The sequence below is a fragment of the Spea bombifrons genome, chromosome 7 (genome assembly GCF_027358695.1).
Source record: "Spea bombifrons isolate aSpeBom1 chromosome 7, aSpeBom1.2.pri, whole genome shotgun sequence".
Lineage (NCBI taxonomy): Eukaryota > Metazoa > Chordata > Amphibia > Anura > Pelobatidae > Spea > Spea bombifrons.
In genome coordinates, this window is record NC_071093.1 from 25156262 (window position 1) to 25228350 (window position 72089).

Consider the following 72089-nt stretch of genomic DNA (forward strand, 5'->3'; position numbering starts at 1 on the left):
AAAAATACCATGCAGATGCAGATATCGCTAATTAGATAGAGTGCCTGTAAACCACAGTTAATGCCTATTTTAAGCATGCAATACATACGAACTGCTGATTCGTATCAGAGTGTATTTAAATATTGTCAAAAAAAAAAATAAAAAATCTTATGATGTCCGGCTACCACAGCTTTCTCCTCAGACATTATCTTATTTTACTTTTCTTTTTCTTTTCCCATAATTCTTCTTTCTTAGTTCTTCTTTCCAATTAAGAGGGGTTATTAAGAAGGATGATCATTTAACCAACGTTTAGCTTCTTCCACTGAGGACAAAATAACTGATTGATTTCCAGATTTTATTATTAATTTTACTGGGAAACCCCAAATATAATTTATATTCCTCTCACGAAGGGATTTTGTAATGTCTTTAAAACCTCTTCTCTTCTGTCTGGTATCTATTGATAAGTCCTGGAAGAAGAGTAGATGTTGAAATTTCGCCGCTTTAGGGGTGTAGGTGCTTGACGCTTTCATCACTTTTTGATGCATGTAAAAGGTAGAGAATCGAATAATTATATCTCTTGGTTGAGTGTCTGGAATTGATTTTGGTTTAATAGTCCTATGGACTCGTTCAATCACATCGTCTCTTTCTGCATCAGAGATATCCATGTCTACAAATAATTCTTCTTAAAAAATCCTCTTATAGCATCTTGTTTGATCTCTTCAGATATACCTCTAATTCTTAGGTTTTTCCTTCTTGATCTATCCTCCAAATCTGTAAATTTTTGTTCTAGAGCACATATTGTATTTTCTTTATGTATTAAGTCCTCTTTTACAGATCTTAAGTCAAATTCTAAATGTTCATATTTTTGTTCATTTAATTTAAGTCTTTCATCCGTTTTTTTGAATTCCGTTAACCAATCGTTATGTATTTTCAATAGTTCTTCTTTGAATTGGTTGAGCTGCTTTTCCATACACTGTTGAAGATATTCTTTAGTGATCTGATGTGTTAATTGAGAACTAGGGCTAAGAGATTGTCTTCCGGATTCATCTATAGTAACATCTGAGAGGCATAGGGATTCCTCTGTTTTTCTTAGGCCCTGAGGGGAGAATAGAGTAGTAATCTTTTTGTCCTTCCTTTGTTCGGTTTCACGTTTATCTCTTTTTTTATATTTCGTGTCATCCTTTCTTGAAGCCATTATTACCTAGTTCTTATTCTTAAGATCTTAGTAAAAGTGTTGATGGTGTAGCTTCACCTCTATTACTAAATAGCCCTTTAAGGACTTGTAAATACAGTATTATAGGGATAATTTAGATCATTGAAGGCAGGTAGGAGGTAGGTTCAGGGCCGGCCCTATAATGGGGCAGACTGGGGCAATTGCCCCAGGCGGCACTTTAGAAGGGGCGGCACTTTGCCGCCCCAAGCGCTTTTTTTTTTTTTTTTGAAGCGGAGGAGAGAGAGAGGGGCACCGAGTGGTTTTCGCTTACCCGCTCGGCGCCCCTCTCTCTCTCTCCTCTGCGGCGAGTCTCCCTGTTCGGTCCCGGTGCCGGCTTGTAATGCAGAGCGCCGGAAGTGACGTCAATTTCCGGCGCTCAGCATTACAAGCCGGCACCGTGGCAGAGCAGGGAGACTCGCCGCAGGACTGTTTAAAAGTAACTACCGGGGGGGGCGGCGTTTTAAACTTCGCCCCAGGCGGCGTTAAGTCTTCGGCCGGCCCTGGGTAGGTTGTTCGTAGGTATTTAAATATGTATATTAAGATTCTATAAGTTTGTAGATAATATTCTGCGGAGGTTTGGAGTTTTCAGTATCTTATATAGTGATCTAGGACAAATTGTATATATTATGCTTGTTTCCTTGAGGTTGAATTAGAAGTTGAATTAGAAGTGTATCCTGCAGCAACAGGGCTCAGTTAGTGATTTCTTATACTTGAAGACATAGATTTTATAATCAAATTCAAGCTTTGTTTAGATGTATAAGGAAAGAGATCAACCCTATGAATCTTTTGGTACTTGCACTTTACATATATCAACTTATTAAACAGCTTCTAAAGTAATATACCCGTCTTTCAGGATCCAAACTTTCATATAAAAGACATATAAAAGCAGTCAGTCCCGGGAAAAAAAACGCCGATGCAGCGTCTTGCTTAATCACTCAGGCCCCAAGGCGCCGCTCTGCCTTTATCTCCTGGGCCACACGTGGCAAACGCTGCCTTCAACCTCCGTCTTCTGCCCTCTATCCTCCGTCCACCAACCTCCGTTTTCCAACCTCCATCTTCCAGCCTCCGACTTCCAACCTCCGTCTTACAACCTCCGTCTTACAACCTCCGTCTTCTAGCCTCCGTCCCCCTCCTTCCTCCGTCCTTCTCCAATCTCTGACCTCCGACCTTCAACCTCTAACTTACAAATTTCCTACCTCCGTTCCTCGCTCTACCGCCTCCACTCTCCGTTTCTTCAGCCTCCACTATGCATCCGGCTTCCCCTGCTCTCCAGGCACAGCAGCCTCGCCAGCACCTCAGCCTGCAGCTCCAAACGGTAACCGGACCCGCTTCACAGACGCGTCGTTCCGTCCGTTCCTCCGACGCAGCTAGTAAGCACGAGCTACGTCATCACGCCCCCAAATGAAAAGCATCTTATGTTTCGGGTAAATGCCATTCTGGTTTTTCTATGGTACTATGATTTCCATATTTAATGTTGTATGTATGAATGAGAATTAATTATTTATTCATATGAGCTCTTATTTTTTATACTATACATATTACATGGTTAATGAAGGATTTGATTAGAATTTCTACACTAAACGTAAGGGGCCTGAACTCCCTCCAGAAAAGATATTTGTTATTTGATTATATGAATAAACAACATATTGATGTATGCTCTATTCAAGAAACTCATCTGTTGACTGGGGATATTAATAGACTAAATAATAAAAAGTACACAGTTATAGAACATTCCTCTTTACCACATAAAAAGAAACGCGGAGTGGCAATTCTAATCTCTAATAATATTAAATATGAGATAATTTATAAACGGAGAGATGAAAATGCTAGGTATGTCTTTATTGTCTGTAAATTGGATGATAGATTATATTCAATTCTTAACATTTATGCTCCTAATTCTAAACAAATTAATTTCCTTAATGGCATCCTTCAGAAGGTCCAAAAATATATCCAAGGATCATTTCTATGCACGGGAGATTTTAACTGTGTGATAGATGCTGAGCTAGTTAAGAGATATTGTGGCAAATCCAGTATTAATAATAATCAGCTTTCCCTGGCGAAATCGTTTAGGGAAACTTTGGGAAAATATAGCTTATATGATATATGGAGAACAATTAGGCCAGCCGATAAAGATTATACATTTTTTTCTCATCGTCATAAGTCTTTTTCAAGAATTGATTTAATGCTGGCTTAAACGGAGTCAGTAAAAGACTGTAAAAACATAATAATTAATAGTGTACCTTGGTCTGACCATGACTCAGTTATTGTTGAAATGTGAAGGAAATATAGTTATGTTCCCCGACCCTGGAGACTGCAAGATTTTTTATTGTCAGGAAAAGATTCCTATGATTATTTTTGTATGAAAACTGAACAATATTTTCAAGAGAATTTGAAAGGCGATATTAGCCTAGGTAATGTCTGGGGTGCCTACAAATGCGTTATGCGAGGCCTTCTAATTAAAAAAGCTGCCTATAATAGATCTAAAAGTAAGAAAAATCTTTCGGACTTATATATTTAGAGTAAACTAAAAAAGAATTGTATTGGAAATCCGAGCGATTTACTCACTACGAATATGATACAAATTAGAAAAGAAATAGATAAGATTCTCATTTCCAAAGCACACTATAATCTAATTAGAATGAAACAAAAGTATATATTTTTTGAAAGATGACATCCCAAAGTATTTTACTTGGGGCATTTTAACTCTTTTTATTTAACCATTTTAGTGCCAGTCTGTCCTAAACATTAGTAAAATTTCATTTTTTTCATTTTTACCAAACCCATTTTATCCGAACATAGTATTTCAGTATTTTTTTTCCTGGGTACATAAAATGACTGAAACAACTTGTGATTTGTATTTAGAAACACCCCCCGAGTACATGAATACCCCATATACATGGGTAGGGCATGTCTCTTTGGCACTGCAGGTTCAAAATTGGAACATGCTCATTTCAGTTTTCAAACATGGAATTTTGACAGATCGGTTTGTTGGGTCCAGGTCTCATCTGGGACACAGTAGACATCCCGTATTTCATTTTAACCCCTTTCCTTAAACTAACCAGCTCAGGGAATCTAGATAGGGGCGTATTGCCCTGTCCCATGCAGCTGATTCCACACCAGCGCCTTCCAAATTTAGAAAAAAAAGAAAAACATTTTCACATCCACTTTGCGGTTTCACCATGATTATTCACATGAAGATGTGTGAAAAAACAAAATAGGTCTTCATTTGTGTTCAGCGATACCGCACATGCATAGATAAGTCATGTTTCTCAGACATTGTCGGGTCAAAACTGGAACATGCGCATTTCAATTTTTAAACTTTTTAAAATATTTTTTTTATCAGATTACTTAGAAGGGACAAGTTTAGGCTGCTGACGTTGATCAGGGAGACCGATCAATAATCAGCGACTTAAAATGTCACCGACAAGTGATCAGGTAATAATTATGTATTTTTTTTTATTAATAATTTGTGTTTTTTTTCATAGTTACCCTAGATGTCCCCTCTCTCTTTGTTGGGGCTGCCATACTGTTGGCCAGGAGTGATCTGATCATCATCAGCCCAGCCCAGCATTTGACCTGGAAGCACCCTGGAGTCGTCTTACTTTAAAAAAAAAAATAAATTTAATTACATTTTTTTTTACTCTTTCAATGCTGGTGCTCCTTTGAAGCACAGCATTGACTGATATTTAGTCCCCACAAGCTTGCGATGGGGTCATACACAATCGGGGCATTGAAGGGGTTAATTGAGCAAGAGAGGGAGTGGGGGCTGGTCTCCATACTCATGTGGAGACCGAAGAACCCTGTCTCCCTGTCCCTGAAGCTGCCTCTGGCAGCATGGACACAATATCCTGTAGACCAGAGATTGCAGGGAGGAGTCCCTGCAGTGACTCCCACAGGAGTGATCAAAGAGCTTGTGGGGGCTCGTTTTTGTTGCTGGTCCCCTTTCTATGGGGCTCTGCTGCTTTTTGTACCCTTTGGGGCCAATTCTGTTGTAACTCTCATGGAGCGAACTGGCAGCTTCAGGCAAGTGTGGGGACCTGCCACAACATTCCCCTGCTGCCTGATCGCTCCATGAGAGCGTCAGTGCAGTGTTAACCCCTTCGAAATGGTTGAGATCTCTCCATATAGATCAAGATTGTGGAAGTTGAAGAATTTTGCTGATTCTGGATGTCAGCACAATGATCTTTACCTCATTACTTATTCTGCTGATAGCAGATAAGATAACACTACAATCACCTGTCTACCTCATTTCTTAGTTTACTTATGTCTTGTTTGTGTCTCGGAAGAATGTGTACATATGGTATGTTTTCGTATGTTTTCTTTTCAAGTGCCTTGTTGCAAAAGAATCAGAGTCCGCCACGACAAAGGACCAGTTGTCCCTTTCTTGACCTTCTGTAAGTAAAGATTGCACATGTCTGGGGGGGGGCTATTTTTCTTCACCTCTTTAAACCGTGTGTGTCAGCAAATCAAAGTAAATATACCAACAGATGGCTAGACAATATGCTAATAACTGTTTGCGCTTCTTTGCCTATATATTGTTAGAAAATTAAGGAGGGGGAGAGAAGTCTGCGAACTGGACTCTCCCCTGTGCGCACTTGAATAAAGAAGCTCTTGCTTACTCAACTCATTGAACTGGTGTCGTCAGATTTCTTGCCGACACTCACACTTGGGGGCTCGTCCGGGATCCCAACAGTCTCGGAAGCGGTAACCGAAGGAGCGGACTAAGCCTTGATCCACCTAATCCTTGGCCATCAAAAAGAGGTAAGGCACCTTTTTAAATGCCTATAGTTTAATTATTGGGTGGATGAGGGTAAGGTCGTCCTCGGTATTCCATCCGGGTGACGGGATCCAGAGTTGAGTAAGTAAGACCTATAAGATCTTGAATTGTTTAATTGTAACTATTGTTTACTACATGGTCAGGGACCATTGTAACGTACCTAGTTGTGAGAGACTAGTGTAACTATTGTTTACTACATGGTCAGGGACCATTGTAACGTACCTAGTTGTGAGAGACTAGTGTAACTATTGTTTACTACATGGTCAGGGACCATTGTAAAGTACCTAGTTGTGAGAGACTAGTGTAACTATTGTTTACTACATGGTCAGGGACCATTGTAAAGTACCTAGTTGTGAGAGACTAGTGTAGCTATTTGAGTACATAATCACGGGCTATTGTAAAGTACCTAGTGGTGAGAACTAGTGTAAATATTTTGAAGTACATAGTCACGGATTATTGTAGCGGTGGAGATGAGGAGTTTGCTGTCAAAAAATGTGCCTAAGGGGACGCCCTTAGAATATATGATAAGGAAACATGGAAAGGAGGCAGGAAAATATATGTCTCATTGGAAGCGAATATCTGAAGAGGATAATGAAAGCCGTTATGTTTGGCCAGCTGGCGGTAGTTTGAATGTAGAAATATTAGATAATTTGAAAGAATGTCTGAATATGTGTGATGTGAAAAGGAATGAGAGAATGATTTTCTATGAAATGGTATCAAGAAGGGTGGGACAAGGTTAAAATACAGAAACAGCAGAAGTTACTAGACCCCACCTGTTCTGCCAATTCCCAATATCCTTGCCGTCCGGCAGGTAACTTTAAGAATCAAAAGGGTGCTCAAACACCTCAACCTGTTGAGACTTCTAAGAAAGCACAGGAGGTGTCTGTAACCCCAGGACCACCTAAGGTCCATAATTTGCTATATCCATCCTTAGATCCATCTGATCTAAGGACTCAAGAATTATTTGACCCACCCCCATATAATGGACCTCAACCAGCAGACCCTAATTTGCCTGGTTCTAATCAACAGAAGCAGAGTTGCCACTTTCTTTGGAGCTTGTCCCATTTGTACCACCAGCTCCTATTTCACCCCTACACCAAGAAAGGCAACCTGATCCTCCTAGAATATCAAGGTCCAATATTCAGCCCACAGGACCATCATGTAGAACTAGATCCAGAAAGCCCCATTTAGATCCTCATTCAGATTCTGATGCTGAGGAAAAAACATTTGTGCATGCTATGCCCATGAGAGAGACTGGGGGGGCTAGAGATGAGAGAGGTGTACCTCTATCTGTCCATCATCCATGGACACCAGGGGAATTATTGCTGTTGAAAGATCGATTCCCCAGACCTGAAATTGTTGGTCAGTTTTGTAAAGAATTACGTAGTGTGTCTACTGCTTATGATCCAGTGAAAAAGGATTTTATGCAATTGTTTGATTTGGTCATGACTGACGCAGAGAGAAAACAGTTCATTGACGCTTATAATAGAATTCCTGGTGTAACACCTTGGGCAAATGAACCGTTTATTGAGAGATTGAGTACTGAGAGACAACAGACAATAGATCGTATAATACAAGCTTGTGGGACTGCATGGCCACAGCGACCTGACTGGGGAAAGATTAACTCTACAATGCCAGGAAAGAATGAATCAGTAAGTGAATTCGCTGACAGAGTAGCGAAAGTTGTAATAGGACACAGTGGTGTGACAGATCCAGAGGAGAATGCAAGACAGTTGATTGTATCTTGATTTGTAAAAGGGTTGTTACCAGACTTCCATAAGGGTGTCACTAATAATGTTTTAGGATGGGAAGAGAAGCCGCTTTCTGAAATGATAGCAGCTGCTAAACATTTTGAAAAACAAAAGGAAGTGAATAAGGAACGTCAAGAGAAAGTTAGAGAGAAAGAACAGAGAATGTTGATAGAAAGTCAGAGACAGTTCTATTCACAGAACTCTCTGTCTGATGTAGTGGGAGATAAACGGACAATCTTCCTCTAGAAAGGAAATTAGAAAGAATGTTATTTGTTTTAATTGTAGCAAGCCAGGGCATTTGGCTAGAAATTGTAGATCTGCTAAACAAACTGGTAACAATTTGCCGATGCTGGCTCTATTGAACCTAATACTGATGATGCTGAATTGATTTACCCTTTCAGTTAAAAGAGGCTTTGTGGAGTGCCCCTGCTCTTGGGCTCCCTAACTATGATATGCCATTTACTTTGTTTTGTCATGAAATACAGGGTAATGCCTCTGGAGTACTAAACCAGAGCCATGGAGAGAGACAGAGACCCCTTGCCTACTACAGCACTCCACTTGATTCTGTGGCAGCCGGATTAACCCCTTGTTTGAGGGCTGTGGCGGCGGCTGCTGCCTTAGTGGAATCAGCACAGGCCATAGTTCAGGGTCAGGAACTGAAAGTGATGGTTCCTCATGCAGTGAGTGCATTGTTAACCCGTCGATTGACACAGTTTACTAATAGTAGGCTGAATAAATATGAGATTGTTTTGCAGGGTACACCCAATGCCACCGTCCACCGGTGCACAGTGTTAAACCCTGCCACTCTTTTGCCAGATCCAGAGGAGGGACCTCCTCATAATTGTGTGATTTTGACAGAACAAAGATGGTTTGTAGATGGTTCCTCATTTATGGATATTGACGGCAGGCGTTGTACTGGGTATGCTGTTGTTACATCAGAAGGAGAAGTGGAAGCTAATGCTCTCCCACCTCACTGTTCAGCCCAGGTGGAAAGACTCCCTGTCCTCGAGGACACTTCCAAAATTTGCAAATTAATTTTATTGAAATGCCTAGATCTCTACATTATCAATATGTACTAGTGGTGGTGTGTATATATTCCAGCTGGATAGAAGCCTATCCTTGCCAACATGCGGACGCTCTAACAGTTGCTAAAAAGTTGTTACAAGAGTTCATTCCTAGGTATGGAATTCCTCAGCATATATACTCTGATCAAGGTACTCATTTTACTGCTGAAATAGTGCAGGAGATAGCACATAGGCTAGGAATTGTGTACCATTTACATTGTCCCTACCATCCACAAAGTGCAGGAAAAGTAGAACGCGCTAACGGCACCTTAAAGAATAAGATTAGCAAGATATGTGCCTAGACAGGTTTAAAATGGCCAGATGCATTACCTATAGCCTTAATGTCAATAAGAAATGCCCAACACTCAGCTATTAAATGTTCTCCTCATGAACTCATAATGGGTCGACCCATGATAGCTGCTAATACTCTAGAGTTACTAAGACATGATCATGCTCTAACTGATGACACAATAGAAATGCATTGTAAAAAACTAATAAAATCTCTTGAGCAATTTAAATCCCAGGTTGCTGCTGTGCGCACGAACACCGAGGACGAAAAAACCAATTCATCATATCCAACCAGGTGATTACGTCCTGGTAAAGCATTTCCAACGGGAAAAGAATCTTCAGCTCAGATGGAAAGGTCCATACCAAGTATCACTAAAACAGCTGTAAAGGTAGCTGAAATTACACCATGGATTCATTGTATTCATCTTAAATTGGTGCCAAAACCCAATCCACGCTCCTAAATTAACCATTCCATCGGGCACAATAATCCCAGCTGGTTAACCAACATAAAATGAGATTGGCAAGAGCCCCTCGTGAAGATACGAAGAATAAGGTCTTCAGGAGGTGCAAAAAATGTTTGAATATATTATCGTTACCTGTTTTATACTAAGTGTATTTGTTATTTTTTTCTTTTTTCCTTTCAGTCCTTTCCAGGAGTTCAGATCAGAACCTACTAAAAATATAGCAGAGAATAAGATACATTCACGAATTAAACGTGATCTGTATGCTTCTCCTTGGGAAAAAGATAATACCTTTGTAGAAATGTTGAGAAAGGTGTATAATGCTTCTAATGTCTCAGAGCCTTGTTGTGTTTGTGGGTATATTTAGGGCTCTGCTGAGTATGAGGGATAGGAATACCTTTTACAGGGGAAGATTTACATTGTAGACAATAGTGTATCCATAGAACATGATATGGAAAAGTTGAGGGAACTTCAGGAAAGACTTAGATCTAGGGAGACTACTTGGGATCCTTTTGGTCTGGGCGGACTATTCGGTTCACTTGGAGCAAAGTTGATGTCTGGTATGTTTTTGTTGCTTGTGGCTTTTGTATGTATCTATGTAATTGTTGTTTGTTGCAAAACACTAATTCAAAAGTGTCTCGGACCAACAAGAGCAATGCCACAGATACAGGAGGAGAAATATGATGATGACTTCCCACTTGATGAGTTTCCCCTGGAGACTTTGTACAGTGACATGTTTGAAGATCAATATGTGAAGGAGCAAGGCTCATGGAATTGGCCAACTTATAACTGCACTGGACTCTGAAGAAATTGATTCTTACACTGAGTCCGTAAGAATAAAAAGGGGGGACTGTGGAAGTTGAAGAATTTTGCTGATTCTGGATGTCAGCACAATGATCTTTACCTCATTACTTATTCTGCTGATAGCAGATAAGATAACACTACAATCACCTGTCTACCTCATTTCTTAGTTTACTTATGTCTTGTTTGTGTCTCGGAAGAATGTGTACATATGGTATGTTTTCGTATGTTTTCTTTGCTCTAAGTGCCTTGTTGCAAAAGAATCAGAGTCCGCCACGACAAAGGACCAGTTGTCCCTTTCTTGACCTTCTGTAAGTAAAGATTGCACATGTCTGGGGGGGGCTATTTTTCTTCACCTCTTTAAACCGTGCGTGTCAGCAAATCAAAGTAAATATACCAACAGATGGCTAGACAATATGCTAATAACTGTTTGCGCTTCTTTGCCCATATATTGTTAGAAAATTAAGGAGGGGGAGAGAAGTCTGCGAACTGGACTCTCCCCTGTGCGCACTTGAATAAAGAAGCTCTTGCTTACTCAACTCATTGAACTGGTGTCGTCAGATTTCTTGCCGACATTCACAAGATGAATCTCTTCAGATCTAGAGTGTGAACACGGCCGGTCCTACCATGGAGCAGAGTGGGCAATTGCCCCAGGCGGCACTTTTGAAGAGGCGGCATTTCGCCGCCACAAGTGACTTTTTAATTTTTTTTAAAGCAGAGGAGAGAGAGGCGCTGTGTGGTTTTCGCTTACAAAGTTGTCAGTACCCGCTCGGCGGCCCTCTTCTCTGCGAGTCCTCTAGTTTGGTCTCGGTGCAGGCTTGTAATGCTGAGCGCCGGAATATGATGCCATTTCCGGCATTCAGCGGTAAAGCACCATGCACCGTGACAGCAGCAGAGCCCCATAGAAAACGGGTATTACCAATTCCGGACGTTGTCCGGGCCCTGATGGGTTCCCACTAGCCTATTACTCCCGTTTCAGGAAAATGCTGGATCCCCAATTTGTTGCGGCCTTTAACTCCATCTTGGAGGGGGACCGGATTCACGACCACACGATGTCGGCCACTATCTCCCTCATCCCTAAAGATGGTAAAGACCCGAACAATGCGGTAGTTACCGTCCCATATCGCTATTGAATACCGACCATAAGCTCTTCGCCAAGATTTTGGCAAACCATCTGAAACCTCTCCTGCCCTCCCTGGTACATCCTGAACAGTCGGGTTTGTCCCGGGGCGTAAGGCTCGTGATGGGACCATCCGCGCTCTTAATTTGCTCCACAATGCCGGGTCCACCTCCACTCCTTCGGTCTTCCTCTCCACTGACGCTGAAAAAGACTGTGACAGGGTGGACTGGTCTTTTATGTTGGCCACCCTCAGTCACATGGGCTTTGGTGGCGGCTTTTTAGCTTGGATACAGTCATTGTACACGACCCCTTCTGCGAGAATCCGCATCAATGGCCTCCTATCTGATTCTTTTCCTATCCGTAACGGGACCCGACAGGGTTGCCCATTTTCCCCCTTACTATTCGTCCTGACCTAGAACCTCTTCTGCAGGCTGTACGTTTGAATCCGGACATCAAGAGGTTACAGGTGGGACATACTCACCACAAGATCCTGGGGTATGCCGACGACCTTCTCTTCGCGACAGCTCAACCACTTACCTCCCTGCCCTCTGTAATGAAAGAAACTGACGAGTACAGTGCCCTCTCTCACTTTAAAATCAATATGGCTAAATCAGAATTTCTGGGTATTAAGTTATCCAGGGAGATTGGTGCCTCTCTGAGGGCTGCCTTCCCTTTTACCCAGTGTGATGTTAAGCTGAAGTACTTGGGTGTGTGTGGTCTGTTGTACGCCCATAACTTTCTCCCCCTGCTGTCCACTCTACAAACTGATCTTAGCAGATGGTCCCACCTGTCGGTTTCTTGGTTGGGTAGAATCAATTCTATCAAAATGAACATCATGCCCTGACTCCTCTATCTCTTTCAGACCCTTCCCATACACATCCCCCCTTCCTTTTTTCCCGCGGTCCGTTTTGCTTTCCTTCAGTTCATTTGGGGCCGTCGCTCCCCGCGCATCAAATACGGCGTTCTGATTCTCCCTAAAATAAGGGGGGGGGCCTGGCCCTACCCTGCCCCCGCACATACTACAGAGCCTGCCACCTTCTGCGTGTACTGGAATGGACGACTGGTTGTCGGGGGAAGCAGTGGGTCACCTTGGAGGGTGCTCTCCTGGGCATATCGATCAGCTCCCTGCCGTGGTTAGAAGTTGATTGTGCCCGTCGTACGGCTTCGACGCACCCCTTCATTCGGGCAATGCTCAACGTCTGGCACTCGGTGCTCCTCAGCGCCCCTATTTCTACTATCCTGACTCCGGTCCGTAACAACCCGAGATTCCCCCCAGGCGTGGGAAGGGATCTCTTCCCCGAGTCTGCAGCGGGAGGATCATTGGAGATCCATGCATACCTCTTGCCAAATGGACTGAAACCCTTGGGGGCCCTAGTGGGCGCGGACCCACCTACGACTCTTGAGCGGTTCCGCTACGCCCAACTGAGTAACTTTTTCCGATCGCTGGTGCGCAAACACCAAGTACTCAGGGATCTCACTAAATTCGAAACCCTGTGCACCTCCGCCGCACCCCCGGCCCACGTCATTTCTCTCCTCTACGGCCTGCTTCTCTCGGACCTCTACCCTTCTCCCCGGCCCTATATGGGTAAGTGGGAATCGTCTCTACAAGTCACCCTCAATGAGAAGCAATGGGGGAAGATTTGCGCTCTCACTCACTGCTTCTCTCTCAGCAACAGGGATCAAGAGCTGTTGTATAAACTACTGGCCCTGTAGTATAGGCCCCCAAAAATGATGGCCCGATACAACCCCTCTGTGAGGGATGAGTGCTGGAGGTGTGGAGAGTCCCCATGCTCTCTGCTCCATCTTTGGTGGTCCTGCCTGGTTGTGGTTCCCTTCTGGAAAACCATCCACTCCTACATTCTGACCCTCACCGAAAAGGTAATACCCTTCTCTCCTGTATTCCTCCTTCTTCTTCATATGTCCTGCTCGAATTTCCTGGTATAAGTCCTCTGTGATTCGCCACTTACTGGCTGCTGCGAAGGCCCTGATCCCATCGCATTGGGGTGATTCTGCCCCCCCCTACAATTCGGGAGTGGATCCAGAGGGTGGAGTGGAAATGAGTTCTTGAGGACTTGATCTACTCCACCACAAACAGATCCGAAAAACATAATCGCATTTGGTTTTATTGGATGCAACTTCTATCTAGTCCCCAAATCCGCCCCATGCTTGCTGACGTCCCCTCCTAAGTATGAGTTTTGTGGGGTTCTCTCCCGGGTGTTACCTCTGCCGTAGTCCCCTGTTTCGTGTCCCACGCCCCCTCTTTTCTCTCCCCTCCCTCCCCTTCTCCCCTCCTCCCCCCTTTATTTTTTATTTTTCCCTACCCCATTACTCCACACTCCTTGAAACCCACTCTGTGCTGAGTCACTATCGTGGACAGACGATGTCTCACGCCTCATATCATGAGCCTTTATCCATTCCGTACCTACTGTGCCGCAGTGTATACTGTCCACGTTCATTATTCATCTGCATTTGAGACTGCCTACTGATGGGGTTCCTCCTATCCTGTTACATTGTCCCCTGTTGTGATTTACAAAACTGTTCAAAATTTAACCCCTTAAGGACAATAGGGGTTCTTACTCGTAGTATATTGTGGGACAATGGCTCTTTTAACATTTTTCAGTGTTGCTGTTTAGCTGTGATTTTCTTCTTTCTCATTTCGTGCTCCCGCACATATTATATATTCAGGACAAACAGGGCTTTCTTTAGATACCATTATTTTTATCATATCATCTAATTTACTATAAAACAAATGATAAAATATGGGTATTTTTTGTTAAAAAATTATTTTTTCTTACTTTTTAAACAAAAAACTTTTACTCATCTGCAAAAACTAATGAAAAAAACCTGCTAAATAGATTCTACTATTTGTCCTGAGTTTAGAAATACCAAATGATTTTATATTTTTTTGCTTTTTTCTGCACGTTATGGGGCAATAAGTACAGGTAGTGTTTTGCTATTTCAAAACCATTTTTCCAAATCTGGTCATTCTTCCCCCATGTGCCATTTCGGGTATCTTTGAAAGCGGCCAATGCAATTTACCCCATCAAATCTTATTTTTTTTTTAAATGCTGAAATGCTGGTATTTAAACCCTTTCCATGCACTGATTTTACCACCAGCATTTGTGAAACTTTATGGTAGTAAAAATTTTTTGTATTTTTTTCCACACACGTTGTACCTCAGGTATAAATTTATCGATCCTGGTACATGTCCGTGTCGAACAACACCCCAATGTGTTCACTAACATCTCCTGAGCGCAGTGATACCCCCCATGCATGGGTTTGTTGGGTTATTTGGGAGGTAAAAGGCCACCTTTGTGAGGTGTGTATTGATCCTACTGCCCCCATGTCCCATATTTGGGACATCTTTGAACCCGGGCCAATTCAATTTACTGTTGGTTGAATTAATGGTCGAATTCTCCTCAGAAAGAGTTTTAATTTATTTAGATCATGCGCATAATCGAGACAAGGCACACAATACACATACATCGAAGCGTTTTCTAATTACACGTTTGGATTACATGGTTTATATAACCTCTTATCTACTTCTAATAGCATGCATCATTTTCAAGCTTTTCAAGCAGGTTACACCTTCTAAGCTGCATAATTAAGAATGGTCTATACTTGACCTTTTGGACACACACACACACATATATATATATATATTTATATATATATAATAACATAGAGTAGACGTGTTGGCGCAAACTCGTGCATATATCATAGACTAGACATTTTCTGCTTTCTTATGTCTTTGTCAGCAATAATATTTATGATAACATAAGCATTTTTCTAACATTTACCCCATCAAATCATACATTTCATACACCCTATGGGCATGTGTAATGCCAATATTTTAACTCTTTCCATGCAGGAAGTTTTGTGAAGATAAAGAATTGTAGGACTTGCTTATTGAAAACTTATTTTTTTTTTGGTGACAGTGGAGATTTTTACATGTTAACATATTTTTTTTTTAACATTTTTGAACAATAATTTTGTACAAATTTTTTTTTTTTTTTACTCATCACTGATAAGTGAGCTGGGCTCCATTGACCTTGCATGGTTGGATGCAGTAGAGGAGCTCGAGAGTTCTCAAGAGGGTCTGGATAGACCCTCTGTGAACTCATTCAGTTTTCTATTGTTGATGCCATCCTGTGAATGAGAGCAACGTCATTTACAGGATGGCACTTCGGAGCAATCACAAGGCTATCGGGGGTAGGGGGGTAGTAGATATCAAGGCATGTCAGCAACACAGTTTATGCTTAGGAAGCGATTCCGATCGCCTCCTAAGCTGTTTTAGCCCACCGCCGCGATCTTTGATGATCGGTGCGGTGGCCATTTTTCTTCCGGGGGGGGGCTTTCTTCCCCGGATCCACGATCAGCCTCACTTGTGTGGCTTCCGTGGATGCTGCAAAGCCGCCGATCGCGGCGATGCAGCTATTTAACGGCAGCACGTACATGTAAGGGCACTGTCGTTATCGCGTTGCACGGCAACCCCGTACATGTACGAGGATTGTTGTTAAGGGGTTAATAAACATCGATTTACCAGAAAACGGGTATTAACCCCTAAAATGCCGCAATCATGGCATTGAAGGGGTTAACACTGCACGGACGCTCTCATGGAGCGATCAGGCAGCAGGGGAATGTTGTGGCAGGTCCCCACACTTGCCTGAAGCTGCCTGTTCGCTCCATGAGAGTTTCAACAGAATTGGCCCCAAAGGGTACAAAAAATTAAAAACAGCCTGATCTTTAACCCCTTCGAGACTGGGATGTACCTGGTACTTCCTGGCCACATGTCACCATCAGACCGGGACATACCAGGTACATCATCTCAAAAAAATGCCCCCACGTTGCCCCAGAAATACCTTATACGCTCTATATGCCACTGTGCCCCATGATATGCCTTTTAGCCCTCTATATGCCACTGTGCCCCATGATATGCCCTTTTACCCCCTATGTGCCACTCTGCCTCCAGAAATGCCTTATACCTCTATATGCCACTCTAGCATTTAGGGGGTTAAAAGGCATATTATGGGGTAGAGTGGCATATAGGGAGGTATAAGGCATTTCAGGAGCAGAGTGGCGTTAAGGGGGTTAAAGGGCATTTCATAGAGCACTCTGCCTACAGAAATGCCTTATGCCCCCTATTTAACACTCCTCCGCCCCCCCAAACTTACCGGTGCTTCTGACTCTCCGGTGTGTTGTCCGGTCAGCGTGTTGACGTCTACGCGATTCGCGTAGGCAACTTCTGCTGCAGCCGGAAGGAGATGCGGTTAGTAGCAGGGGTTGTCTGCGTCCTTCGCGTAGACCTTCCCCGACTGTCAGAGAGGATTCCTGCACCCCGAATTACGTAGACGTCTACACGCTGCCCCAGCTACATGACCGGGGAGTCAGAAGCACCTGTAAGTTTGGGGGGGTGCTAAATGGGGGGCATAAGACAGGAGGATCCAGGTCCCCTGCAGCGCTGCGGGGGATCTGAATCTTAGTCTCATAGTCAGACCTATTAGAGGTCTGATTATAAGACGACCCCGATTGTCTGATAATCAAGCAAATACAGTATTTAAAAGCTAATGAAAAAACCTGCTAACTAGATTCTACTATTTGCTGTTTTCTGCAATTTATTGGGAAATAAGTACAAGTAGCGTTTTGTTATTTCAAAACCAATTTTTTTTCCAAATCTGGTCGTTCTGCCCCATGTTCTATTTTGGGTATCTTTAAAGCCGACCAATGCAATTTACCCAATCAAACCATATATTTTTTAAAACTAGACACCACAAGCTTTTTCAAATAGTGGTATTTTAACCATTTCCATGCACTAATTTTTCCCACCAGCATTTGTCAATTTGTGGTAGTGATTTTTTTTATATATATTTATCACACAAATTGTCCTTAAGGTGTGAACTTACAGCTCCTAGTATATGCCACTGTAAAACATCACCCCAATATGTGTTCAGCAACATCTTTTGATTACAGTGATACCACCCATGCATGGTATTTGGGGGCTAAAAGGCCACATTTGGGAATTGTGCTTTTTTCCCTTGTTTGGTCAGTCTGTGCCTATGTCCTATCTTTGAACCCAGCTACTCCAATTAACCCCATCAAACCATTCTTTTTTTTAATTTAGACACCCCTTGGTTATTTAAAATGCTTTCATTTTAACTCTTTCCATGTCAAGATTTTTGGGAAGATACAGTGCTAATTTTAACACTTGCTCATGATAATAATCTTAATTTTATTTTTTACATTTTGCTGGAACTGGATGGTTCCTCTGATGGTGACATCACTGCAAAATCATTTTTAAATGTTACCAAATTTTTTATTCCATTTTTTTAAAATTATTTTTTAAATATTTTACTAATCACATTGTGAATAGAAAGCTGGGCTCCAATGACTTGCATGGTTGAATACAGTACCTGTATTCAAACTCCAAGGGGAGGCAGCGTTCTCCAGACAGTCTGGAGAGACCCGTTGGCGAACTTCCAGAACTTCTTTATTTTTTTAAAGGACGCACAGCCATCTTGTAAGTGGCAAAGTCTCTCGCAGTGGCAGTTGTGACTGCTCTCCGGAGCATTAACGGCACTTCCTGGGGTGGGAGCTATCAAGACATTTCAGCGACACCATTTAAATTTAGGAGGCTATCGTTGATTGCCTCCTAAACTCTTTTAAAACGGGCGTTTGGCACCATACACTGTATGGCGGATGTCACAACCCTGAGTTGCCAAGATCTGTTTGTTTTCATTATAGTTATGTGGTTCCTGTTTTCCTTTTTGTATCCCCAGTGTATCACATGCCCTTTTGCCTGACCGGATCCTGCCCATAATCCTCTGGAACTGTTTCTCGGCTAAGACCCGCGCAATTTCCCGCGGACTTTAACCCCTCATAACCCAGACACCATTGACCCCACCAGAGCTCTCTTTTGTGGAGTTAACCCACAGGTGGTGGGCTACAAACCAGGTGTGGTTTGGAGAGGGAGCCCCCAATGGATCCCCAGTCTCTGTGACTTCCAGGAGAGCGGGGGTCAGCCAGCACGGTTGTGGAACACACGCCCGGCTATATGGTCCATCCCGGGAAAAATGTAAACTACTACCGCTTAGTATCCTCACAGCAGATTGTGTCGCTTTTTGGACAGAATATTCTAGGGACCCCGAGCTATCCATCGGTACCCTGGTATTGCCGCTGCTCCCTCGGGATTGGGGGTATACGGTTATTGCCGAGCTTGGGGGCCTGAGTATGGCGCCATACTGTCTGGGCAGGGCATTGATATGTTAATGTGATTTTGTCTCTTTCATTGTTAGAGTGGTGTATGTGAGGCTGTGTGTTTCCCAATAAAGTGTAGTCTTGTCTAATGCTTCAGGGGCTCGCTATATCACTCATTGTCCTTTTCAGGACAATTACAGCATCATATTTTGCTACGTCTCGCGGGCTACAGTGCTACTACATCGGGGATACAGAGACGGTTCCTGATCACTTCCTCGCAGTATCGTCTGGCGCTGGAAGTGGTTAACCCTTGCAGTTCCCGGGAGGAACCAACGAACAACTGACGGGTGTACCCAGTCGGGGTACAGGGCGTCCCGTCGCAACAGGCGTTGGCACCCTGGGGAGGGGCCGGACATGGCTCCTGATGCCGATCTCATTGTTGCTGAATGCCTTGACATCGAGGCGTTACAGCAACACCGTTTAAGCAAAGAAAGTGATTGCAGATCACTTTCTAAGCTTGTTTAACAAGAAAAACGGCCGCTGCCACACGGATCAAAGATCGCGGCGCCCGGCTAAAACAGTACTGGTACTTATTGCCCCATAACGTGCAGAAAAAAGCAAAAAAACATAAAAACACTGAGTAAACTCAGGACAAAAGCAGAATCTGTTTAGCATGTTTTTTCATTAGTTTTTGCAGATGAGTAAAAGATTTTTTTTTAAAAGTAAGAAAGTCGTTTTTTAACAAAACAATGACCATATTTTATCTTTTTTTATAGTAAATTAGATGATATGATAAAAATAATGGTATCTAAAGAAAGCCCTGTTTGTCCTGAACAAAATCATTATATAATATGTGTGGGCGCACAAAATGAGAAGAAAATTACAGCTAAAGAGCAACACTGAAAAAGGTTAAAAAAGCCATTCTCCCAAAATGTACTACGAGTAAGAAACAGTCTTGTCATTAAGGGGTTAATGACCGTTTTTGTCTGACGTGCCTGGCCCGTCATTGGACGTTAAGGGGTTAATATAAAATTGGGTTAATTGGTTCCTCACATAACATCACATAAGATGTACAGACCCTGAAGGATTAAAATACAACCAGTCATGCAAAAGCACCATGACTTCTCTATGGCTCCACATTATTTTGATCGTTCTCTTAATAATGTTAACAAATATTGATTGATCGTTCATTTATGAAATCATACTTACAAGGTGAAGTTGGGCTAATTTAATGCCCAGATAAGTACATCAGTATGTAAGATGTGCAGACCTTGAATGGGTAACATATGCAACACCTATACAACAATCCACTATGCAAAGTCACCACAAACTCCCCGGTAAAACTCTCTTTAAAGGAGACAAACAGAGATCACATTTACAGTATCTCACAAAAGTGGGTGCACCCCTCACATTTTTGTAATTATTTTATTATATCTTTTCATGTGACAACACTGAAGAAATGACACTCTGCAATAATGTAAAGTAGTGAGTGTACAGCCTGTATAACAGTGTAAATTTGCTGTCCCCTCAACACACAGCCATTAATGTTTAAACCTTGGCAACAAAAGTAAGTACCATAAGTGGAAATGTCCAAATTGGGCCCAAAGTGTCAATATTTTGTGTGGCCACCATTATTTTTCTCTTGGGCATGGAGTTCACCACAGCTTTTGAGGTTGCCACTGGAGTCCTCTTCCACTCCTCCATGACGACATCACGGAGCTTTTGGATATAGAGACCTTGCACTCCCCCACCTTCCGTTTGAGGATGCCCCACAGATGCTCAATATGGTTTAGGTCTGGAGACATGCTTGGCCAGTCCATCACCTTTACCCTCAGCTTCTTTAGCAAGGCAGTGGTCGTCTTGGAGGTGTGTTTGGGGTCGTTATCATGTTGGAATACTGCCCTGTGGCACAGTCTCCAAAGTGAGGGGATCATGCTCTGCTTCAGTATGTTGGCATTCATGGTTCCCTCAATGAACTGTAGCTCCCCAGTGCCGGCAGCACTCATGCAGGCCCAAACCATGACACTCCCATCACCATGCTTGACTGTAGGCAAGACACACTTGTCTTTGTACTCCTCACCTGGTTGCCGCCACACACACTTGACACCATCTGAACCAAATAAGTTTATCTTGGTCTCATCCGACCACAGGACATGGTTCCAGTAATCCATGTCGTTAGTCTGCTTGTCTTCAGCAAACTGTTTGCGGGCTTTCTTGTGCATCATCTTTAGAAGAGGCTTCCTTCTGGGACGACAGACATTTGATGCCGTGTGCGGCGTATGATCTGAGCACTGACAGGCTGACCCCCCACCCCTTCAACCTCTGCAGCAATGCTGGCACCACTCATATGTCTATTTCCCAAAGACAACCTCTGGATATGACGCTGAGCATGTGCACTCAACTTCTTTGGTCGACAATGGCGAGGCCTGTTCTGAGTGGAACCTGTCCTGTGAAACCGCTGTATGGCCTTGCCCACCGCTGCAGCTCAGTTTCAGGGTCTTGGCAATCTTCTTATAGCCTAGACCATCTTTATGTAGAGCAACAATTCTTTTTTTTCAGATACTCAGAGAGTTCTTTGCCATGAGGTGCCATGTTGAACTTCCAGTGACTAGTATGAGAGAGTGTGAGAGCGATAACACCAAATTTTACACACCTGCATCCCATTCACACCTGAGACCTTGTAACACTAACTAGTCACATGACACCGGGGAGGGAAAATGGCTAATTGGGCCCACTTTGGACATATCCATTTAGGGGTTTACTCACTTTTGTTGCCAAGGTTTAGACATTAATAGCTGTGTGTTGAGTTATTTTGAGGGGACAGCATATTTACACTGTTATACAGGCTGTACACTCACTACGTTGCATTGAAGAGTGTGATTTCTCACACTAGTACATTTTGGGACACAGGCTCGTTTAAAGATTTTCAGTGTTGCTGTTTAGCTGTAATTTTCTTCTTTCTCATTTTGTGAACCCACACACTTTATGAAACGTCCAATTGAGTTATATTTAACAAACTTTATTTTGCCTAATGAGGCAATGTGACTGACCAGGTTTCAAGTTGTTGGCAAAAGTGGTTTTAGAGAAAAGGATTTTTGAAGGTTTTAAAAAAGTGTTTATATAACCCAAAATAGTGGCACAAAGTGCCATCATCTTGGTGCAGCGGTCTCTGAGTTATAGCGACTTAAATGGACATGCAAAATTTGCATTGAAATCAAATCATGTATAAGTCGTATATATTATTGGTTCCTTGCCATAAAAATAGACACCAGAAATAAACGTTTAACCCCTTCGCATCTAGTGACGGTTCTGTGCCATACCTGGTACGTCATGCAAACCCTACAGGGGTCATCAAAGAGGCTCCTCCCGGCAATCACTGGAAATATGGGACCTCTATTGTGTCTCAAATGGGGGGCTGTTAAATACAAATCACAAGTTGTTTTAGTAATTTCATGTACCCAGGGAAAACAAATTCCTGAAATACTGTGTTTGGATAGAATGGGTTTAAAAATGACAAAAAACGACTGCCATGTTCAGACTGGCACTAAAATGGTTAAATCAAAAGTGTTAAAATGCCCCTAGTAAAATACTTTAGGACGTCAACTTTCAAAAAATATATACTTTTGTTTAGCAGTTTTTCCTTTTATGGACGCTTTTGGGGCGCAACTCCCAGCATACCACGCCTTTAACCCCTGCAATCCCAGGGGTTTTTGGTACCTCAAGTCCCAGAGTAATTTTGCTATTTTTGTGCTATGTCGGTTCAGTGATTATTCTCTTTTCCTGTGAATAGTGTACCCATGTAAACTATATATTGTTTTTTCAAGGAGAGATAGAGCTTTCTTTTGATACCATAGTTGGATGATTAGCTGAAAATTTAGAATGAGAAATTTAGTAAAAACTAGCGACAATTAGAAGAAAAACCTAATATCTTTTAAATTTTCCCTCTGAATCCTCACAAAATTAGGTAAAGTGATGGAAAATCCCCTCCAAGTTTATCAATTCAGGTGTCCTGATTTCAGAAATACCTAATTTATATAGATTTTCCAGACTTTCCCAGCACCAGGGAGCATACTATAAAGTGTACATTTTTTGTATAATTTTTATGCCTATGGCTTAACGGGTTTGGGGGTTGTGAACGGAGGCAGGAGGGTTATACTGGCTAGATGTTATGCTAGGGCAATAGGAGGTAAGGTTTTTTATTTTTTTATTATCTTTTTTATATATATTTTTTGTATTTTTTTTATTTTATTGTTTATTGTATTTTTTATATATTTTTTTACACAAAAATGGTTAGAGGTCACAATGACATCACTTAGCTCACATTATTTTTTTATTATTATTTATATTATTATTTTAATGAATTTTTAATCATTATTTTTTAAATTACCGTTTTTTTTTCTGCTTCTCTGTTTCAGGACGGGAGGGGGGGTTAGAGACATGGTTTCTCACTCCCCTCCCCGCGATCCCCCTGCACCGATCACACTGTGATCTCTATGCAGGTTCTCACAGACGTGCATAGAGATCGCAGCGTCTGTGCCTCATCGGAGGACAGGATATCCCCTGCAGGGGATCGCGCAATTGGGCAGTTTCAAATGTAACAGCTTTCATGCGGGAATCAGATCGGCGATGCCGGCTTCTGCTGTCAGTGGGAAGTCCAGGCTGTCAAACGACAGCCTGATCTCCCGTGCAGCGGCAGGGATGTGTCCCTGACGCTGCAAGAAGGGCTGGACGTACTGGTACGTCCATAGGGGTTTCTTAAGAGGCGTTTTTTGGACATCCCGGTACGTCCATAGGGGATTGAATGGGTTAAATGAAAATACCAGGCATATGAGGTGTTTCCATACCTGTGAACTCTCCAGGTTTGACCTGGAGATTACCGGGTAAGCGCCGCTCCTCCGGGTTGCGGAAGCGAGAACATGCCCCGCTCCGCGCCCTTTTAGTGTTTTCCCACTGACATCAGCGGGAACGCCCCCTCACGTCAGCGTTAACTCCCATTAACGTCACCTGGACTGCCCACCGATGTCGGCGGGACCACCCCCGCTGACGTCAGTGTGCAGTCCTGGCCGCGTCCCGCAAGGGAAGGCCCCGGTATCCGGAGCCCATAAGTTCCCAGGTATGGGTGTTTCCCTAAACAGGACAAATACCTAAATACAATTTTGAAGGGTTTTTTTCTTCCCATTTGCACTGGTTATATATATATAGTTGTTATAGCTGAAACTGTGAAAAAATTCCTTTTTCCCCCCCTAATGTTTAGATATTTTTCATACCAAATGATGGTTTACATATATAATTATCTCAAAAGAAAACTGTACTTTTGCTGAAAAAAAAACAGTATGTAACGTGTGGGGGTGCACTTAATGTGTTAGTGTGCAATCAGAGCTGAATACAGTCATAGCAAAAGCACAAAAATTGCTCTGGTCATTTAGTGCAAACATGGTAAAAAAAGCTCCGGTCCTGAAAGGGTTAAGTTCAAAGCACTAACCAAAAAAAATATCTAATTTACCTTTAAAAATTGTCCCCGCCTATAAATGTATGCGTTTGACCTCACGCTAGTGACGAGATTTGAGGGGTCATTCGAATTCTTGCAATAGCATTGGAACGCATGCGCCATTCCCTTTGAAGGGGATTTTGCGACGGCGATTGGATAGGGGGAGGGGACAAAAAGTTGGTTGAGGCTTATGGGGCAGTTCGGAAGGTAACGTGTGCGTGTTTATCGTTTGGAAAAAATGCTAAATGCATATCGAAGTACGGAATCAGTACTTTAATATGCATTTATGTTTTGGACGTTAGACTATTCCCTTATCCCCCCCCGCTACGATAGTGTATAGGTCAGACGGATTACGCGCTGGAATCTCCCCGCGTCGTGCCGTTGAAGGCAGGTGTGGGACGTCAAGCTTCTGTCTGGCACAAAGCCATTTTCTAGTTTAAATTTGTCTGTCCTTGTTAGAAGAGCATAGGTCTTTCGAAGCTGTGGAGAGAAATGCATTATCTTATGGACTAGCTCTGCTCAATTTAATTGGGAGTCTCCTCTACGTTTTGTATCCTATTCCCTCCATTATCTTGCATCCATTTGTCAGGTCTGGGTATGTATAAAATCATGGCAAAAGGCTTGAGTTATTTGCATGTTGCCGAGCTAACATATATATATATATATGTCATAATAAAAATGACCATTTGCTAGTCTGACGGTTTTTGTTAACTCATTGTATTTGTCATAATCGCTTTAATTCGCACCAAAGCATTTTGAATTTCTGTACTATATTAGCATTTCCTACAATTTTACAAAAGGTTTATTTTTTTAAATAAACTTAAATTCCTTCAGTTTAAATGTAATTAATATTACACAAAGCGGCAGTGTAATATACGTTCAATAAAATGTTTTTAGATACAGGATAATCTTACAAGTAAATTACCATAAAGTGTCTTTGTTAAGCCATGTTATCTGACTCGCAGTCCCTAATATACATCATATAGTTTACTTTTATTTTCGCACATGTGCAAAGTATCTTAAAATACAAAAAAATATAGGCGATTTTTATTTTCCTATAATGAACAGGGCTAAATAAGGTCGTTTGAGTAGGGCCTCAAACTGATACTGTTGATATATAATGAAATATATATATATATATATGTATATTTTTTTGCATACCATACCCTAGTTTTTGCAGGACAGTGCTGATTTTCTGATCTCAACTGACTGCCCCAGGGAGGTGGAAAACAAATCAGTGGAAACCTGTGCAGATTTTTACTACTTGTGAAATGGCAATGTCCCATGATGTCATACCTCCCAACTGTCTTATACAAGTGATCTATTGGAGTTCGGTCTTGACCCCAAATGTTGAAGGGGAGACATAGGTCATGTCAAACTAATTTAATTTTCTACGATTAAGTAAGTAGAAGTGTAGATCAGCCTGTTGCAGTGGACGTAATCTACTTGGATTTTGCCAAGGCATTGACACGGTTCCACATGATAGGTTAGTATTCAAACTGAAGGAAATTGGTCTAGATGAATTTTTGTTCTTGGGTTGAACATTGGCTTAGAGAGAGAGTACAGAGAGAGTTGTTAGAAATGGTACATTTTCAAGCTGGGCAAAAGTGGTAAGTAGTGTCCTTCAGGGTTCTGTTCTGGGACCAATTTTGTTCAACATATTTATAAATGACCTTGCAATAGGCGTTGAAATCATGTTTCTGTGTTTGCAGATGACACTAAACTCTGTAAAGCCAGTATCACAACCTCATGCTGATGAGTCCAATTAGTTTTGTCTAAAGGGTGTCCTGTACAGCAGGCAATTACTTTCAAGGGATCCATATGTAAAGTGGATATAGAGGAAAAAGGTAATAATTGTTAACCCTATTTGCATCTGTCTACCCAGAATCTCTTGTGGTTGTGGCAGCACCATGAGATTTCTGAGGGAACAACAAGCCTTCTGGCTTGTCTGGTGTCTGTAGATTAGTGCTTCTACATACCCCTACATTTTAGTGGAAGTGTTTTCAATCACCTTTACCCACCATAACTTATGTCATGGTAAGCTCTGTAAAGTAATACAATGTGAGCAGGATATTACTTTGCTGCAGAGGGATTTAGATGGACTGGGCACACAAATGGCACATGAAATTTAATGTAGATAAATGCAAAGTTATGCACTGGGGTAAGGAATGCACAAGTAACTTACACCCTAAATGGTAGTGAATTAGGGATAACAACAAATGAGAAGAATTTGGGAATTGACAACAAACTAGGAAGCAATGTGCAATGTCAGTCAGCAGTTGCAGCGTTAACCCCTTCAATGCCGCGATCGCGGCATTTACGGGTTAATTCCCGTTTTGTACGGGGCTCTGCTGCTGGTGGTCTGCCTGGAAGCCCAGGCAGACCAGCAAAAACGAGCCCCCGCAAGCCCTTTGATTCCTGTAGGCATGGAAGCCTACAGCAGTCATCAAACACTCCCCTCCCTGCAATGGCTGGTCTATAGACCAGCAATTGGGTCCCAGCTGCCACCGGCAGCTTCAGGGACAGGGAGAGCGACACCCCCTTGCTGCCTGATCGCTCCCTGAGAGCGACAGTGCAGTGTTAACCCCTTCAATGCCACAATTGTGTGACACATTCGTGACATTGCAGGGGTTAACATTTGTCCCCACAAGCTTGTGGGGACTAAGTATCAGTCAATGCTGTGCTCCAATGGAACATCAGCATCGAAAGAGTTAAAAAATAAAAAAATTTAAAAAAAAAAAAAAAGCAGCACTGACCTGAAAGCCCAGGGTGCTTCCAGGTCAAATGCTGTGAGTTTAGTAAGTGTGCTGATGATGATCAGATCACTCCTGACCAACTGTTAGTTTAACATTTAACTGTTAGTTCTAACTTTTTTACCTGGCGCCTAGATTCACAACAAATTTGTCAAATCTGTTTAGTTTAGAAAAATGGCGCCTCAGAGGCGATATGATAGCATTATATACATATTTCGGGGGCCAATACAAACCATTGTGTGGAAATCTGTTCATAAACAGGACTATGCATAGGACGCGTGGTCACGCGTTTAGACTGGAAGAAAGGAATTTTAATCTAAGGCAAAGGAAATTATTTTTTTTCTTTTCAGTAAGGACAATAAGGATGTGGAATTCTCTGTGGAATTGGATGAATACTTGCAAAAACATAATATTCAGGGATATAATTTTTAAATTATGAGGAAGCAGCTTCTCGATCCTAGGAGAGATCTGACTGCCATTCTTGGGTCAGGAAGGATTTTTTCCCCTAGTTTGTCCAAAATTGGAAAGGGCCACAACTGGGTTTTTTGCCTTCTTTTGGATCAACAGCAAGAACTTAACAGATATGGGAAAGGCTGAACTTGATGGACGCATGTCTTTTTTTCAGCCTCCAGAACTTTTTTTCTTATTACTAATAACTACTAATGTCTAAAAATGTTTTCAAAAATATATATATTTTTTTAAAACAATTCTAGTTTTAGCATATTTTAAGCAGGTGCATATTAGCCATGCGTATGTGGTTTAGTGCTATTATGTTAGCTTGGTTTGGTCTGTAAAGACCCTGCAGGGGATATCCTGTCCTCCGATGACCTTCAGGATGGCGTCACCAGTGACGCAACCCGGAAAGGAAAGCCCGATCGCGCGAATGGCGTTTAAAAATGTAAGTTTTCCGGCTTTCGTGCCGGAAGCTGTTACATCAGCTCGGACACCAGGAAACCGGCGATACTGGCTTCTGCTGTTAGGGAAGAGTCCAGTCCAAGAGTTTGACAGCCTGATCTTCCGTGCAGGGGCAGGAATGTGTTCTTGCCGTTGCAAGAAGAGCAGGACGTACCGCTACGTCCATAGGGGATTCTTGGGATGCATTTTTGGGACGTACCGGTACGTCCATTGGGGACTGAAGGGCTTTGGTGGATTGGAAAGATCTCCCTTGTAACCAGCCCATTGTGCAGCTATATGCCCCCCCCAGACCTGCCACCCTAGACCTGGATACGTTAATGGACAGTGTGCCACTCACTCCAGAATGCCTTCTGTTGAAACTAGCAGCTATGTTTATAGCTTTTAGCTCTTTGCTGCCTTAATGTTTTAATATGGGGGGGGTAAGACTCCATAATTTTTCACCCATACACTTTGTAACTGAATGGTTAGCACACCGTATAGGTCCAAAGTACCCCCTACAAAGGGACACCTTGTTGTTATTCAGTGACAGGTGCACTTTGAAACTACAACACAGTCCAATGGAGTTTGCTTTACTAATACCTGTAACTATTTTATTTTTTGGAATGGAGATAATAGTTCTGCTCCTCTATTTGACTAATCATGACATTGTGTGCCGTCATGATAGTTTTAATCAAAGTACCGGCCAGTTCCCGGTGTTCAAGAGCCATCATTTAACCTCCCAATGTCAGAAGTCTTGCACGATCAGCTTGCATGGATACTTCACGCTAACACTAAACCAAAGGCTCCGTTTACAGGGAGTGCGTACTGCTAATCGATCAGCAGCCTCAGAAAAGTACTAAGAAAAAGACTAAAAAAAGATTGCTGCCTTATGGCAATGATCAATGCATGGAACAGGCAGACTATGATGGCTGCCTGCTACCATGCTATCAAAAGTTTTAAAAAGTGTGCTAACAGGTTGCCAGCTGGTACACTTGAAAAAGTGATCTCTGCTGTCATGCAAGGGATCAGACATTGTGCTACAGCCAGCCCCCCCCATGCATAAATCAATCCAAAATGTAAACTATATATACCCTACATTTTTTTTGGCATTTCTTTATTTTCTGTGTGCCTACCTTCCCCTATGCTCTGTGCTGTTGCCCACATGTTGTGACGGGACACCCTGTACCCGACTGGGTACTCCCGCCAAACGTTGCTTCCTCCTGCCGGGAAGCCAGCTATTAACCCCTTTAGCACCGGAGAGAACCAACGTTGTAGAGAGAAGGGGAATGCCGCTTGCGCTGGAGCTGCGTTGGCACCGTGGCTAGCCGAGGCTTAGCAACACAGTGTGACTATTGTCCTAAAAATGACAACAAAGTATCATAGCAGCCCACCCCAAGCATCAGCCAGTGCTCATGTTAAGGTGAAAACAGGACTCGGTTCATTTGGAAACACACCAGTATTTAAAGAGTACACAGGGTTAATGCACATGCAATAGACACAGAAAGCCACACACAGTTCCCCATCAGGTTCTCCTTTGCACGCAGCTCAGTATTTGCACTAAGCACAGTAGGTGGGCGCTATTGTAGTCCGTGGGGAGGATGGTAAACACGGGCGGTTCCCTGACTTCTAGCTGAAACCTGCTGGATATCGGATCCACATCCAAATACTGGCCATGGAGCTCTCCCAATGGTCCTGACCCGATGGAGAGTAAAACCACACAAATACCTCCTCCCAAAATGCAAGTGCCCCAAATCTGTTTCCGAGCTCTGCAGTCTTTAGAGTCTCTTGCGCTTTGGGGAAATGTGGCACTCTGTAGCAGAGGGAAGAAGGCCTAGTGGACCTGCCTGTACAGAGCACCTTTGAAGGCCAGGGCCCATAGTCTGTAGGAAGGGGGCTGGCACTCAGGCCCCTCCCGGAGCCCATGGCACGTAGGCTTCAGTGACACGCGTCATGTAGGGTGACCGCATTTTATTTCTGCCATTCAGGGACTCACTATGAAGCGCATGAGATTACACACACAGGTATATATAATATATGTATATATGTGTTAGACATGCATGTTTAACTACATAATTTGTACTTATCTCTTTGAAGTAAAGACTGATTGAAATATGATTTAAAATCGTAACAGCTGAACTGGCAGTTTTCATTCTTTAATATTGGCCCCACTGCCAATATACCGTATTTGCTCGATTATAAGACGAGGTTTTTTCCAGAGCAAATGCTCTGAAAAATACCCCTCGTCTTATAATCGGGGTCGTCTTATAATCAGACCTCAAATAGGTCTGACTATGAGACTAAGATCCAGATCCACTGCAGCGATGCAGGGGACCTGGATCCTCCTGTGTATGCCCCCCCCAAACTTACCGGTGCTTCTGAGTCCCCGGTGCTTAGTCCGGGCAGCATATAGAGCTCTACGCGATTCGCGTAGTCCGGGCAGCATATAGAGCTCTACTACTGGATCCTCCTGTGTATGCCCCCCCTCAACTTACCGGTGCTGCTGAGTCCCCGGTGCTTAGTCCGGGCAGCGTGTAGAGCTCTACGCGATTCGCGTAGAGCTCTACACGCTGCCCAGACTAAGCACCGGGCACTCAGATGCAGGGGACCTGGATCCTCCTGTGCTATGCCCCCCTCAACTTACCAGTGCATCTGAGTCCCCGGTGCTTTGTCCGGGCAGCGTGTAGAGCTCTACGCAATTCGCGTAGAGCGGAAGTTGTCTACGCGATTCGCGTAGAGCTCTACACGCTGCCCGGACTAAGCACCGGGGGACTCAGAAGCTCCGGTAAGTTTGGAGGTGGGGGGGGAGTGTTAAATGGGGGCATAAGGCATTTCTGGAGGCAGAGTGCTCTGTGAAATGCCTTTTAACCCCCTTAATGCCACTGTGCCTCCAGAAATGCCTTTTAACCCTCTATACGCCACTCTGCCTCCTGAAATGCCCTATACCTCCCTATATGCCACTCTGCCCCATAATATGCCTTTTAACTAGGGCTGCAACAACTAATCGATAAAATCGATAATCGATAATGAAATTCGTTGCCAACGAATTTCATTATCGATTAATTGAATCGATTATTATCGATTATAAAATGAGGGTTTTTTCAAAGCAAACGCTCTGAAAAATACCCCTCATTATATAATCCGTTTGAGTGACTCACAGCAGCAGCTCCTACTTACCAGTCCCTCCCTGTAATCACTGTGACAACTGGCCCCGCCCCTTCCTTCTCCCAGAAGGCCAGAACCACATGGCTGTGACACTCATCTAACTGTAAGTATAAAATTAATATTTGGGCTACTGAAAGTTAGGGGAGGTGGGGGTTAATTTAGGGGCAGTTATGGTTAATGGGGTGTTTAGGTTGAATTTAGGGGCAGTTATGGTTAATGGGGTGTTTAGGGTTAATTTAGGGGATGCTGTGGTTAATGGGGTGTTTAGGGTTAATTTAATGATGAGGACTGAGGGTTAATTTGATTAATTTAATAAAGTTAACTTAAGGTGCAGTTAGAGATAAAGGGGAATCTAAATCCTGGGGGCCGTGAAGATTAACCCAGTACTTATTTATAAAAGTATGGTGTCAGTGTGATGCGAACGGGTCTGTGACTCTATGAGGGGACTATGAGATATTGGGCATATCTGGGGAGGACAGAGTGACATCTGGGGGTATAACGCATATACATTATATAAGGCATATGTGGGGAGGGCAGTGTGGCATGTCTGGGGAGGATGGAGTGGTGTATCAGGGGGTATAAGGCGTATCAGGCACAGTGGCATATGTGGGGGTGGATTGGCATATGTGGGAGGCAGCGTGGAGTGGTATATGTGGGAGGCAGCGTGGTATATGTGGGAGGCAGCGTGGAGTGGTATATGTGGGAAGCAGCGTGGTATATGTGGGAGGCAGCGTGGAGTGGTATATGTGGGAGGTGGCGTGGTATATGTGGGAGGCAGCGTGGAGTGGTATATGTGGGAGGCAGCGTGGAGTAGCATATGTGGGAGGCAGCGTGGAGTGGTATATGTGGGAGGCAGCGTGGAGTGGCATATGTGGGAGGCAGCGTGGAGTGGCATATGTGAGAGGGAGCGTGGAGTGGCATATGTGGGAGGCAGCGTGGCATGTCTGGGAGGCAGCGTGGCAAGCCTGGGCTCAAATGTGCATCAATTGGGGGGCCTGGTTGGGAAATAAAGACAAGAAATGCATTTTATCAAAGTTTTTTTTTATTCTGCTGTTTGTATTTAACATCATTTGTTTATTAAATAATTTTAAATAAATGAAAAATTTACATTCATTTTTTTTATCCGATTAATCGAAAAAATAATCGGCCAACTAATCGATTATGAAAATAATCGTTAGTTGCAGCCCTACTTTTAACCCCCTAAATGCCAGAGTGGCATATAGGGGTATAAGGTATTTCTGGAGGCAGAGTGGCACTTAGGGGGTCAAAAGGCATATCATGGGGCACAGTGGCATATAGAGGGTTAAAAGGCATATCATGGGGCACAGTGGCATATAGGGGGTATAAGGCATTTCTGGGGCAGAGTGGCAAGCCTGGGGCAGATGTGCATAACTGGGGGGCAGATGGAAAAAAAAAGGAAATAAAAACAAAATATTTTTCTCAATCATAGCTTTTATTAACAAACAATTGTTCACATAGTTTACATGAATTAACATTTACTGGTAAAACTTTTTTCCTATAGGGTCGTCTTATATTCAGGCTTTTTCTTTTTTTCATAAATTAATATTCAGATTTTGGGGGGTCGTCTTATAATCAGGGTCGTCTTATAATCGAGCAAATACGGTATATTAATATTAGACCCTGTTGCAAATATATTTTATATTGAGAACATTGGACCCCAGGGCAGCGTTTCCTTGGGCCACGCTCCCTAGCATGCAATCCCTTCCTCTGCTCCCACACTAAAAACAATATTTCACCAGAGTCCGTCTGTCTCTCATTCACTAAGCCATACATACATAGCCTTATGTATAGATCAACTGAATAAGACATACAAACCTTATATTTGCAGGTATACATAAATAATGTATGGAAGCATAAATGTAAACTCAGTACTGAAGGTGTAGATCAAATAAACAACCTAAGGAAACAGTGTTTGTATGGCTTATTCATTGATCAATACCTGCAATGCTGTTTCCTTAGGTTGTTTATTTGATTTTTTCCAGGTATACATAAATATTGTATGGAAACATAACATAGCGATATAGATCAACAGAATAACACAATATACACTTCACAGGATTGGGGCGCAGGTACATGTGGAGAAAAACAACAATAATAGTGCAGTAGAAAGTGTACAATTAATAGTGTAAATGTGCAATGCACTCACAAAAGTTGCAGTATGGGAAGCTCATCAAAAGAAACCAAAGGGCTTGTGGTCTTCTTTCAGTCTGTAAATGTACAAAACAGAAACCCAAATGGTGCAGAATCTTTTTATCCAAAATTTTTATAAAGTAGAATAAAAATTATTTAATGATATTAACTTCATATTAACGTATTTGCTCGATTATAAGACGACCCCCCAAAATCTGAATATTAACTTAGGAAAAAAAGAAAAAGCCTGAATATAAGACGACCCTAAAGGAAAAAAGTTCATGTAAACTATTTTTTTTTATAAAAGCTATGATTGAGAAAAATATTTTTTTTGTTTTTATTTACTTGTATTTTCTAACCTGTCCCCCAGTTACGCACATCTGCCCCCAGGCTTGCCACACCAATATGGCACTGTGGCCCATGATATGCCTTTTAACCCTCTATATGCCACTGTGCCCCATGGTATGCCTTTTGACCCCCTATGTGCCGCTCTGCCTCCAGAAATGCCTTATACCCCTATATCCCATTCTGGCATTTAGGGGGCTAAAATGCATATTATGGGGCAGAGTGGCATATAGGGAGGTATAAGGCATTCCAGGAGGCAGAGTGGCATTAAGGGGGTTAAAAGGCATTGTATAGAGCACTCTGTCTTCAGAAATGCCTTATACCCCTATATGCCACTCTGGCATTTAGGAGGGTTAAAAGGCATATTATGGGGCAGAGTGGCATATAGGGAGGTATAAGGTATTTCAGGAGGCAGAGTGCTCTATTAAATGCCCCCTTAACGCCACTCTGCCTCTTGAAATGCCTTATACCTCCCTATATGCCACTCTGCCCCATAATATGCCTTTTAACCCCGTAAGTGCCAGAGTGGCATATAGGGGTATAAGGCATTCCAGAAATGCCCTATGCCCCCATGTAACACACACACACACACACACACACACACACACACACACACACACACACACACACACACACACACACACACACACAATTTCCTGCTGTATTGCCGGAGCAGCGAGTTGACGTCTCCTTCCGCTGCAGCCGGAAGGAGGTATATACCTTCCCCGGCTGTCAGAGATCAGACTTCCCCACACCGGTGCGGGGAACTCTGATCTCAGACAGTCGGGGAAGCTATGCGCGACGGACACAGACAACCCCCGCTGCTAGCCACACCTCCTTCCGGCTGCAGCGGACGTTGTCTAAGCGGATCGCGTAGACGTCAACCCGCTGCCCCGGCAATACAGCAGGAAGCACCGGTAAGTGTGTGTATGGGGGGGGGGGGACAGGAGGATCCAGGTCCCCTGCAGCGGTGCGGGGGATCTGGATCTTAGTCTCATAATCAGACCTCTATTTGAGGTCTGATTAGAAGACGAGGGGTATTTTTCAGAGCATTTGCTCTGAAAAAAACCTCGTCTTATAATCGAGCAAATACGGTAATACATATCAATATATATTTCCTATATCCACATTAATTTAGTGTACATAAAAAATTTATGAACTGGTGTACATAATGTATGATCATGTTCCTATCATATTTATCAATGGCTATTTTTATAAACAATAATTTTTAACTTATTTATATTAATTTATATTCAATTAATAATGATTATTATACCCGTATTTATAATGTTATTTATATCTATTTGCACTATGGGTACTGTTATACTCACCTGCCTGCACTTTCTATTATGTGCACTTTTAACATTCCATGCTTTCCATTACGATTGCACATTCTTTCCTTTATTAAGACCGTTTATCTGATTGCTCGAAATAACAACACAACAATATATTTAGAAGTCCCATATGTTTTATTAAAATCCACTTTCTTTCTGTCCGGCACTCCGTTGTACGATGAGCGGCTCGTCATTCCTCACTCGTTTACAATAACACTGATGCGAGGAGGAGTACCGCCCTCAGCTCACGAGAACAACACAAAAACTTTATTGACAACTAACGAAAATGAGACAATACGAGCCGAACTAGAAGACTGTGAGGACATCTGGACGCGGTTACGGGACGACGCAACGGAATGACGTCATCACGCTATCAGGAAGTGCCTATATAACGGACTTTTTCTCTGGACTTTGTTTACTTTATTTTTTCTCCTGAGGACGCCATTTTTACACGGCGAAACGCGTTGAGAGCTTATTTTATTTGAGTATATTGCATTGTATGCTGCTAGTCTCGGATCCTGATTCACCTGTGGATGTTTGATCTGCTGTCCCACTCTCGGATTTTTATACTGTATGGTCTATCTAGCATAACATCATTTGAGTTATGCCACCAATTTTGTAAGTTTTTTTCTACTTTATTAAAATTTTGGATAAAAAGATTCTGCACCATTTGGGTTTCTGTTTTGTACATTTCCAGACTGAAAGAAGATAACAAGCCCTTTGGTTTCTTTTGATGAGCTTCCCATACGGCAACTTTTGTGAGTGCATTGCACATTTACACTATTAAGTGTACACTTTCTACTGCACTATTATTGTTGTTTTTGTTTTACTTGCGCCCCAATCCTGTGAAGTTTATCTTGTTTTGAACGTTTATGAGGAGTGTTTTTCGTTTGGGAGCTGCAGAACGTGCAGGAGATTTTTTCTAATTATCACATATATTATTCTATTTTATATTCCTTTTTCACTTTTACTCACTGAATTGGTGACTTTTTCCTTTTATTTTATAACACACAATATACACTCTGAGGAAGCCTGTGCTAGGCGAAACGCGTTTGTGTGTTATTTTATATTAACCTTTTGTTGGTTTTTATTACCAACAGTTTAAAATAAATAGTTTTTTTTAAAGAAGTATTTATCTTGCTCCTGGACCTTTTTTAATTTACAAAACAGAATACCTTGTCAGCCACCACTATATCCTTGGTGAGGATTTTACCACCTATGCGCTAAGGAGTGAGCAATTCTATCACTGCTCACCAAAAAGGAATTGAGGACACTCCAGACTGCTCCAAAAGGCTGCTGCTAAAGAAATTCCAAGGCAAGGATTATACCACCTAAATGCACATTCTGGGGCTAACTGAAGAAACCCCCATATTACATAGTGCTGCCAAAGAAATCTTTAAGGCGAGGATTATATCGCCCAAGCGCATACTTTGGGGCTAACTGAAGAAGCCCCCACCAAATGTGAGTAGCCCCTTGTGACCTTCATTTTATAAAAAAAATAAGCTTCAAGAGACATATTGCACTATTGTGTTTCTCTTTCTTTCATATATTCACATCCGTGAGAGCGCAGCCACTAACCCTCTTGTGAACTAGAATAACACACAAACCCAGCTTTGCAGGTATAGATCAATTGGAAATCACATAAAAACTCGGCATTAAAGGTATAGATAAAACCTCCTAAATTACAGGCATAGATCACAGGTTGCACAACCCAAAGCCAGCCCTGGCGTCCACATTGGCCACATAGAACTTGACCAGCATCCAAATTACACGCACAGGACTTGTCATCTTTGTCCCCAAACAGCCCAGCATGAGTCAACTTTGTCCCCAAGCAGTCTGGCCTGTGCCATCTTTAACCCACAAACACCCTGCTCGTGCCATCTTTGCCTTTCTACAAATCAATTATACATCTATGATACACACAAACACTTTTACAGTCACTCACTAATTCAGACTTTCATTCACACAATTCATCCACACGTTCATTCATTCTCTTTATTTCAATATTCTTACTACCCCTTCTCACTATCTACCCTCTCCCCCCTTTTAAAGTTCACTTACCTTCCTGGAGTCCTGCGGTGGGAGCGCGAGGCCTCTGTCTCCCTGCTCTGCCGTGTTGCATGCTGCTTCACTGCGCTCAGCATGAATTGCCGGCACTGCCACCGAGCTAGAGGCCTTGCGGAAGAGACTGAGAAGCGCCGAGTGGTTGCTGAAAACTTCATGAGTAAACGCTCGGCGCCCCTCTCTCTCCTCTGCGTCAAAAAAAAAAAAAAGACCGCGTTTAAAGCCCCTGATTCTGGGACATGTGGTCGCCCTAGCGTCGCGTAGTGTACAGATTTTTAAAAACAATATCATAACATATACATATAGGGTGTTTCTGTAATTCGAAGGGACAACTGTTATTGTTGACGTTAAAAAATAATAATAATAATAATAAACACTAAAAATAATACATAACTTTTGCTAAGATTGGTGGCCAAATGGCTGCATGACAAGAGCCTACTTTCTACTTTTCAAAAACATGTACCTTCGGTTATTTATTTGTTCGTGAGTACTAATACAATCCCATATACACTCCCAAATAATGCAACAGCATTGCTTTGAAACAGTAATGTATGATTTCTAATATTTGCCCTGTAATTGCCACAAATATATTAACCCCTTACGGACCAGACTTTTTCTTTTTATTTTTGTACCTTTCATGACAAAGGCTGTTTTAACACTTTTGTGGCGCTCGTGTTTAGCGGTAATTTTCTCCTCTCCTTTTTAGTGTACCCACACAAGTTATATTGGGGGAGTTCAGGCCAAGAAGGGCTTTCTTCAGATACAATTTGATTATATCATCTGTTTTTTTTTCACTTTTATTTGAAAAATCTTTTACTCCTCTACAAAAACGAATGAAAATACCCACTAAATAGATTCTAGTATTTGTCCTGAGTTTAGAAGTTTTTCTATTTTAAATCTGGTCTTTCTGCCTCGTGCTATTTGGGACATCTTTAAAGCTGGCCAATGCTATTTACCCCCGCGCCCATCATACCATATATTTTTGAAAACTAGACATCCCAGGGTGTTTCAAAAACTGGTATTTTAACCCATTCCGTGCACTAATTCTACTACCACCCTTTCTCAAACTTTGGTAATTTTTTTGTGTTTTATCATTCAAATTGTTCTTCAGGTGTGAATTTACAGCTCCTAGCATATGCCACTGTCACAGTATGTATTCAGCAACATCTACTGAGTACAGTAGATGCATGGGTTTGTTGGGTTGTTTGGGAGGTAAAATGCCACATTTGGGAAGTGCGCATTTTTCAACTTGTAACTTTATATATGGTCTAGGGCTGCAACTAACGATTATTTTATATGTGTATATTCGGAGTCTCTGAATGCCTCGCTATCGAGGCATTTAAGCGACACCATTTTAAAACGGCCATCTGCCTCCCTACAGTGTAAGGCGAACATTGATGCCACTGGGAGGGGCAGCACTTGCCCCCTGATGCCCATCTCGGTGTTGCTGAATGCCTCGGCATCGGTTTGGTTAGGTTAAACCTAACCTGCTAATTTAAGTATTGTTTTAAGGCAGGGAATGTAAATAAAACAATTCTGCACTTTGGAAAGTGACTCAAGCAGTAAGATATTCTGCTAACGGGGACTGGTAAACTGGTAAAGACACCTATATCCCTTGTATTGTAATAAGGTCTTGAACTAAAGACTTTGAAAGTTATTTTTATAACAATTTTACCAATAAAAATAACGTTCCACAAATGGTACCAGTAATGGCCTTTATTGCATAAACAGTATGTATGTTATATTTATTTTACCTTTAGACCAGACACTCTGTTATACTGTTATTTTTTGTAGACGTGGTTTATTCCAGTGGAAGCAAATGGATTTGACATCATGGGTCATCATTCCCCTTCTTCTGGGCAGTGCTGGAGTCTATGGTCTGTATAGAGTGTTACAGAGACTGCGCAGTAATGCTTACATTCAGGATGCGGTTGTGGTGATTACTGGGGCCACATCTGGCCTCGGCAAAGGTAGGTTTCATGGAACAATAATGTTTTACACGTTTCTTACTTTTATGAGCATTTACTCATGTAATAAGATGGGAACATACTAAGGAATGAAAAGAAGAAATCGTCCATAAACGATGGAAGAAATGTCTTAGGGGTTTGTCTAAATCTCACACCGATCAGCCATAACACAAGTTTAAATGGCAAGTAAAGGTTAATTTTCCACATCTGTGGCTTTTCAATTTCAATAAGTGTCTGTGTATTAATAGTCAATGAGTTTGTTAGCTCTCACATCGATGCACTGAACAGGCTAGATACCGAGCTATGGGAAGCAGGAAAGACTTGTCAAAGGACATGCGTGACAAGGTAATGGAACTTCATAAAGATGGAAAAGGATATAAAAACATATACAAAACCTTGAAAATGCCAGCCAGTACTGTTCAATCACAGAAGTGGAAAATTTGAGGATCTCTTGGTCGAGCCAGAAAGAAGCCTTTACTGTGCCAATGCCACAAAAAAAACCTGTTACAAAAGGCAGACAGCACCTTGACACCCCTCACAGCTTCTGGAACACTGTAATTTGGATTAACGAGACCAAAATAGAGCTTTATGGTCACAACTATAAGTGCTGCGTTTGGAGAAGGGTCAGCCAGGCCTATAGCAAAAAATAAATACCAACCCCACTGTGTAGCATGGTGGGAGTTCACTGATGTTTGGGGGGGGCTCTAAAGGGACAGGGAATCTTGTGAAAATTGATGGCAAGACGAATGCAGCATGTTATCAGAAAATACTAACAGACAATTTGCTTTCTTCCGCACGAAAGCTGTGCATGGGATTCTCTTAGAGTTTCCAGCACCAAGATTACCCTAAGCATAAGGCCAAGTTGACCCTCCTGTGAAGTGACGGTTCTGAAGTGGCCATTGCAGTCTTCTGACCTTAATATCATCGAGACACACTTTTTTTTTTTGCTATAATCACACTTAACCTGTGATAGAAGTCCTAAGTAAAATGGCAATGCTTTAATTTATGCTACATGTTTTAGAAGACCTTGAGGTAAAATGATCCCCTGCAGCACTTAAGAGGTGTAGCCCCTTCTTCAGATAGGACAGGAAACAGATAAAAACTTGATCCTACCTACCTAGCATGCTCTTAATGCAAGAAGCCCCTGAATGATTATGTATTTGCCTCCTGTTCCAGATTCAGTGAATTCCTGAAATGTTGTGAGCACCATTGAGCTTTTTGGGACCCAGAGTCCTCAGTCTATTCCAGTGGTGCTGTGCTTCTTTAATTTGTAGACGGTAAATAACAGTCTGTCTCTTGAATCATTCTCTTCTGAGGAGGAAGGGAAATTCAGAAATGTCTTTTTTTTCTCATGTAGGAATGCGCTGCAGCGATAACCACAAACAAATCTACTATTCCTCTGGAAGATACGGCTCATTTCCAGGATCCTGTGCTTAGGAAGGCAGAGGGGGCTGTCAAGAAGGCTTTAGAGTTAGCTGAGGCTGGGTTCTGCCCTAGTATTGCGGCAGCAGTAGCCTGTTCGGTAAAATTATGGCTGCAACAGTCTGAAAAGGATCTGGCCCTAAGACTGGGCAATGAGGATATTGGTCCGTCACTGGTTGACATGTCAGCTGTCGCGCAAACTCATTTGTGTGACTCCGCTATTAAGTCTATTTGTATGACAGCCAGGACCCTCTTGATGAAGTCTTGGGTGGCTGACGGTGCATCCAAGAATAAGCTATGCAGTATGCTGGGAAAGTATCCAAGAATAAGCTATGCAGTATGCCTTTTCAGCGAAGACCTACTGGAACGGGTTTTGGGAAATAAATACTGGGCACCTTAGTGTAAGAATCCCCCCCAACTTCAAGTCTACCTCCTTTGTCCTTTTCAAAGACCAAGGATTGTGTCAGATACTACAGGGACTAGCCGTATGCCGCTTCCTTAGAAATAAAGCAAGAAGGGATCAACCAGCCCCCTCCAAGTCCTGATGCCAGGCCTCCTGTTTGGAACAGTCCAGCATGGCAGTTCATTACAACTAGACTTGCGCATTCATTTTGTACTAATGCTTTTTCTTGCTGAATTTTACAGTTTCTGCGATTCCTCCTAATAACGCACCCACAAATGCAACATTGGACGAAAGTAGGGCTGCAACTAACGATTATTTTAATAATTGATTAGCTGATTTATTTTTTCGATTAATCGGATAAACAAAATCCTAATTTTTATTTTATTTTAAATAATGTAATGAACAAACTGGGTATTAAAAAGACAAAAAAAAACCCAGCAGAATAAAAAACTTAAAATTTACACTTTCATCTCTTTGTCACATTGGCATTTCTCTATTCACCTTCTTATTTTACTGACATAATAAAAGCTACCAGAACCCAAACACAGTGTTTCTCAAACTAGGTTTTAATACTTAGTTATTAGTAAATATTAATTCATATGTTAACTATTTGTTCATATTTAATAAAAACTATGAGAAAAAAACCTCTTGTTTATATTTTCTTTTATTTGCCAAACTGCCCCCAGTTATGCACATCTGACCCCCAGCTTGGCACTCTGCCCCCAGTGATATGCAACTGAGCCCCCTGATATGCCTTATAACAATATGCCACTTACCCCCCATTTATACCTTATACCGCCCTATATGACACTGTGCGCCCTGATATGCCACTCCGCCCCCAATAAATTCCCTACACCACCCTGAAATTCATTATACTCCGTGATTCACCACTCTGCCTCCCCAGACATGCCACTCTGAAATTCAATATACTCCCCATACACCACTCTGCCTCCCTCTATATACCACTCTAACTCCCCTAGATATGCCACTCTGCCTCCCTGAAATTCATTATACCCCCATACACCACTCTGTCACCCTGAAATCCATTATACCCCCCCATACACCACTATAACCCCCCCATACACCACTCTGCCTCTCTCCCCGACTCCCTGGTGTCTTGTGGGGGGTGAACCTCCGTTGCTGGCTGGCACTTTCACTGGAGCCTCATAGAAACCCCAGCGGAAGTGAAGGGGAGTAGCAAAGGTTCTCTGTGCACATCGTTCAGACACCCACCAGCTAACAGAGAGGATGATCCTCTGCAGGAGACCTGGCTTCTCCTCTCTGTCAGCCAGTGGGGGTCTGCACAGACAGCCTCCGTTACTCCTTCGCTTCTACGATGGACCTGCGATGAAGGTCATGTGATGCTGGCGCTGCATCGTAGAAGCCCCAGCGGAAGTGGAGGGGAGAGGCAGCGGTTGTCTGTGCGCATCGCACGGACAATCACCGGCTTGACAGAGAGGGGAATTTAGGTCCCCTACAGCGCTGCGGGGGATCCGGATTCTAGTGTTATAATCCGATCTCTGTTTGAGAGGAGTTTCTCAGAGCATTTGCTCTGAATAAAACATTTTTTATAATCAATAAAAATCGATTCGACTAATCGATAATGAAAATCGTTGACAACTATTTTCATTATCGATTTTATCAATTGGCTATTGCAGCCCTAGACGAAAGAAATGGAAAAACAATATGAAAATCTTTGTTTATTCGTTCCATCGCCGGTTTAATTAACTAAGAGGAGGAGAATTTTGCCTGCATGAATGAAGAGGGACATTCAGTGAGCTGGTCTTTGTGACTCCTGTCACATCATGCTGACGGCCTGTTCAATGACTGTCCTGCATCTTTCAAATAAAATAAAAAGCAGACTAGTAAGAAAGAGCCTATAGAAGAGCAGAGCAGTCAGGGGATCTGTTCATTTAACTGTGACTGCTTTATGTAACACTGCTGTGCTGCATCTTGGCATTTTATAGAATGAGATTCTTATGTGTGAGACTTGATGAGCCTCAGCCTGCCATTTGCCAGTGCCTAAGACTCTCTACAGTTTTGATTAAGATCATTAATTTATTTAACCCCTTCAATCCCAGGGGTATTTGGTACCTCAAAGCCCGAAGCAATTTTGCCATTTTTGCGGTATGTCGGTTTAGCGATTATTCTCCTTTCCTGTGAATAGTGTACCCATGTAAACTATATATTGTTTTTTCAAGGAGAGATAGAGCTTTCTTTTGATACCATAGTTGGATGATTAGCTGAAAATTTAAAATGCGAAATTTAGTAAAAACTAGCGAAGATTAGAAATAAATTTTCCCTCTGAATCCTCACAAAATTAGGTAAAGTGATGGAAAATCCCCTCCAAGTTTATCAATTAAGGTGTCCTGATTTCAGAAATACCTAATTTATATAGATTTTCCAGACTTTCCCAGGACCAGGAAGCATACTATAAGGTGTACAATTTTGTATAATTTTTATGCCTATGGCTTAACGGGTTTGGGGGTTGTGAACGGGGGCAGGAGGGTTATACTGGCTAGATGTTATGCTAGGGCAATGGGAAGTAAGGTTTTTTAATAATTTTTTTTTAGCTTTTTTTTTTTTATATATATATATTTTTTAAACTTTTTATTTTAATTTTTTAAAATTTTTTATTTTGTATTTTTTATATATTTTTTTTTACACAGAAATGGTTAGAGGTCCTCCTATGGACCTCCTGAACATGCCAGTGACATCACAGCTCACATTATAATATTTTTTAGTATTATTTATATTTTAATTTTTTTTATATTTTTTAAATGAATTAACATTTTTTTCAGCTTTTCTGTTTCAGGACAGGAGGGGGAGTGAGAGACATGGTTTCTCGCTCCCCTCCCTGCGATCCCCCTGCACCGATCACACTGTGATCTCTATGCAGGTCCTCACAGACCTGCATAGAGATCGCAGCGTCTCTGTGCCTCATCGGAGGGCAGGATATGCCCGCAGGGAGATCGGACAGCAGAAAGTGACAGCAGTGACAGCCTGATCTCCCGTGCAGCGGCAGGGTTGTGTCCCTGACGCTGCACGAAGGGCTGGACGTACCGGGGCGTCCATAGGGGTTTCTTAATAGGCGTTTTTTTGGACGTCCCGGTACATCTATAGGGGATTGAAGGGGTTAAGATCATTTAACCAGTTCATTACTATTTTAACCTTATAACTCTAAGCTCATTTTTACCCTCTTTCTTCCATCCACTGATCTCAAATTCCCTATTGAACGTCTGTGTTTTATTTCTTGCTTCTATGGCAACCAGAGGACAAATGTGATTACCGAAAATGTTAGAGAAATTTCGTCCGTAGGAAGACAAAGACGCAAAACATTTTGTTGAATATGAATTTTTTCGTCTGGCTTTACCAAGTTTTCAAGAGCTTGTCCATCTTCCGTTTTGGACTTCAGACTATTACCAAAATAGGACAAAATACCTGTTTCTTTTCCCCTTGCTTTCTAGCGATGATAAATATGATAGGGGAAATCTAACAGAAATTATAAATAGACAGTATATGATACATCTGAGGATTTCTCTGCAACTTAATTTACCTTCCCATCATGATTAACAGGCATTTACATTATACTGTCATTCTGAAGAACACTGCTATTTAAGTGAATCTGCAATTGTACTTTGGGACCACCTGTGCCAAAGATTTATCTGTTACCCATCAGGGATTGGTCTGCCATTGAGTTTTACTGTTACATATCGTTTTTTGATCTGTGGGCATTCACACTATAATGTCAACCTCCCTTCTCGTTCCCTACATTATACCTGAAAACCTTATCACTCATAACCTGAGCCAAAATTTTTTAATATATTTTAGGGTTTTGTCTGTATATTATACCTTTCTTTTTCTAATCTATTAATGTTCCATTTTTTTCTTCCTATTATATTGTATGGGTGTTTCCATTATTTCTTGTCATTCCTTTTAGTATATCACACAAAATGTGTGTTTTCAGTTTCCATTACAATAAACAAAATTGTGTGATTAAAAAAGAAACTTAACTAAAGATCTCCACGTACTAATCATATACCATCTTGAATACTGTTGATGTAATGGAAGGTCCATGTACCATTATTAAATTAGATAGTAATCTGTGAGGAATGCATCTCAATCATTCCTTTCTAGAATGTGCTAAGGTATTCTATGCAGCTGGTTCTCGGTTAGTGTTGTGTGGTCGCAATGAAGAAAGATTGGAAGATCTGGTGAAGGAGTTAAGTCGGATTGGAAAAGGATCCAATCAGGTATGTTACTTTTATATACAGCCAAGTGAAACTTGCTTGTTTTGCATGAACATTATCTAAATTTGTGGTATGTTGATGACATAATCTATACAATGTAATTGGCCTAAAAGTACCTATAAAGGATCATTTATCTTTTTACTGGAATTCAATGTTATGATCATGGAGAGCTACTTCTTGGGCAAGCCAGTTAATCAAAGTTTATGGAGTCTGGCGCTCTGTGCCTATATTGGTTTGTTTAAGATGTTAAAGGAAATCTGACATTTTTCTATATTCTGATCATTACACAAATTTATCCTATTTAATGGTATTTTAAAATTAAGGAACTTTTCTTGGGTATACTGTAGCATGGGAGCATCCACCTTAACCTCATATTATAAGGATTGCCATGTGTTTCTCCCATTTTGCCATAACGAGAGGAAGTGTTTAGGATGGTTGAGCTCAAGCTTGAGCCCCACAATCCATAAAGAGCATGCACACAAGCTGTTACTAACTCTTTGCATATTATTGCCTTATTATTACCTTCAGGATTTCAGAAGTAGAAATAGTGCTTCAGAAATAGAAATATGATAACCCCTTTGCGTTTCAGCAGGAGTATTTCTCATTGTGGTAACAGCCCTGGAGGCTATTTGATAAACATAAATTGTTTGTAGGGCTGTGTGTGTGATAGTTCCACATGTATACTCTGTGGCATTGAATTTATCTGTCCAGCAGACTCACAAGCCACACAAAGTGATATTTGACCTGTCTGATGTGGAAGCTGTTTCAAGTGCTGCAAAGGAAATATTTCGCCTTGTGGGAAAAGTAGACATTCTTATTAACAATGCCGGCATAAGTTACCGTGGCACTATCATGAATACTAAAGTAAGCGTTGACCGAATGATTATGGACACCAATTACTTTGGACCAGTGGCTTTAACTAAAGGTGAGCAACATTCTTAAGGGAAAAAAAATCTGAATTTAGGGTTCTGTATTTTTTGTATGTGTTAACCCCTTAAGGAGAGAGTCCTTTTTACACTAGTGGACAACAGCATTATTGTTCAACCATAGTTGATTATTTAGTGTCCACACACAAATTATATATTGTGTTTTTTTCAGTGCAAGTAGTGTTTTTTATTTTGAAACTATATTCTTTATTATAGTCCAATAGTTAGTATGAAAATATAAACAATAAAAAAACACATTGTCTTATAGCTTTAAACGGCTAGTGCAAATGACAAATAAAAAGCCAATATATAGTCAAATACCTGTACAAAGTTTGGATACAACTCACATACCTAAGATTTGCACTCATTTTAGAAGTTATAAGGAAAATAATAAAAGGTACGTGTAACTTTAATAGCTATCAGATCTCAGATGTTTGTGTGAGGTAGACAACCCAGGGTGTTCCATATGCTCACTTTTACAAATTTCCATATCCGTCTCTTCCAAATAACGTTAAAAAAAATGTGTTTCAAACACCAATTTGTGTTCAACATTCTCAAAGTATAGTGATGCCTGGGCCAAAATTGGAGCATGCATTTTTTGCTCTGAAAATGCGCATTAACACCATTTTAGACATCTGTTTTTGACTTTCACTTGTTGTTTTCTAAATATTAGTAAATATGATATATAAAACAAGTTAAATTGGGACAGAATAATTATGCCATTAAGATTTACTGAGATTTTTTATTCAGTTGTTTAGACAACTAGGTACATGAACGCAGATAAATCAAACCACCTTCTGGTATAATTGTTGGTTCTAATGTTGTGTTTTTTTGTTGGCATTGGGAACTAAGTTTGTTCCTATCATTGTATTACTTTACAATTATGACAACTTCACTGCCCCTATATTAGTAACTAATATTGCAGCCCCTGTTTTCATTAAATAAATTTCATTTCTACTTGGACGCAGTGAATTTTTTATTTAGATGGCTTTCTCTACACCAATTACAGTGTCCCAGAATTCTTAAACTCTAAAATCGCTAGGGAGGGCCCTTACTAATGCACTTGTTAGCTTTGAGATGAGATTTTCATTGCAGTACAGTCCAGTCTGGTGAAAGAACCCCTCACGTAAATTTTTCAGATACATTAAGAGATTAAAACTCTGAGATATATAAGTGACCATCCCATTAAAGTCCTGTTACATAGTGAATAAACCCCTATGTTCTTTGGCTACATCCACATGTCTGTACATATGTGCATAAAATCATGCAACCTCTTTCAATGATATCCAGTGCACCAGTGAGTTTTTTTTTTTTCTTTTCTTTCTTTCAAGCTCTTCTACCATCTATGACCAAGAACGGACGGGGACACATTGTTGTGATCAGCAGCGTGCAAGGAAGAATAAGCATTCCTTTCAGATCGGCGTGTAAGTATATAAAGCAGTCAAGTGTCATATAACAAAATAAAGGAAGTTGTGAACACTTTAAATGTATTTGTAAAAAACAGTATGAAAAATAAAGCAGAAATGCTGCCTGGGCCCATTTTAACCATAGAGTCTGCATTCAGTTTTGCAGACTTAAAGGAGCAGTCACAACTATTGTTGTTTCATTAATAAAACCAAACAAAATTTAACTACATTGTAAGGAATTTAACCACTTCAGGACCTGGGCTTTTTTTTTTTTTTTTTTTTTTTAACCATGTTAGCGCTAAAAGTCCAGAGCCGTTTTTGCTATGTCTTTCTTCAACTGTATTTCCTCCTTTTCTCAATTAGTGTACCCACACAAATCATATATTGTTGGACTTTCATTTGAAAGAAAAGCTGGGTAGTACATTGTTTCGTTTGAAATAACTTGAAAAAGTGAGGGAAAAAACTCATTTTTAACAGTTTTGTATACATATTTAAGCACGTTGAACCAATGGGGAAAAAATATTTTAAATATATTAATTAACTTGTCCTCATTTGGAAACCACTCTCTATGGTCAGGATTTTCATCTATTTTGACCGGTATAGGACAAATATTGCAAGGCGTGCATCACGTTTTTTCAAATTTGGCATGGTAGGCTAATAACTGTAATAGTGGTCAAAGATACTAATTACCCCCCAAAAAATTATATGTTTATGAACGGCAAATACTGTATTTGCTCGATTATAAGACAAGTTTTTTTTCCAGAGCAAATGCTCTGAAAAATATAATCAGGGTCGTCTTATAATCAGACCTCAAATAGGTCTGACTATGAGACTAAGATCCAGATCCCCCGCAGTGTTGCAGGGGACCTGGATCCTCCTGTGTCATGCCCCCCCAACAATAGCGTAGAGCTCTACACGCTGCCCGGACTATGCACCGGGGACTCGGAAAGTTTGGAGGAGGGAGGGAGTGTTAAATGGGGGCATAAGGCATTTCTGTAGGCAGAGTGCTCTATGAATTGCCTTTTAACCCCGTTAACCCCTTAACGACCTTTGCCGGTTCAGGACCGATATGGAAAAACGGTCACTTAATGACCTTTGACGGTCCTGAACCGTCAAAAATTTAAATAAGCTTAGAAAGTGATCAACGATCACTTTCTTCTCTTAAACGGCGTTGCTGTAATGCCTCGATGTCGAGGCATTACAGCAAGGCTGAGATCTGCATCGGGGGCCATGTCTGGCCCCTCCCCGGGGCGTCAACAGCCGCCATACATTGTATGGCGACGGACGCCTGTTTTAAAAGCGTTTAGGAGGCGATCAACGATCTCCTCCTAAACTTAAATGGTGTCGCTGGAATGCCTCGATTATTAAAAAAATAAAATAAAAAAATAAAGTTTATTATTTTGAGCAAGTGCTAAAATTTTTCAAAAATCTCAACAAAGAGTTAAAATAAAAGCACTTCAAATACCCAAGGGGTGTCTAATATATAAAAAAAAATGGCTGATGGGGTAAATTGGAGTGCCCGAGCTCAAAGATAGGGCATAGGTACAGACTGACCAAAATGGAGAAAAAAAGCGCACTTCCCAAATGTGGCATTTTAAATCTCAATAATACTGGGACACAGTCATGCTGGAATAATATGCCTTTTAACCCCTTAAATGCCAGAGTGGCATATAGGGGTCAAAAGGCATATCATGGGGCACAGTGGCATAGGGGGTATAGGGCATTTCTGGGGCAGAGTGGCAAGCCTGGGGGCAGATGTGCATAACTGGGGGGGCAGGTTGAAAAAAAAAAAAAAAGGAAATGAAAACAAAATATTTTTCTCAATCATAGCTTTTTTTTTAAAAAAAAATTGTTCACAGTTTACATGAATTAACATTTACTGGTAAAACTTTTTTCCTATAGGGTCATCTTATATTCAGGCTTTTTTTCATAAATTAATATTCAGATTTTGGGGGGTCGTCTTATAATCAAGCAAATACGGTAGGTCAAGTCAAGGTGTGCAACTGGGGTCCTTTTGATACAAGCAGGGTTTTATCACCAATTGCTGCCAAATTTTGAGGGAGTTTTTTGCATATGTTGCTTTAGATTTCAGATTAGATTTTATATAGAATATGTGCAACTGTAGAAAAAAAACCACACCAAATTGTGTGTTCACCAACATCCCCCAATTCCAACAAGGCCTCACATGCATGGTTCATGCGTTTTTTGAGGAAGCTATGAGGGCAAAATATGTGCATTTCAGTTTTCAAACTTGGAATTTTCAGAAATTGGTTTGCTGGGCCCATATCCCATTTTGGGCATTTTAGAAACCTCCCCAATTCAAATTAACCCCATAAAAGTATATGATTTTGAACAGTAGGCATGTCAAGGTTTTTCTAGGGTAATGTTCACACTTTTCAGGCAGCAATTTCTTCATCGATGTCTGCGAAAAATCACAGGAAATTTATTTTATTGTGTTTTTTACACATATATTTCAATGTTGCATTGAATTTCTTGCACAGCATATGTGCTATAGTGGACAGAAACACCAAATTTTGTTCACCAACATCCCCTGGTTCCCACAAGGCTTCACATGCAAGTTTTGGGGAATCTATGAGGCCAAAACTGGAACATGGTAACTGAATTGACCCTTAATAGGAAATTGTAAAATTAGCCAAGAAGTGAAAACCTATCCAACAACATTAACACTATGCTTGGGGAAAAGATTGTATATAAACAAAAGAAAAAATAAAATTATTTCTTGTAACTGGCAACTGTATGATATTCCTTAAAACAGTTGAAAATGCACAGACTGGGCTTACCAGAGCAATCGGGAAAGTAAAATATTGTGTCCTTCCTTTGACCTTTGGCAGAACACACCCTGCACTGTTTGTGTTTTAGATATTTTTGAAGTTGGAGGGAATTTGAAAAGAAAATGTGCTACCTGAATTACTGCAGTATTCCCTGGAGTCACTGAAGGGCCTTGTTCATCTTGAGCCAAGATTTCCCTAAGTAACTTAAGTTGAAAAGATAGAAATGTAGCTTTTTAGCAGGGTTTATTTAAAAAAAACATTAAGAAGGCATTTTGAGTTTTAAATCTGCATTAAAATAATTGCTACCTTCTTATACCATGTATTCGTTTTTCTCGTAACGAGGTATGGCTACAATAGTTGATCAGCCTAATCAACTCCCCCATATGCCTATTGTAGACCTTGATGCAGGTCGGCTTTCTATGGACCTGTGCTTTGCCCCAGACAGCAACAGGAACGGTGGCATTGTTGTGAATTAACATGCACGCATCCTTCCTGTACCTGTATTTTACAGCCAAAAGTTCTTGGGCAACCAGCTTAGCATCTTTCCCCTCATACACCCGGAAGGAAAGTGTCTAGCCACCACTCCTTTCACACAATTTGTAAAATGTAACCCCATACCGGGAGCGTTTAGAGGGAATGTATTGCTTGAACCCTAACTGGCCATTACATTTCATTAGGGACTCATCAATACAAATTTCTCGCTGGGGAGGTATAAAATGCAGCAAATTTGGTTTGGAAGTGAGTAATAAGGGGGTGAATTTGAAAAAGCCGGTCATATTTGGGGCCGTCTTTGGGAAGGCTTTGGGTATTGTCATTGAAGTGTAAAAAGTAGAGGAGGCACTCATACCTTCCCCTCTTCGTCTTAGTGAAAATTCGGGTGGAGATAGTGGGGTCTGTGCTGGAGCTATTATGGGGATAATAAAAAAAAAAAAAAAAAAAAAAAGCTTCCACACCAAGCTCATCCAACCATGTCTTTATGGACCTTGATTTGTGCACTGGGACACAGTCATGCTGGAATAGAAAAGTGACTTCCCCAAACTGTGCCAGTTAATTTCAATATGAAAAAACATGGTTTTTTTCTGTTGCATTCAATTGTTAGTGATAAATTTAATAGCTAAAACATTTTTTTTCCAGATGCAGCCTCTAAACATGCTACACAGGCATTTTTTGACTGTCTGAGAGCAGAATTGGCTGCAAATAATATCCATGTTACAGTAATAAACCCAGGATACATCCAAACCAATCTATCTGTAAATGCAGTCACTGATGATGGATCCAAATATGGAGGTGGGTAAACGTTAAAAGCAGTTTCAGTAAGCAATAACATTCAAAATAGCATGGATTGTCTGGCGAGTGGTGTGTTTTTTACCTCTCCTGTTCTGTCTTAGATGTCCCAAGTCTCTCAGAAATACGGTTGTTTTTCCTGACGCACGTTCGAATATCCCTGATACATGCTCTCTTTCAAGTCTCCCTACCTTTTCAGCAGACCGTATACTCTGCTTCTTTATTTGCCTCTTGTTCTTCTGTCTTCTTCCTTCCTCACACTTATCTCTGGTATCAACTGTGTTAACCAGGCCTCTTGGAGAAGCCATAATAATGCAGATGGATTCGCGGAGAAAGAGAGGTCCCGAACCGCTTCACTTTCTTAGTGAATCTGTCTGTAGTATTCTGGCCTCTTGGAGTGCATCCCAAAAAAGGAGGAGCCGCTGCATGCACCAAGGGGGCAGCCCTTCTTCCAAACAGGGTGTGCATGGAGGCTCTGCTCTTTTGAGGAAGAGCTCTGGGAGACATGGTTAACGAAGCTGATACCAGTGGACGAAGAAAGCTCACAAAAGAACATAAAAGAGGCAAGTGAAGAAACAAAGCTGCGGGAAAGAAGACAGGGAAGGGGTTGGTGGGGACAGTAGAGAGAAATAGAGAGAGAGAGTGCGAGTAAGAGTGTGGATGAGAAAATACTGTATAACAGTTCTATAGAAGACTATAAGGGTGCAGCCTATAATCAATATGGTAAATTTTAAGACTCAGTATATATTATATGGTAAATACTTCTCTATAGATAGAACTGCTACTACTACGACTTATTTGAATGGATTAAGGAGTGGCTGAGTGACAGACTACAGAGGGTTGTATCAATGGCGTATATTCAGAACAAGGTCTTGTTACCAGTGGGATACCTCAGGGATCTGTACTTGGACCCATTCTCTTTAATATTTTTATTAGTGATATTGCAGATGGTCTTGATGGAAATGTATGTTTATTTGCTGACGACACAACAGGGTTGATGTTCCTGGAGGAAGAAGCCAAATGGCAAATGATCTAGGTAAACTGGAAAAATGGTCAGAGCTGTGGCAATTGGCATTTAATGTACATAAATGCAAAGTAATGCACCTGGGGCATAAAAACCCAAGGGCAGAGTATAGAATATTTGATACTGTCCTAACCTCAAAGTGTGAGGAAAGCGATTTAGGGGTAATTATTTCTGAGGATTTAAAGGTAGGCAGACAATGCAGTAGAGCGGCAGGTAATGCTAGCAGAATGCTTGGTTGTATAGCAAGAGGTATTAGCAGTAGAAAGAGGGAAGTGCTCATGCCGTTGTACAGATCACTGATGAGACCTCACTTGGAGTATTGTGTACAGTACTGGAGACCGTATCTCCAGAAGGATATAGAAATGTTGGAGAAGGGCTACTAAAATGGTTTATGGATTACAAGATAATCCTTACCAGGGCAGGTTAAAGGATCTTAACCTATATAGCCTGGAAAAAAGATGTGACAGGGGGGATATGATAGAAACATTTAAATACTTAAGGGGAATCAACAAGGTAAATGAAGATAGTTTATTTAAAAAGGAGAAATACTACCACAAGAGGACACAACCATAAACTAGAGGGGCAAAGGTTTAATGGTAACATCAGAAAATATTACTTTATAGCCTCTCAGCAGAAGTGGTAGATGTTAATACAGTAAAGACATTTAAGCAAGGCACAAGGCCAAGCTAGATATAGGATAGGGGCAAGTACTAAAGGAAAGTACTCAGAGGTTGGGCAGACTGGATGGGCCTACTGGTTCTTATCTGCCGTTGCTTTCTATGTTAACATCCATATTTAGACCCTTCAGGACCAATGTTTTTTTCCTACTTTAATGTCTGGAGCAATTCTGCATTTCCCCTTTTTCATGTTTGCTGTACCCACTCAAATTAGATATAACTGTTTTTTTTTTTGTCGTGGCCATCTTATAAAACTGTAAGTGTATATAAAATAGAAAAAACAGTTTTTTGCATTTAGAATTTCTTCTACACTCCTGACCAATGACCAGAGATCCCAGCAGGGTCAGAACGGACCCTCCAGGTTCTATACTCCTATGGGCTTCTTCCAGATGTCAGCATTGACACCCGCTGGAAGTCATGTAATCAGACATTGGAATGGTAATAGTGTACTAGCAAATCTGGGTCCTGCTGACATTGTGCTCTCTCTGCCACTGCAAAAATCCTTGACATACTAATATGCCCTAAAAATTATCCTGACACACTTTTTGTGGACATATTAGTATGTCGATAGGGATGTCAATGTGTTAAATATGAATCTCTACCGGAATATATTTTTTTTCCATAGTTACAGCTTAAGACTTTGGAAATTGCTGGTACAAACATCTTTATCTCACTGTTTAGTTATGGATAAGAACACAGCTAACGGGAGATCAGCTGAAGATGTGGCACAAATTGTTCTGAGAGCTGTGGGAGAGAGAAAAAAGGAGGTCCTGGTAGCTGGAGTGGTACCCACACTGGCTGTGTACTTAAGGACTCTTGCCCCTAAAATATTCTTTACTATTATGGCAGCAAGAGCAAAGAAGGAAAGAAAAATGAAGGAAATGTGAACCTAGTGCAAACATCTGTGCTCTGTAAAGCAAGTGGAAGGCTGAAAAAAATAACCTTACTATAATGTACTGTGTCATGAGAAACCCATAAAAAACTCGGCAAACAACGTTCTAGACGTTTGGTGATCAGCAAATGCTTTATTATCCATTGTACAGCGCAGCAAAATCTGTTGTCACTACTTAAATGAATAAAAGCTAATTGTAGTAATACACTGTTTGTATTTCATAAAATAAAAAAAAGTCCTTGTAAAAATGGTGTCATTTTGAGACAAACTTCAAATTTTGAGCAGTCACTATGTAATTATCTGCTTTCTATGGAAATTGCTCTATATTTAGCACAATTGTTCACAATGTAGCACCCCCCCACACACGCGCACCAAAAAATTAATGTTGGCAAGAATATTTAACAAATTTGTAAACTGTATGTCAACTGGAAAAAAACTAGAAATCTGAGAAAAATAAATAACATAAATTAAATAAGTTTAAATAAATAATATTTACTGAACAGATATGGTACAGCATAACTCCCATCACTATATACTGAGACATTGACGTGGTAGGTGTGTGGCCCTTTAGCATGCTGCCTGTGCCACCTCTGCTTTGCATCAGGAAAAATATATTGGCCAAATGGTTCTTGCCTGCCATCATTATTTCTCTATTTTATATTTTTATATGATAGTCTGTTTACCTTAGTCACATGTTTTATCTTTGTGATGATGGATAACGTGTTCACAGGATTTCCAGTTCGGGACTTGATCATTTCTTTTTTTCCTTTGTTTTATTTATTTCCAACAACTTAGTCAACTAATACACTAGTTTGGGAAATAAGATAAATACGTGTGCATGACTGGAATGCAGTGGTACAATATGTATAAAAAGGCAACATAGTTTTTGTCATGGGAGCAGGCCTGCTAATAAAGTTACAATGAGTGGGAGGAGTCACATTGGTAACTGACAGCAGCCATGACAGACACTGCCTGTGTTTTATGTTATGTGTTGTTTCATGAATAAAGCAGTTAAAAGATCTCCTGGAGTGTATATTTCATGACATGGTGTCAGGAAGTGCTGTTTACCCTACATTTACAGTCTGCAAGTTTGCCAGCATGTCCAAGTTTCAGCCTCCTGAATCCTTTGATTTCTCCCAGCCTGCAGCATGGTCAGCATGGCATCGGAGGTTGTCCCGGTTTCTCATTGCTTCAAAATTGGATAAGGATAAGGAAGGAGGTACAGGTTAACTCACTCTTGTATGCCATGGGGAAGGATGTAGAGCCCATATATAATGCATTCATTTTCCAGGAAGGGGAAGAATATAACTTTGATATTGTCACGGACAAACCGAGTGCCCATTTTGTCCCACTGAGAAATGTAATCGATGAAAGGGCCTGTTTCTATAAACGCAGTCAGCTAGCAGGAGAGTCTGTGGAGTCCTTTGTACGCAGTTTATATGAACTGGCAGAGTACTGTGAATTTTGTCCTGCTAAGGAGGAACACATCCGTGACCGAATTGTTATTGGTATAGCTGATGCTGATGTGTCACAGAAGTTGCAGCTGGAGCCTGAACTGACACTAGATGTGGCACAGAATGGCACACCAAAGAGAGTTGGTAAAAGCACAGAATGTGACCATGAGGTCTGAATGCATGGTGAATGAAATGCAGACTACGACACGTTCTATTAAAGAGAGGCAGTAGGCTGCAGACTGCAGAAGGACTGAAATCACGCTGCTCTCGCTGTAACCGCATTCATGGACCGAAAACCCACTGCCCTGCTAAGAATAAAAGATCTAGAAAATGCAATTGCATGGGTCATTTTGAAGTTACATGCAGAACAGCGATGGTAAAGGAAATTGAAGTTGGATGTGAATCTGAATGTACAGATGAACTATTCCTTGGATCAGTGTCACAGTGGCTGGACACTGATGACAGTTGGAATGTGGAACTCCCTGTGATGGGGGCAAGCATCAAATTCAAGACTGACACAGGGGCAGATATCTCTGTTATGTCTGAGAAAACCTTTAAATCGTTACCACAATGCCCCACCCTGGAAGCTAGCAGAGCATGTGTCCGCAGCCCAGGAGGACGTGTAGACTGTGTGGGCAGATTCCTCGCACACAGTGTGTATAAATCAAGGCACTTCACCTTCTTGATCTATGTCATAAGAGGTCGGTGTGGTAACAACCTCCTTAGCCGCACAGTGGCTTGTAGATTAGGCCTTGTCTCTAGAATTAATGAAATACAGAGTAACATGTTTGGAGACATAGGACTATTAAACTGTGAACTGGTACGGATTCAACTGAGACCCGATGCTGTCCCTTACAGTTTGTCTACTTCACGCAGGATACAATTTCCTATTTTGCCCAAGGTAGAGGCTGAACTGAAGCGTATGCAGACTCTAGGCATAATTGAGGTGGTGGCGGAAGCAACCGACTGGTGTGCACCCATGGTGCCGGTAACAAAGAAAAATGGAAAAATCTGAATTTGTGTGGATTTAAAACATCTGAATGCGGCAGTAAAAAGAGAATGGTATGTCTTGCCTACACTTGAGGATATTGCACCTAAGCTGGCGGGGGCACGATTTTTTTCCACACTAGATGCCTCCAGTGGATTTTGGCAGATCCCCTTAGATCCAGGTAGCCAGAAATTAACTACTTTTATCACCCCTTTCGGGCGGTTCTGCTTCCGCCGCCTCCCTTTTGGTATCTCCTCGGCTCCAGAGAACTTCCAGCGAGAGATGCGTGCTCTCTTGAAGGACCATGAAGGCGCAGTAGTTGTCATGGATGATATCCTGGTTTTATGGCTCTACAGCAGGGGAACATGATCACCGTTTGAAAAAAGTGCTACAGACTATCAGACAGTCTGGACTTAAACTGAACAAAGATAAATGTTGCTTTAAACAATCTGAATTGCGCCATTTTGGACATCTTGTAAGCAGTCAGGGCATAAGGCCCGACGCAAGCAAAGTACATACCGTCACAGAAACGAAAAGCCCTGCGACAGTGCAAGAACTTAGGCAGATTCTGGGTCTTATTAATTTTCTGGGCAAATTCTTGCCAGATCTATCAACAGTTTTGCACCCGGTGACCGAACTGTTAAAAAATGATGTTGCCTGGTACTGGGGTGAGCCCCAAGAGAAGGCTTTGGCTCAGGTGAAGAAGATGTTGGTGTCAGCACCAGTATTAAAATTCTATGAGTCTACCAGGACAACAGTGGTGAGTGCAGATGCAAGTTGTTATGGGCTTGGCGCAGCACTACTACAGGAACATGATGGGGAATTGTGTCCAGTGGCCTTCTGTTCAGGTACCCTAACAGATACTGAAAAGCGGTACGCCCAAATTGAGAGTGTCTGGCGGGTGTGTGGGCCTGCGAGCGATTTCAACGATATCTAGTGGGCCTAGATTTCTTCAGCCTGGAAACAGATCATAAGCCCCTGGTGCCTCTGATTAACTCATTTGATCTGGATAAGGCCCCACTTCGCTGCCAACGGCGGCTAATGCGCCTTCTGAGGTTCAGTGTCAAAGCCATACATGTTCCTGGGAAGAGGATGGTGGTAGCTGACACTCTGTCAAGACTTCCCTTGGAAGACAGTGACTCCTCTGACTCCGACAATGAGGTCCAAATGTTTGTGGACTCTGTTATGTCTTCACGTCCAGTCTCAGAAGCAAGACTAGAGAAAATCAAACAAGAAACTTTGCAGGATGCTGATCTCCAGGATGTTATCTGGTTTATTCGGGAGGGTTGGCCAAGCTGCCGATCCGCCTGTGTGTCCCTAAGCAGGTACTATACTAAGAGGGCTCACCTTTCTGAGGTGGATGGGCTTATTCTTTTCCAGGATAGGATTGTCATCCCAACAAGCTTAAGGCGGGAGGTGCTACACCATGGCCACCAGGGCATTACAAAGTGCAAAGAAAGGGCTGTGCTATCAGTTTGGTGGCCTGACATTAACGTGGATATTGCAGAACTAATCTTGAGGTGTGCTTTCTGTCGTGATAATCGGCCTACTCAGAGGAAGAAGCCCCTAGTAACATCCCCGCTGCCTGGGGGCCCCTGGCAAAGGATTGCTGCTGACCTATGTGAGATGAGGGGTAGGAGATACCCGATTGTGGTAGATTACTACTCAAGATGCATTGAAATAGCACCTCTCACTGCAATGACTAGCCAAAGTGTCATCTCCCATCTCAAAAGCATGTTTGCCAGATGGGGCATTCCACTGGAGTTTGTGAGTGATAACGGCATGCAGTTTGCCTCTGATGAGTTAAAAAAAAAGTTCAGTGAGGAATATGATTTCCGGCACACCACGTCTAGCCCACACTACCCGCAGTCCAATGGGGCTGCTGAGAGGGCCGTCCAGACTGCTAAGCATATTCTGAAACAGCAGGATCCATACCTAGCCCTCATGGCTTATAGGGCCACACCACTGCAGGCAACTGGTACAAGTCCAGCTCACCTCATGTTGGGCCGCCACATGCGTACCACTGTCCCTCAGTGGAATCTCAGTATACCGGCAAGTGATGACCTTCCATGGGCAGTGAAGGAGAGAGATGAAAGGCTGAAGACATCTTATCAATTCTTCTACAACAGAAGACATTCAGCACGCCCTCTGTCTGAATTGTCCCCTGGCCAGAGTGTCAGGGTGAAGCTAGACCAGGAGAAAAGCTGGAAGACCCTTGCTACTGTTGTGTGTCACTCTCAAGAGCCACGTTCCTATGTAGTACAGACCAACACAGGTGCTGTGATGCGCAGGAACCGCAGCCATCTCCAAGCTATTCCAGATTTAGACTGCGGAGAACAACACTGCACAGATACTCCACCGGCTGATCGTGGACCATGCCCTGTTTCTCAACCAGAACATAGTACAGTTGTTCCAGGAGGTTCCCAGGTCTCTGCTGCCTCCAATAACATCAAGATAACTTCCTGCGGCAGAGTGGTGAAACGTCCAATCCGTTACAGGGACACAAACCGTATAATGTTTAGTTAGTACGGTAACATGAAGAATGGGCAGAATAATCCCTATGTTACTGGGGGCTAGGGTAGTCTACCCCGATGCCCAAGTCAGGAATGTTTTGTTGTTTAGTTTAAAATATATGCACATTGCCTATCTCCCTGTTGATGGTACTTTTTATACCTTTATGTATTGCTGGTGTTTGTTCTTATTTCTTTGAGGAAGAGGTCATTGGGAGCAGGCCTGCTAATAAAGTTACAATGAGTGGGAGGAGTCACATTGGTAACTGACTCGAGAGACAGAGTAACGTACGAAATTTTCCTTGATACCTCGGAAATTTCAGTTCCTGTAGTCCGTAGGCAGCACAGTATGGGTTAAGTTCCGTTCCCAGGAGAGTCCAATTAGCATAATTAATGAACAACCTATTTAAGGCCCCAAGAACAGACATACACTGAGTTCGTATGCAGCAAAGAAAAATTTATTGGGTGGGATCCCTGTGCTGCCTACGGACTACAGGAACTGAAATTTCCGAGGTAAGCAAGGAAAATTTTGTACGTTCCTGGTCGTCCTACGGCAGCACAGTATGGGATCTAAGTAGCAGAACTTAAAGGGAGGGTCATTAGTAATCTCTCACCTTTTCGAGCACTTTTTTGCCTAAGGCTGAGCTCTGAGACAAATCCAAACGGTAGTGTTTAGCAAAAGTAGATGGAGATTTCCATGTTGCAGCTCTACAGATCTCCTGCAAAGGCACTTGGCATGCTTCGGCCCATGAAGCGGATGTAGCTCTCATGGAGTGTGGTTTCAAACCCTGCGGAGGATCCATGCCTTCCTGTGAAAATGAGAAGATTATAGCATTTTTAATCCAATTGGATATGGTCGCTTTTGCGGCCTTTTGACCCATGTTTCTTCCAACAAATTGAAGGAAGAGATTCTCAGATTTTCTAAAAGCTTGACACCTGTCTAGATAACATAAGACTGCTCTCCTGACGTCCAACGGAGAGGGTTCTTCAGAGTTATCTGAAAACGGAAGAGATGGAAGATGTTTATTTTGGGAATTAAATCAGGTAGGGTTCTCAAACATAGAGCGGTTCCCACATCCCTCAGATATGGTTCTTTACAGGAGAGAGATTGTATCTCACTGATCCGTCTGGTGGAGGCAATGGCGACCAAAAAGGCTGTTTTCCATGATAAGAATTTTATGTCAATATCCTTGATTGGTTCTGTAACGGGTTCACCAAGAGAGCTGTAGTAACTCCCAGAGATCACCCACATGTATCCTCCTGTTGTCCCCGGAATCACTTCTAGCACCAGTCAGCATGCGCACCTTGGAACCCTGCTATGTGTACCCAATAAGTAGACACAACTACCTTGAACTGAGTACAGCAGGAATGAACAGTTTATTGTAGTAAAACATAGACTCATATAGCCACAGAACTTCATTAACATAAATCAACATTGATAAACAGGTAGACAACCCAACCTTTAATCCCCTTTAGCTACTTAATATCCCCCTGGTAGCCATCCTGTTAATGGGATTAGTTTAACAACGGAGTTCCTGCCTGTTTGGCAGCCAGGCTGGAGCCATCTCTGAGTACCTTGGGCCCCTGTATGACAGGTCATTCTGTCACAGGTTCAAACGGAGGTAGAGAAATATGTTTGAGGACTGTAGGTAAATCCCATGATGGTATGGGTCTAGATACTGCAGGTGTAATATTCTTCACACCTATGAGAAATTTCTTTATTACCGGGTGACCTGTGAATTTACCCATCAGAAAATGGTTAATTGCAGCAAACTGAACACATAAGGTAGAAGCTTTTAAACCTTTTTCAAGGCCGGCTTGCAGGAAACAAAGAATCATCTGAAGATTGACTTCTTTATCTGGATATGAAGCTCGAAACATATCCCAGATTCTGTTATAGGATTTTTTTGTATAAGGTCTATTTGCATTATCCAGAGTGAGTAGCACATTATCTGAAAGACCTTCTTGTCTAAGCGATTCTAAGACACGTTCCATGCCGCTAAGTTTAGGGCCTGAAGATTTTGATGCAGCATTCCTCTTTGTTTGAGGAGGTCTGGAATTTTGGGAAGAATCCAGACAATTCTTGTTGGCTAGCTGTGTTGCCAAAGCGAACCATGTCTGTCTTCGCCAATAAGGGAGAATTAAGATGGCTATCGGTTTCTCCCTTTTCACCTTCTCCAAGGTCTTTTGGATCAGTGCTGGTGGAGGAAACGCGTAAACAAATTTCTTCTCCCAACTTATGGCCAGACCATCGAGGTGAAATGGACAATGATCCTTGTTGAGGGAACAGAATAGGTTCAGCTTCCTGTTGTCTCTGGAAGCAAAAACATCTATTTCTGGGTGACCGAACTTCATTATTATCTGTTGAAAAATCTTGGTGTTCAGTGACCACTCTGCTGGGTGTATGACATGACGGCTGAGGGTGTCTGCTTTTATGTTTAAGGTGCCTTTGATATGAACAGCCGAGAGACTCTGGAGATTGGCTTCCGCCCAGTTGAAAATCAACTTGCATTCTTTCATCAACAGTGGAGACTTCGTCCCTCCTTGCTTGTTGAGATAAAATACCGTAGGGAGGTTGTCTGACCTCACTAACACTTCTTCCCCCATCAGACAAGATTTCAGTTGAAAAAGAGCTAGTCTGACACGATCACCAATCTCCATCGTTGATTTGGTTTTGGGACTGTAAATATTCTTGAGAAAACCCCCGTGTGTGTTTGATCCTGGGGGACCCACTCCAAGGCGCCCTTGTGAAGGAATTCCTGTACTAATGGAAGTAATTGGGGATCGTTCGTATAATTCAGGACGAACTTGTCTTTTGGCATTTCTTTCAACTCGATGGAATAGCCGTTCGAAGTGGAAGCTTGAGGATTATATGCCTTTTGTTTGAAGTTCTTGAACCCCACTGATTTCTGAGGGTTACTTCTGATCTTAGGAGAACCTCTAAACCTTTGTTTGAATTTGTAGTTATCCTTCCTAGGAGGACGAGGGAAATATGCCCCCTTATCTTCGTTCAGCTCTTTCAAAATTTCTTTAAGCTTTGGCCCGAAAAGAAATATCTCCCGCCCAATTTTTTATCCATAAGGTTCTTCTTATGGAGTTGATGATGGCCATGTTCTTAGAAGAAAAGCGTAACATATCTAGAGGGGCATCACACATGAATTCAGCTGCAGTCTTCATAATGGGAATTTTTTGCAGAATTTCCTCTCTGGGTACATTATCTTGCAAATCCTTAGACAGCTGGCTTAACCAGATTCTCAGTGATCTTGCCACAGGTAATGTTGCCATTGCAGTTTTAGCTACTGCAGTAGCTGCTGAGTATAATTTTTTTCGCCAGAGCATCTGCTTTTTTGTCCATGGGATTGGACAGCATAGAAGATTCTTCAGGAAAAACTGACTTTTTAGCCAGTTTAGCCACAGATAGGTCAATCTATGGAGGAGCATACCAGGCTTCTGTCGTCTCCGGATCTAGTTTATAGAAAGATTTAAACCTATCGCCCACATCGAGCCTTCTATCTGGCTTGTCCCAGTCAGATTTAAACCACGTATCAGCCAACGGATGAGAAGGAAAAAACTTATTATCTGAGACTGGAAAATAGTACAAGCCTTCCTTGGGCGATTTACCCTTAATCGAACGATCAGTTTCAAGGACATGTTTTACTGCTTTTAGAAGTTTGTGTTTTCTTTGTGGAACAGAAAATAATCTTCAGGAATATCTGAATCAGACCCATCTGAAGAATCCGAACTGGCGGCTGTGTCAGAGGAAGAATGGGAATTATTTATAATTCTTTTCTTCTTAGCAGGTGGTAGCATATCACCTATACATTGAGACATTTTCTCTTGGAACCAGGAAAAAAAATTTGTGGCTTCTGATTGAAAGCCGTCTGTTGGTGCAGGTGTTGCGCATGATTCAGACATCCTCCTCATAATCCTACTAATTATTTACTCATAATAATTGATTACAAGACAAACAATGTCTATGCCTAGTCTTCCTAGTCGCCTTCCTTCGTGATGAAGGAAAAGAAGGAAAGACACCATCAATAACGATAAAATGTCAAATATTATTGCCCATAAATCTGCAAAGAAAGACAAGATATCCATAGACATGCATATGTAAGGAAAACAAATGCTGAGCAAACTGCAGATACAGATCCCCATGCAGGGAAGCAAGATATACACATAAAGTATCATAGCCTGTAATAGAAACACATATGCAGCCAGTCTGTGTTGAATTACATTCCTGCAGGAAAGATGCTCTGATTACCCGAGCAGGGATTACTCACTGCGATGTGCTCAGAGCTTAGCTGCCCGGCGATGTGCTGGGACGCTGAATGCAGAGGTAGGAGCTTTATTTTTAAAACCTCCCGCCTCCTGAACCAAGCCGCATAACACTGCAGGGAATAGATTGCTGAGTAGAAAGATGTCCAACACCTGCTGCAAACAGTATGTTGCACTGCTCCCCTCTAGAGTGCAGGAAGCTGGGTGAGAGCTCTCCTGATGGCTCAGACTCTGGGTTGGTAGAACTGCACACCCGGATAGAGTCTGCCAGCAGCGGCTGGATAAGCAAAACGGGTCCAATCCCGGAATATAAACGCCCCTAAATATAACTCCCGGCGGTAGAACTGCACGCCAAAGGGAGCATATGGGGCAACGTAGATAACCGAAATAGGTGGTAAAAACTGCACACCTGTAGAGGGTTAATCAGTCCATAGATAACACTGTTGTTCTTTCCAGGTAGACTCTTCACCTTGAGAAGAAAAATAAACTCAGTGTATGTCTGTCCTTGGGGGCTTAAATAGGTTGCTCATTAATTATGCTAATCTTCTAATTATGGACTCTTCTGCCTTGTTCCTGGGAACGGAACATAACCCATACTGTGCTGCCGTAGGACGACCAGGAACTGATAGCAGCCATGACAGACACTGCCTGTGTGTTATATTATGTGTTGTTTCATGAATAAAGCAGTTAAAAGATCTCCTGGAGTGTATATTTCATGACAGTTTTCAAATCAGTTGTTCAAGCGGATTTTCAAATTGAAGTTGGTTTTCAAGTCTTTACTGACTTACTTTGCCTTACTCACAAGGAAAGACTTCTTTCACATTTTTGATCAAAGAATTACAGGAAATCAAATAAAAAAGCTTGTCTGAATTTATTTTTAAATGTAACATATCTGTTGTACATAATCCCAGGCAGGGTTGATTTACATATTGGTGGGGTCTGGTCAGGCCACTTCTCAACCACGGTTTCTTTAGGGCAAGAAAAACAAATGCATCTAGAAAGTGTATAAACTGGTAGGTAAAGTACTTCAGGGTATATTTTACAACTGCCAACAGCTGGAGGAAATTAACTAATACAAGGTTCACAGCAAAACTAAGCCTCCTAACGGTATAACTCTATATAAAAATGGTAAAAAGCTGCTGCTAAGATCATTAACTTTATTCATGGGGCTCTTGTCTCAGATACCAAATATATCCTATCTAAACTAACCCTAGAGTAGCTCTAGCTATCAATATGAAGGACTTTGCAATCTTTGACAGCTTCTCGAACCTTTCTATTAACTGACATCAGAAATTCTTAATATTACACCTTACTGTGCAGACTATTCCCGGGGATGTTTCTAACGCCGGCGCTTAGGGTCCTGCAGTTGGATCAAGTCACTGTATGGTACATAACATGCTCCCCTGTGATTATTGCTGCTCCCTCAAGATCACCCCGAAAATAGTGACCTTTTGTCTGGTGGGCATAGACCCATGTGGAGGCGCTGGGCTGTCTGGTAGTTGATGGGATTATGCTCCTGATCCAATTATGTTGTCTGTATAGATACCTGTGCTGTTCCTAATAAAGTCAGTTTCTGTTTACCTAAATACGAGTTCTGTCTTATTATTGGGGTAAGCCCCAGTGCTGTCCTTGTCATGACAGTAAAGCCCTGCATTGCTTTGCTTACTGTGCCACCAAGATTCCTGAGGAGCTGCATTTCCTGCTTTCTTCAATGCTAGCTCCATCTGACGACTGAAGTCTTGCATTCCTCTTGGCTATGAGGAGAAGGAAACAGCGTCTGGAGGGTGTACCCAATTGGGGTACGGGTCGTTCCCGTCACAGACCCGATGAGAGTCTTTGAGGGACTGGGTAAAGATTAAACGCGATGCAGTAATTTCCTAGCAGAGATCCTGTGGATCCACCTTGGGTTCTGTCCATCAGACTGGAGGACCGACCTTACCATCCGTCTCGCACTGAGTTGTTATGTTCTCGAGATCTCCAAACATCCTTTATTCTCTACTCACAACCCTGGTTTCCCACCAGGCCTTGACTCCACCTATTATGATAAGGCATTTGGCACACCTAACTTACAAGCGTGGTACTTATTTTGGGTCTCTTCCCTGCCTTTCTTCTTTAGATTATCTGAGATTTAATCAACTTTCTCATTTTATTTCTACAATGGGTCCCCCAGAAAGTTTTAAAAGGGCTATTTTCCCAGTGGAAGCATTGTGTTATCAAAATAATCCAACACTCTATATAATATCACATATTTATTCATTATTGTCGCAAATGTCAGACAGGGATTTACTTCTCTATACTAAATACTGGGAAAGGGAATGGGGGGTACAGTGGTCAGAAAACCAGTGGATAGCAATATCTAAAATACAATACTGTTCCGTAGCTAACTGGTTCCAGAAGATCTCCTTCAAGCTCCTATCTGTATTGGTGGTTTTTGGGAATTGGTGCCCCATTCCATCAATTCTCCTGGCTCTCAGTACCTTCAATGGATAGCTTTAATAAATAAGGTCTCTAATCTGTGAAAGCTCTATAACACTATATCACTGGTCATCGTGTGGACCATGGGCACAGTTTACCTATATACGTGAAGGTGGTATCCCTTCATTTTATTTATAATTCTATAAATCTGATAACATCTTTTCGATGCCAGAAGCTAAGATTTATATATCCCTGGAATTCAGTGGGATGTTTGGATATCACTGTACTAAAGGAATCCCCTGATTTTGTGATGGATGGAACAGATACCAAATATATCCTATCTAAACTAACCCTAGAGTAGCTCTAGCTATCAATATGAAGGACTTTGCAATCTTTGACAGCTTCTCGAACCTTTCTATTAACTGACATCAGAAATTCTTAATATTACACCTTACTGTGCAGACTATTCCCGGGGATGTTTCTAACGCCGGCGCTTAGGGTCCTGCAGTTGGATCAAGTCACTGTATGGTACATAACATGCTCCCCTGTGATTGATGCTGCTCCCTCAAGATCACCCCGAAAATAGTGACCTTTTGTCTGGTGGGCATAGACCCATGTGGAGGCGCTGGGCTGTCTGGTAGTTGATGGGATTATGCTCCTGATCCAATTATGTTGTCTGTATAGATACCTGTGCTGTTCCTAATAAAGTCAGTTTCTGTTTACCTAAATACGAGTTCTGTCTTATTATTGGGGTAAGCCCCAGTGCTGTCCTTGTCATGACAGTAAAGCCCTGCATTGCTTTGCTTACTGTGCCACCAAGATTCCTGAGGAGCTGCATTTCCTGCTTTCTTCAATGCTAGCTCCATCTGACGACTGAAGTCTTGCATTCCTCTTGGCTATGAGGAGAAGGAAACAGCGTCTGGAGGGTGTACCCAATTGGGGATGGAACACCCAGTCAGTGACAAGAATCGTACAGAGTAGATGGGGAACTGCAGATTGCCTTAAACTAAGTTCCTACGAATAGCTTAGATTGTCTTGAATAAAAAAAACATACCTGTTTCTTTACTACTAAAACACAGAAAAATAATAACGGGGGAGCGCTAAGGAGGTTAGGATTCCTCTTGAGACTGGTACTGTATTATGATGAATATATAAAAATGGCAGGAATTATATTAAATATACAATTTAATAAAATGTAATAAACAAATATATACATAATACTACATATAAATATCAGATACAATAATAATAAAACACATGTATGAATTGTTTTCTCTTTACATTTGTTAAAACGCCATTTGGTGGAAATCAATGAACCTGACACGTTTCGCCGTCTAGATGCGGCTCCTTTACAGGTATGAAATAATTGTAAATGGATAAATCCTGCCAATATAAATGGAATAAAGTCACTTTGTGGTTTAAAAAAAAAAGGCAGAGTTGGTTCTAAAATTGAACCAAATCAGCTTTTTTTTAAAAAAAATTTACATAGTACATAGTTATATAGGCTGAAAAAAGACATGCGTCCATCAAGTTCAGCCTTTCCTATATCTGTTAATTTGTTGCTGTTGATCCAAAAGAAGGCAAAAAAACCCAGTTTGGCTCATTCCAATTTGCACTAACCAGGGAGAAATTCCTTCTTGACCCCAAAATGGCAGATTTCTCCCTGAATATTACCGTATTTACTCGAATATAGGCCACACTTTTTCCCCCACTTTAAGTCTTTAAAGTGGGGGTGCGGCCTATATTCGGGGTCTAGCGCCCGACGCCAGGGACATGCAGTCCCAGGCAGCAGGGTTAGGATACAGATCCCCCGCAGCGGTGCAGGGGACCTGTATCCTACTCTCCGATACGCTCAGACAGCCTCCCCTGCCAGCACTTTCCACGGGGGGGGGGTGCTGGCACGGGAGGTTGTCTAAGCGCATCGTGCGGACGGTCACCGGCTGCGGCTGCGGAGGTTGTTTACCCGCATCGCCGCAGCCGGTGACCGTCCGCACGATGTGTTTTACCTCTGCCCCCAAGACTCACCAGAGCAGACTCCCGGGTGTCTTGCGGGGCCGGCGGGGGACATCTACGCAATACACGTATACAACTTCCGGTGACGGCACATCCGCTGAGTGCCGGCACCGGAATTTGTATACGCATATTGCGTAGATGTCGCCCGCCGGCCCCGCAAGACACCCGGGAGTCTGCTCTGGTAAGTCGGGGGGGGGGGCAGAGTGGCAGCATATATCGGGGGGGGGGAGGAGGAGGACAGTGGCAGCATATCTCAGGGGGGGAGGAGGAGGAGGACAGTGGCAGCGTATCTCGGGGGGGGGACAGTGGCAGCGTATCTCGGGGGGAGGAGGAGGACAGTGGCAGCGTATCTCGGGGGGAGGAGGAGGAGGAGGACAGTGGCAGCGTATCTCGGGGGGGAGGAGGAGGAGGAGGACAGTGGCAGCATATCTCGGGGGGGAGGAGGAGGAGGACAGTGGCAGCATATCTCGGGGGGGAGGAGGAGGAGGACAGTGGCAGCATATCTCGGGGGGAGGACAGTGGCAGCATATCTTGGGGGGAGGACAGTGGCAGCATGTTTTTTTGGTGCTTTTTTAAAGAAAAAAACTTTTTCTTTAAAAAAGCACCAAACTTTTAGGGTGCGGCCTATATACGGGGGCGGCCTATATGCGAGCAAATACGGTATGTTTTTTCAAGTATTCATCCAATTGTTGTTTAAATGTCTGTACAGACTCCGATAAAACCACCACTACTTTTGTGATCTAAGACAAAGATCCATCTATTAGCCTTTTGAGGCTGGAGGGAGAGACAAAGGATTCATAGGGTATCTATAACCATAACTGCCCCTAAATTAACCCTAAACACCCCATTAACCACAACTTCCCCTAAATTAACCCCCACCTCCCCTAACTTTCAGCAGCCCAAATATGAATTTTATACTCACAGTTAGAGCCATGTGGATGCTATCAGGAAATGGGCGGGCCATGCGACTGCAGGATTGCAGTCACTGGGGAGGGAGGGGAGACTCCGGGCTAGGCGGAGAGTGTGGTGGCTGACGGCTGGGAGCTCCTCCCCCGATTTGCGTTTACTGTGCGAACAGGGTTCAAATGAGAGGCTCAGCCGGCGCTTTAGCAAGCGTGGCAGCATTGAGCCAAATAGGATCCTTCTGCCTACCGCACGTGCGATAGGCAGAGGCATAGGCAGGCTAGAACAGGGGACAGGAGGCTTCATGGCATGTGAACCCCAAAGCACAAAAGGAAAACAAAAAATTGCAAAATTCTTAAAAAAATTTAGATTAAAATGGATTTTTGATGAATTTTGCAATTTTTTTTCCTTTCGCGCTTGGGGGTTCACGTGCGCATGTGCTCCTATGGAGGAGCCTCCACTGCTCACAGGTGTATAATTTCCAGGCACAGAGTTTGAACCCTTTTTGAATATAGTTCACACCTGCCTTCCTCCAATCCTCTGGTACAATTCCTGAAAGAAAAGAATCCCAGAAGATTAGAAACAGAGGTTCACTTATTTCCTGACTCAGCTCCTTAAGTACACGTCAGGTCCTGGAGCTTTGTTGACATTAACTTTCGTTAGTTGCTGCAGTACCTTGTCCTGAGCCATCCAATCACAGTTTGACTGCATTTTTTTTCAGTAGTCCTATGTACCGTATTTGCTCGATTATAAGACGACCCTGATTATAAGACGACCCCCCAAAATCTGAATATTAACTTAGGAAAAAAAGAAAAAGCCTGAATATAAGACGACCCTAAAGGAAAAAAGTTTTACCAGTAAATGTTAATTCATGTAAACTATTTTTTTTAATAAAAGCTATGATTGAGAAAAATATTTTTTTTTTGTTTTTATTTCTTGTATTTTCCAACCTGTCCCCCAGTTACGCACATCTGCCCCCAGGCTTGCCACACCAATATGGCACTGTGGCCCATGATATGCCTTTTAACCCTCTATATGCCACTGTGCCCCATGGTATGCCTTTTGACCCCCTATGTGCCACTCTGCCTCCAGAAATGCCTTATACCCCTATATCCCATTCTGGCATTTAGGGGGTTAAAATGCATATTATGGGGCAGAGTGGCATATAGGGAGGTATAAGGCATTCCAGGAGGCAGAGTGGCATTAAGGGAGTTAAAAGGCATTATATAGAGCACTCTGCCTCCAGAAATGCCTTATACCCCTATATGCCACTCTGGCATTTAGGGGGTTAAAAGGCATATTATGGGGCAGAGTGGCATATAGGGAGGTATAAGGCATTTCAGGAGGCAGAGTGCACTATTAAATGCCCCCTTAACGCCACTCTGCCTCCTGAAATGCCTTATACCTCCCTATATGCCACTCTGCCCCATAATATGCCTTTTAACCCCCTAAGTGCCAGAGTGGCATATAGGGGTATAAGGCATTCCAGAAATGACACACACGCGCACACACACACACACACACACACACACTTACTTACCGGTGCTTCCAATTTCCTGCTGTATTGCCGGGGCAGCGGGTTGACGTCTCATTCCGCGGCAGCCGGAAGGAGGTGGAGTTGGCAGCGGGGGTTTGTATGCGTCCGTCGCAAATACCTTCCCCGGCTCTCAGAGATCAGGAACTCTTGAACTCTGATCTCTGACAGTCGGGGAAGGTATTTGCGACGGACGCATACAAACCCCCGCTGCCAACTTCACCTCCGGAAGCACCGGTAAGTGTGTGTGTGTGTGGGGGGGGCGACGACAGGAGGATCCAGGTCCCCTGCAGCGGTGCGGGGGATCTGGATCTTAGTTTCCTAATCAGACCTCTATTTGAGGTCTGATTAGAAGACGACCCCGATTATAAGACGAGGGGTATTTTTCAGAGCATTTGCTCTGAAAAAAACCTCGTCTTATAATCGAGCAAATACGGTATATCCATTGCCATAGGTTCCTCCTTAATATATACTGAGGAAAAATAGTTATTTAAAGTTTCTGCTTTTTCCTGGTCCTCCTTAACCAACACTCCCATCTCTGTTTTTAGTAAACCTACACTTTCATTTTTTTTTTTTTTTTAGAATTTGTGTACGTAAAGAATTTTTTGGGGTTAGTTTTGCTCTCTTTGGCTGTCGCTCATTTTCTAGTTTAGCCCATCTGATCACCTTTTTGCATGCTTTATTGGCTTCCTTATATCTTATATAGGATGCCTTTGATTTGTCCGATTTAAATGCTGTAAAAGCCATTTTCTTATTTTTAATTTTCTTCTTAACTTCCCCACTAAGCCACATTGGTTTCAATTTGTTTCTTTTATTACCTATTGGTACATACTGAGAAGTGTACCTTGCTAATATTTGTTTGAAAATACTAAATTTTCCCTCAGTGTTTTTATCCCTAAAGAGTTTATGCCAGTCAATACGTTGTAAAGCTGCCCTTATCTTATTGAAATTGGCCTGTTTTAGTATTCAACGATCGCCTCCTAAACTTAAATGGTGTTGCTGGAATGCCTCGATCAGGAGGCATCCAGCGACACCAAACACTTACCTCTGGGTGGGCTGTGACCGCTCCGGAGAGCAAGATGGCGGCGGCCCGGGAAATAAAACAATAAAGGTGAAAAGTTCGCTAGATGGTCTCCAGACCCTCTAGAGAACTGGCTCCACTTGCTGGTTGAATACAGGTACTGCATTCAACCATGCAAGTCAATGGAGCCCAGCTTTCTAATCACTATGTGATTAGTAAAATATTCAAAAAAAAATAAAAAAATATTAAAAATGGGAAAAAAATAAAAAAAAATGTGCTAACATTTAAAAATAATTATGCAGTGATGTCACTAGATGAACCATCCAGTACCAGCAAAATGTGTAAAAAAATATAAAAAAAGTATTAAAAAAATAAAATTAAATTAAAAAATAAAGTTTATTATTTTGAGCAAGTGCTAAAATTTCTCAAAAATCTCAACAAAGAGTTAAAATAAAAGCACTTCAAATACCCAAGGGGTGTCTAATAGAAAAAAAAATGGCTGATGGGGTAAATTGGAGTGGCCTAGCTCAAAGATAGGGCATAGGTACAAAAATCTGACCAAAATGGAGAAAAAAAGCGCACTTCCCAAATGTGGCATTTTAAATCTGAAACAACCCGACAAACCCATGCATGTCGGGTATCACTGCACTCAGGAGATGTTCCTGAACACACATTGGGGTGTTGTTTGACAGTGGCATATACCTGGACCTGTATATCTATAACTAAATTACAATTTGTGTGGAAAAAAAAAAAAAAATTACTATTACAAAGTTTGACAAAGGGTAGTTCTATAATTGGTGCATGGAAAGGGTTAAAATAACAGCATTTGGAATACCCTGGGGTGTCTAGTTTTCAAAAATATATGGTTTGAATGGGTTAAATTGAGTTAACCGGCTTCAAAGATGTTCCAAACAGGAGATGGAGGCAGAATGACCAAATGACCACCTGAATTACGCATGCCCCAAAAGTAGCCCTTTACCAGCCAAACAATCTGACAAACCCATGCATGTGGGGTATCGCTGTACTCAGGAGATGTTCCTGAACACACATTGGGGTGTTGTTTGACAGTGGCATATACCAGGACCTGTATATCT

At 42.0% G+C, this 72089-nt stretch overlaps 1 protein-coding gene across 3 annotated transcripts; it reads left to right on the forward strand.

The window, feature by feature from the left end:
* The first annotated feature begins 24253 nt into the window (after positions 1-24253).
* DHRS7B (dehydrogenase/reductase 7B) lies at positions 24254-54085 on the forward strand. Of its 3 annotated transcripts, none has more exons than XM_053470693.1 (7): positions 24254-24343; positions 38634-38809; positions 44769-44884; positions 45593-45806; positions 47139-47231; positions 51140-51292; positions 53672-54085. In XM_053470693.1, exons 1-7 carry the CDS (start codon positions 24327-24329, stop codon positions 53875-53877), a joined length of 975 nt encoding a protein of 324 aa, XP_053326668.1. In that variant the 5' UTR covers positions 24254-24326; the 3' UTR covers positions 53878-54085. The 3 variants fall into 3 exon arrangements, with proteins under 3 accessions (XP_053326668.1, XP_053326669.1, XP_053326671.1); XM_053470694.1 differs by having other exon boundaries at positions 45596-45806; XM_053470696.1 differs by lacking the exon at positions 24254-24343 and adding an exon at positions 24527-24731.
* The last annotated feature ends 18004 nt before the right edge of the window (positions 54086-72089 follow it).

Coding starts and splice junctions, on each gene's coding strand:
- DHRS7B (XM_053470693.1), top strand. Junction 38,810..44,768: donor CACATCTGGCCTCGGCAAAG/GTAGGTTTCATG, acceptor ATTCCTTTCTAG/AATGTGCTAAGGTATTCTAT. Junction 51,293..53,671: donor TGATGGATCCAAATATGGAG/GTGGGTAAACGT, acceptor CTCACTGTTTAG/TTATGGATAAGAACACAGCT.